Here is a 71,118-nt window from a genome sequence, read left to right as displayed (position 1 = left end):
AGCCTGTTTCACAAGTGCTGGGCCTTTTCACTTTCTCGGTTGAACCCAACACCATGAGATAAGCCATTTTCATCCTTTACGGGAGTTAAGTCTCAAATAAAGCTATTTATACTGGAGAAAAAATTTTTTGCAAACATACTCCTTGGGCCCTATCACAGACCTAGTCCCTTCTAAGTCTTGTAAAAGGTTCCCTAGGCTAAAGAAACACTGCCTTGTAACAATACTAGCCTCATAAACCAACATAACTGAGTGCATTCAGTTTCTGAAAAAGTGTGTTTTTGCTTACAAAAAAGACAAAATAATGAAACATACAGAATTTGTTCTATTCTCCCATTCATTTCTTGAGCTCAAGTGAGAATACAAAAATAAATTTGACAACTGAATCTTCACAAATATCTTGTCACCTACTGCATTTGGAGTACTTTTTATGGCTATACTAATGTATTTATATCTGGCTGCTCTAGATTGAAAAAAATATATAACATTTACACAAAAATGGTAGCACTAATTATGAATTCCCTAGGATACTTGCAACAGTCAAGGTTCAAATGAAGGCACTGTCCTGTGATATCTGAAATTCAAACAACTTTTATTTAAATTGGAAAAAAACCCACAATTATTAAAACTGCATTAATAGTCAAAACCCTTTGTTATAAAAATCCTAACAACTATTTCTATATAAGGCAGAAGTAGTTCTAGGTTAATAAGACCAGATTTGACTTGAGACTATGCTTTCAATTGTAAAGAATGGAAAATAGGTTATTTACAGAAAACATTATCTACATATGTACTCAGGTACAAATTTGGTGACAAAGGAGACTTTTAAAAGCATGTTGAAATCCCAGAAGCAGTTCTCAAAGAGCTTAGTTTTGTTTTCTTGGATTTTAAAACCGCCTAAGATCCTTCTTCATCCTCGATCTTGGGAGCCAGATAGTACTTTAAATGTCCCATATCAGCAATTTTATACTCTACAACTGAAAGAAGACAGGAACATGGGTTAATTACCGAGATGTATCATATACATACCTACAAAACAAGATTTAGCCCTCACCAGTTTGCCCCAGTGGATAGAGTGTCGGCCTGCGGACTAAAGGGTCCCTGGTTCCATTCCCGGTCAGGGCACATGCCCCGGTTGCAGGCTCGATCCCCAGAAGGGGGGCATGCAGGAGGCAGCCGATCAATGATTCTCTCTCATCATTGATGTTTCTATCTCTCTCCCTCTCGCTTCCTCTCTGAAGTCAATAAAAATATATTTAAAAAACTAAACAAAACAAGATTTAACAAATTATCTTACCAAGGGGTACATCTGCAGACATACTGAGCGTTACTGTAGGAGACAGTGGAGTAGCTTTTGTAAAGAAGTTCAGATATCTCAGTGCAAAAGTTAGCTGGACTGGTTCATTCATCTCTATGGCAACCTAAGGGGAAAAAGCAAATGATTCATCATACTGAAAAAAATGTCAAGAAAGTTACAACCTAGTCATTTATAATATACATTAAAAAGCTTTTATTGATTACATCGGAGGGTACTATGAAACTAATTTAGAAAACAGGTTAATAAAGCAAAACAACCAAGTATTAGCTTGTCTTTCTGTATATGAACCAAATCTCAGGTAACCCAATTAGGTGATAAGAGCATTATGGAAGTATCTCTACAAAATAAACCAGCTAATAAATAAAGGAATGAAATGTATTAATATATTACAACTCTGCAAAACATGACTTAATGAATCTAGACAATGACTATTTATAGGTGCTAAAAACCACAAAGGTATTCAGATACCGCATGACTCCTACCAAAAGTACACATCACCATCTATTAAGTATTCTTTGCTCTCTCACCCCTAAAACAAAGAAACCGTGAATATCAAGCCTCAAGAGCTGTAGCTACTAATTTATAGGAAATACAAAGTAGAGGAACATATTGACATAAAGAATGAAACTGGCAAAATGCAGACTCTGCGAAGCTCAATGACAAATAACCTAGTTTCTTCAACAAGTGAAATTGTAATGGAGAGGCAAAAACAAATCGGAAAACCAATGGATTGAAAACAACTGCAATGCAATGTATGTACCTTCTTAAAATTTTGATTCAAGCAGTTCTAACATGACCAAGGAAATAGAAACACAAAATTTCCTTGATATTGAATAATTTTCTTATAGTATGTGGTAAAGTTTAATGTTTATACTCCAAGTAATATTAAAATGTTTACGGATGAACTAATGTTAGAAAATTTTAAAAGTCAAAGTTGGAAGGGGAGTGAAATGTAATTTAGGAGACAGAGCAAAGTTCCAATTAGTCCCTACAGTTTTGCTATTTAATAGACTCAATATGTGAAGGTGTATTACCATGATGTGCATTGAAATTATGGTTATAAGCTTATCTAGGTTGTATATATAATATGTTCATTTAGTGTGGGAGTGTTTTTATACAGATTTAAGGATAAATGTGAGCCCTGGCTAGGCAGCTCAGTTGGTTAGAGAACTGTCCTAAGGTTGCAGGTTTAATCCCCTGTCAGGGCACATATAAGAGTCAATCAAGGAATGCACACATAAATGGAACAACAAATCGGTGCGCCCCTTCCCTTTAAAAATCAATTAAAAAGAAAAATAAAAGAATAAATCTGAAATAAATTAGTAAAAAAACAACCCTTTTATTTTCTTATGGATTGTCAGCTTTATTGTTGGGCATTCAATATTAAAAATAAAGAATAGAGTTTACCTTTAAATGGAGTTTACCTTCATTTAATCTGTGGGCTGACTACTCAAGCAAGGGATAAGAAAATACCTAATCTTTACTATAAACTTACAATATGCCAGATACTGTGTTAAGCACTTTGAATGTTACATTTAATCCTAATAATCTTGAGATTAGGCCCTGTAATTGTTCTTGATTTACAGAATTAACTGATGTTCACAGGCTAGCAAGTTTTATTTTAGTACAATTAGCAAATTTTAGTTTATAACACTCTAAGAATCGAAAAAAAAAACCAAAAAAACAAACAAACACTTGATTACAAGAAAGCCTTATTTTAAGGACATTTCCTGGTTAAGTGTGGATTATACAGGAGCGCCCAACAGCTAGATTTTTACCCCTAATTAGATCCTGCTGTTGAGGTGTCCTGTGCTGAATTACTTGATAAAAGCAGAGTAAATACCTCCAGAAACCTAAAGGTTAGACACCTAGCTTCTCAATCCTATTCTTAAGAGTATGTGTGGGTTTGATATACCAACACATTATCCAGTGATTTATAAAGCAAACACTGAATTTGCATTCCCTGCTTACAAATTATAAATTAGATGGCACTTATAAATCACTTGCAGATTTCAACAGTATCTTCCACTTTTTACAAACTGTAAAAATGCAATTTTGTCTATTTTTCTTTAGAGTTTTCTTTAATTTAAATATTTACCTTGCTATAGAGAGAATGTTTGTCATGTCCCTCATCCCCCTTTAATGTTAAAACTGAATCCCCAATGTTATGCTATTTGAGGTCGGGCCTTCATGAATAGGATTATGTCCTTATAAGAGACACCAGCCCAGCTGGTGTGGGTCAGTGGTTGAGTATCGACCTATGAAACAGGAGGTCATGGTTCGATTCCCAGTCAGGGCACACGTTCCCGGGGTTACAGGCTAGATCCCCAGTAGAAGGTGTGCAGGAGACAGCCAATCAAATGAGTCTCATCATTGATGTTTCTACCTCTCTGAAACAGTAAAAAGAAAAGACCCTAGAAAGCTCCCTTGCCCCTTCCACCAGGTGACAAGGCTGCGGTCTATGAATCAAGAAGCAGGTCCTCACCAGACACCAAAAGGGCCAGCCTCCAAAACTGTGGGAAATAAAATTCCATTGCTTATAAGCAATCAGGTTTATGATATTTGGTTATAGCAGCCCAATCAGACTAACCCAATATTAAGCAGTGTTCTAATTCTCTTCAAAGTATGTTTTTTTCTGTTTACTTTAAGTAAACTACTTACAGCTTCCTCTTCTTTATCGACATTACTTGTTTGAGACAACTTAATATTTCCATTTCCAAGTTCCCCACTGGCAGAGAATTTCACTCCATCTTTTGCACAGGAAATTACAACAGCATCTCCAATATGACTGAGATCTCGGCATATACGCGCAAATTCACCAGAAGGCATCTTTACTACACAGCTATACTCCTGTTCCTATAAAACAAAACAAAATGAAACAACAAAAACCCCTTAAAGATCAATTACTGGGAATTAAAGATTTGGTAGGTACCATCTAATCAGCATCCAAATAAGAACTCAGAATTACTTTGAAACTTATTGTGTGATTTAAAGCACTCCAACCACTCAAAAAAGAAATGCAGATCTGAAACAAGTACGTAATAAGAATAATTATACTAAGAAAACAAAGTAGAGCTTAAACCTTTTAACAGTAAAGTCCAGGAAAGTAGCGCTTCCCCAAATCACCCTTCAGGGCTAAATCAAGAGGACATTTGAGCCCGACCTGCATGGCTCAGTGGCTGAACGTGGACCTATGAACCAGGAGGTCATGGTTCCATTCCAGGTCAGGGCACATGCCTGGGTTGTGGGCTCATTCCCCCGTGTGGGGCATGCAGGAGGCAGCCGATCAATGATTCTCATCGCTGATATTTTTCTATTTCTCTTTCCTCCCCCCTCCTCTCTGAAATCAATAAAAATACATTTTTTTTTTTTTAAAAAAAAGAGGCATTAGACTATGGCATAAGAACAAAGATGGTGCAAGCGTGACTACTGCTTTCCAGACAAAAGAATTTTAGATATTCCAACACTACTTCTCTCCTTTAATGTTGATAAACTTAATCTAATAAATTTTTGCCCCTTGGTTCTAAAATCTAATCTTCATACGCAGTCAGCAAAAATGAAGTCAACCAATGATCCATTTTTTAAGAGTACTGTAACTCCACTTTGGAACATGCACCAGCAGATATATAGTTGTTAGGAAGTAGGCTTTAAATTACACTAACATATCTTAGGTAGCTATCATGTACAGTACACTCAATCGGAAACTGATACTCACTGGAATTCCAAGTTGTTCAACATCCAAATCCATTAACTTCATTTCATAGTCTGAAACCTTTTCTTGGTCTACCAAAAGAAAGCAAACATTGTTGAAGAAAAGCATGTAAGCTTCTAACTATGATGAAGTAAATCTTGTAAGCCTCAAAAAACATTATTTTAGATTTCTCACAGCTTTGAAAATACTGATGCTGCATTTTAATTTTCTCCAGGATAACTCAGTAGAAGAGTATAACCTACTTGGAGCTTCAAATACTAGTGCCAAGGTGTCCGCATTATCTTCAGCCCTTAGGGTAATGATGTCTTCGTTGCCAGCACATTTTAGTATCTTGGACATGCTAGAACAGAGAAGACACAGGATTTAAAATTGATGTATAACAACAAGAAAAGGCCTCTTCTTTTCCTTTGGTAATAAAAGACCAGGAATAAGCTATTGTCCCCAAGTAAGGAGACAAGTAAATTATGAGAAATTCAAATCCAAGATTAAAATTCAAGATTGTTAGCTCCTCTGATTCAAACAGTCCCTCTGTTCAAACTACAAGACAAGTTACTTTCAAGGCTACATTTTTGTATCACCCTCCTCTTTGTTGTTTTTACAACTCAGGGATAGTTAATAGAAAGTCCTCCCCCACTCTTCAAACAAGCCACTTTTGAACTCTTCATAACTCTTGCTCTAAGAATGGTTTGCAGGCTTTGAAGAAATATGGGTAAGATGCCCTGACCGGTTTGGCTCAGTGGATAGAGCGTCGGCCTGCGGACTGTAGGTCCCAGGTTCGATTCCGGTCAAGGGCATGTACCTTGGTTGCAGGCACATCCCCAGTGGGGGGTGTGCAGGAGGCAGCTGATCGATGTTTCTCTCTCATCGATGTTTCTAACTCTCTATCCCTCTCCCTTCCTCTCTGTAAAAAATCAATAAAATATATTTAAAAAAATACTGGTAAGACATCTCCCTAAGACAGCTGTCTGGATTATCTCCTAAATAACAAACTACAGTGGGGCCTTGACTTACGAGTGTCACGACTAACGAGTTTTTTGAGATACCAGCTGTCTCTTGGCCGATTTTTTGCATTGAGTTGATAGAGTAATTTGAGTTAACGAGCTCCTCCCCGTCTGAATATAAACGAAAAAGCAGTATATTCTGAATTGCAGATCCTTTTAGTGGCGGAGTAAATTACTGGACCACGACGACCATTAAAAACAATATGCTGCTATTAAAGGACATGACAGCCCCTCAGTCAGTGGGAGGGGGCTGTTCCCAACCTCGCTTCTTGACTTTTCATATAAACGGATTTCTATGAGAGACCTTGACTGTGCTGTGAGAAAGCCAATTTATGAACGCGTGCACCTTTACTGAAAAAGCGAAGCAGGCCAATACCTCCGGCTGACGAAGCGCAGACGGGCTCTCCGCTCATCTGAAGAGCCAGCCAGGTGGGGTCTTTACCCTCCTGTCTACAGGTTTCAAAACTCCTCCGCTGACTATCTGGGCAGAGACGAATTCTCCAGGATCCCCTTCACTTTGTTGTGGCCTCCTCAGAATTCACGAGGAGCGCCTGGCAGCTGGCTTCTCTGCTTGGGGAATAAAACTGCCCGACCCGCCCCCGCCCCGCACTCTCTCATTCGGGAGCTTTTCACCCATTTGCTCTAAGTACCCTTGGCGGGCGAGGAGAAGGGCTTGTTCTTTACAAGCTGGCTGTAAACTGCCCACACTGTTTGGTCCTGTTTTAACTTTCCCCCTTTTCCCTGCCCTAGAATCCCAAAACAGCACGTAGAGTGGGGCAATATTTCTCATAAGTTTTTAAAACTTTAAACATATATATATATATATATATATATACACTAGTGATCAAAAAGTTGAAAGCCACTGCTCTGGAGAAATCTCTCCTCAAGTTCAAGAGGGTGATCCCTACAACTTTGTCATAAAAAACCAGAAATAAGTTATGGTCCCTAAGTAAGGAGGCAAGTAGGGAACACGATAAAGCGGTCAGTCATCCACGACTGGGGGCGGGCTAGAAGCGGGGGGGAGAATGGGGGGGAAAAAGGAAACATATGTAATACTTTCAACAATAAAGCTCTTAAAAAATGAGTAAGTCACCCGTGACCATGGTTTCTCAGTCAAGGCCACCGGCACCTAATGACCAAAAGGGCTCTAGAAGAGGGTCTTCCTAGCAGCCCGGGGAAGCCCGTCACTTTCCCGCCACCGCCCGCTTTGTGACTCGGGCGCGGAAAGGGCGACTTCCCGCCTCAGCCAGCGCGGGCTTTCGGAAGCGCGCGCTCCACGGGGTCCCGCCCCCAGGCCCAGCAGGCCAATGCGACGGCGGGATGGCCCACGCCAGCCAATGAAGGGCCAGCTCAGAGGCGCTCCCGCCAAGAGGGGGAGGGAATGGGAGCGAGGGGCCCGGGGCCCGGCTCCCCCACCGCTCCCGGGCTCACCTGGTGAGGTTCACACCCATGGCCAGGTTGCGGTCGCAGCGGTACGTGTCGAAGCCCTCGGACCGCAGGGTGAGCTGCACCAAAGAGACGTGGGACGAGTCCATGCTCTGCAGGTTCACGCCGCTCGAGCTGATGTCCCAGCAGGCCTCATTGATGAGGTCCTTAAGCGCCTCCAGCACCTTTTTCAGGATGGAGCCCTGGACCAGGCGCGCTTCGAACATGGTGGCGGAGTCGCAACGACGCGGCTAGAGGCGAAGTGAAGGAGGAGGAGCAGCCGGCCTAGCCTTGACAGAGCGAGCGGGCTGCCGCAGCGGTGAGAGCCTGAGACCTAGGACGATCACCAGAACGCTCCGCTCGCAACCGTTTAATACCGCCGGGCCTGCGAGCGTGCACGCTCCGCCTCTGCGTCCCGTGATCGTACGTCACCACGCTGCCCCGCCCACACGTGGGCGGGAGGTTCCAGGGCTAATCGTGTGCCTAGTTCGCGCTAAGCCCGCCCACCTTGGACACCCATTGGAGGATGCGGGCGGGAGGGAGGGATAGGAACGCTGGGCCTTCGAGGGGGGGGGGGGGGCGGAACGTCGTCTGGTGGGATTGACAGCCTTTTAGTCGCTGCGGAGTCTGAGCGCTGGACAAGTCCGGGCACCACTGAGACTCAGGCCCGGGATCCCCGCGCTCCGGTTTTGTGTCGCCTCCTCAGCCCCCTGCTTCGGGGATAGAGAGTTGCCAGCCCCGAGAGTGAAAGTGAAACAAATCAAGCCCATCGGGAGGGAAAGACCCCCTGGAGCCTGAGGAAAACGTTTGCTTTAAGTGTGCACTTTATTTTTGCTGTCGTAGAAGCGATGTGGTCCTAAAAGTCAGACGACCTCAGCTCCCACCACCTTCTCTTTAACACCCCTCCACGCACACACCAAGCTCGTGTCACAATCGTTTCTGTATACAGCTTTCTAAGCTGCTTTTTCTATAAATACACGTTTTAGAAAAACAAAACTAGGTTCATACCGTTAACATTTCTACAATGTACTTAATAAAGTATATTTAATTTTATGCCACGTACATGTTTTTGTTGTTGTTTTTTATGAATACCTTTTAAAAAGATGGAGTAACACAGGCATACCTCGGAGATAATTGCGGTTCCTTCCATACCACGGCAATGAAGCCGGAAAGGCAGTAAAGAGTGGTGTTTTTGCAGGTAGAGGGTTTGCCACACCTGTGGGAGGCAATAAAGCAAATCGCAATAAAACGAAGCTTATCTTGTTATGGATTGGCTCAACGAGATAGACCACTGACTCAGAATTTAAATTTAAGAGCCTTTTATTAAGCTGGCCAGCTGACCACAGCACCTATCTCCCCCTCTGGGAGATTCGGAGCATGTGGCAGAGACCAAGGGTGCAGTATGATCTTTTATAGCAAAGCAGTGTTAGAAAAAAAATACAAAGCATTCCATTAGCTGTTCCTTAGAAGTTCACAGAAAGTTCATAAGCACAAAGGAGGGTAAACAGAATCACACCTGGCTGGAGCATATCATAACACATTGTTTTTCCAAGACAATCTAGCAATTTTTCTTCTATGGTTCCTAACCCTGACACAATCCTCCATACGTCAGTCCCCCCTCCCAGCACATTCTGTAACATTCTGTAACCCTTCCATGCCACAGTTCCTCACCCTAGCACAATCTGTCTCTTAGGTTTGCAAACAAATTTACCAATTTCTTGTAATCACAAACACCTTTGGGCACCTAGGCGGTTTTTCAAGATCAACTCCTTGAATTAGCATTGCTGGGTGGAAGAGTATACACATTAAATATTCGATTGTTGTTGTTTTTTTAATCCTTATTGTTGAAAGTATTACATAGGCCCCCTTTTCCCCCCCGTTGACCCCCTCCAGCCCCCACCCCCCAGGCCTTCGCCACCGGATTGCCTGTGTCCTCGGTTATGCATATCTGCATACAAGGTCTTTGGTTGATTACCTCCCACTCACCCACCCTCCCCTGCCTTCCCTCCCAGAATCCGCACTCTGTTCCATGCTTCCATGTCTCTGGATCTGGATCCACTCCATTCATCAGTTTATTTTGTTAGATTCCACATAAGAATGAGATCATTGATACTTGTCTTTCTCTGACTGGCTTATTTCACTTAGCATACTCTCCAGGTCCCTTCATGCTGTCTCAAAAGGTAAGAGATCCTTGTTTTTTACAGCTGCATAGTATTCCATTGTGTAGATATACCACAGCTTTTTTATCCACATGACTACTGATGGGCACTTGGGCTGTTCCCAGATCTTAGCTATTGTAAATTGTGCTGCTATGAACATAGGGGTGCATACATTCTTTCTAACTGGTGTTTTAGGTTTCTTTTATTATTATTATTATTTAAATTCTTTATTGTTTAAATGTTTCAGGTTTCTTAGGATATATTCCTAGGAGTGGGATCACTTGGTCAAATGGTAGTTCCATATTTAATTTTAAAAAATATATATTTTAACCCTAGCTGGTTTGGCTCAGTGGATAGAGTGTCGGCCTGTGGACTGAAGCGTCCCAGGTTTGATTCCAATCAAGGGCATGTACCTTGGTTGCAGGCACATCCCCAGTGGGGTGTGTGCAGGAGGCAGCTGATCGATGTTTCTCTCTCATCGATGTTTCTGACTCTCTACCCCTCTCCCTTCCTCTCTAAAAAAAATAAATAAAATATATTTTAAAAAATATATATATTTATTTATATATATTTAAATATATATTTATTTATTTATATATATATTTTTAATATATTTTGTTGATTTTTTTTACAGAGAAGAAGGGAAAGGGGTAGAGAGTCAGAAACATCGATGAGAGAGAAACATCAATCAGCTGCCTCCTGCACACACCCCACTGGGGATGTGCCTGGAACCTAGGTACATGCCCTTGATCGGAATCAAATTTGGGACCCTTCAGTCTGCAGGCCGACGCTCTATCCACTGAGCCAAACCGGCTAGGGCCATATTTAATTTTTTGAGGAAACACCATACTGTTTTCCCTAGTGGCTGCACCAGTCTGCATTCCCACCAGCAGTGCACTCTCTGCCAGCACTTGTCATTTGTTGACTTGTTGATGGTAGCCATTCTGACAGGTGTGAGGTGATACCTTATTGTCGTTTTACTTTGCATTTCTCTGATGACCGGTGACTTTGAGCATTTTTTCATATGTCTCTTGGCAATCTGCATGTTCACTTTGGAGAAGTTTCTATTTAGGTCCTTCACCCATTTTTTAATTGGATTGTTTGTCTTCCTTTTGTTAAGCTGCATGAGTTTCTTATATTTTTTGGATATTAAACCTTTATCAGATGTATCACTGCCAAATATGTTCTCCCATACAGTGGGCTCCCTTTTTGTTTTGTTGATGGTTTCTTTTGCTGTGCAGAAGCTTTCTATTTTGATGTAGTCCCATTTGTTTATCTTCTCCTCTGTTTCCTTTGCCCTAGGAAATGTATCTGTAAACAAAATATTTGATTATTGTTGCTAAATTGACCTCTAAAGATCGCAATTTATATTCTAGCCAAGACTATGAGCATACTCATTTCCCCTGATTTTTCTAACTATAGAAATTTTCATTTGTGTGAACATTTCAATTTGCATATTTAAAAAGTGTTACACAAAATGAATAAATACAAAGTGTTACAGGTTAGATATTTTTCATATATATCTTGACCATTGCAAGTTTATAGTTTTTCCATTAAACTGTCTTTTTCACATTGATTAAAAGGAGCACTTTTGTCCTCACTGGTTTGGCTCAGTGGATAGAGTGTCAACTATTGATTACAGTCAAGGGCACATGCCTGGGTGGCGGGCTCCGTCCAACGTGCAGGAGGCAGCCAATCAATGATCCCTCTCATCATTGATGTTTCTATCTATCTCTTCCTCTCCCTTCCTCTCTGAAACCAATAAAAACATATTTTAAAAAATAATAAAATGGTTGATTCAGTTAAGGGAAAAAAATTATTGCCTCATTGTCATGAGCAAGGTGCAGTGTTGTTGTTGTTTTTTTAAAGGAGCACTTTATATGTTAATCATTCCCCATTATATATATTCTTCCCCCAGCTTCATTATTTTTCCCTTTCATTACAGCATTTTTCTTTAGTTGCACTTGATATTTTATCTTGGTCTGTAGAATTCCTTAGTTTTTCTACTATGTGTCAAGGATGGATTTGGCTTTACCTAATCATATTCAGAGAATTTTGAGTCCTGAATCAGAAGATTCATGTATTTCATTAAGTCCAGAATAATCTCAACCATATGGCTTCAAATATTACCTTTTCTGCTCTATTCTCTTCCTCTGTTATTTCTTTTAGATGCATCTATTTCACAGAATTTAAAAAATATATATCTTTATTGATTTCAGAGAGGATGGGAGAGGGAGAGTTAGAAACATCAATGATGAGAGAGTCATTGATTGGCCGCCTCCTGCACGCTCCCTACTGGGGATAGAGCCTGCAATGGAGGCATGTGCCCTTGACCGGAATCGAACCCGGGGCTCTTCAGTCTACAGTCCAGCGCTCTATCCACTGAGCCATACCAGCTAGGGCAAAGGGGGCGGTGTTCCCGTTTTATTGAGGTATAATTGACATAATGGAACTCAAAAGTCTTTTATATATCTGGAACACATTGAACAATGGGGAGAGTGGTGCAAAGTGATTTTGCAAACAAAGGCAGGGGTGAAATCTTATAGGACTTTGCAAGCCCTCTGTAAACGCACAGGGGAGTTATCAAAAGAAGGTCTTTGACATGATCCAATGTGTGTTTTAAGACGATCACTTTAACATCTGGAAGTGGTGCTATTCCAATTAGTGAGAGAAAGAATGAATTAAGTAAATTATGACCAAACAATTGGTTAAACTTCTAGACTCTTCCTAGTAACTGTTCACTGAAATAAATTCCAGGTAAAAATTTAAATAAATGTTGCCGAAACCGGTTTGGCTCAGTGGATAGAGCGTCGGCCTGCGGACTGAAAGGTCCTAGGTTCGATTCCGGTCAAGGGCATATACCTGGGTTGTGGGCACATCCCCAGTAGGAGATGTGCAGGAGGCGGCTGATCGATGTTTCTCTCTCATCGATGTTTCTAACTCTCTATCTCTCTCCCTTCCTCTCTGTAAAAAATCAATAAAATATATTTTAAAAAAATTAAATAAATGTAAACCAAATAAGAAATGGAAAAGTAGGCTCTGTGGGGGGTAGCTCAGTTGGTTAGAGAATCATCCCAATATGCCAATGTTTCAGGTTTGATTAGGACACATATAGGACTCAATCAATGAATGCATAAATAACTGGAACAAGAAATCAATGATTCTTTCTCTCAAATCAATACATTTTAAAAAAGATTTGGGATAGTATTTTAGTAAGTAATTATGAGATCTTGCTGTGGCTTCTAAACATATAAGGCAAAAAACACCATACAACGTAAGTTTTAAAACTCAGTATGCCTCAGAGCACTGTGTTGGTTCATATACTTGGTTTCCATGACACAGAACCCAATTCAAACTGACTTAAGAGAAAAGGGGAATTAAAGCATCTAAAGAAAAGCCAGAGGTGCCTGGCTTCCAGCGTTCTTAGTAAATGTATGAATGAAAATGGTTGGCCATGTTAATAAAGAAATATAAATTAAAGGGAGATAAAATTTTAACCTACCCAATTAACAAAGGTTGTGCTAACACCCACTTGTTAGGAAGGATTCAAGAAAGTGGGCACTTTCATGCATTAAAGATCTCTCTATATAAAAGGCTGCCAAAACCGGTTTGTCTCAGCGGATAGAGCGTCGGCCTGCGGACTGAAGGGTCCCAGGTTCGATTCCGGTCAAGGGCATGTACCTGGGTTGCGGACACATCCCCAGTGGGGGATGTGCAGGAGGCAGCTGATCGATGTTTCTCTCTCATCGATGTTTCTGACTATCTCTCTCCCTTCCTCTCTGTAAAAAATCAATAAAATATATTAAAAAAAAAAAAGATCTCTCTATATAAAAGGCTAAGTGACCGTCTGTGACCATCCAGTACCTATGGCGCCCACTCATCACCAGGGGCTGCCGAGCTGCCGTGACTTGTACCCAGGAATCAGAGAGGAGGGAGCCTGATTCCTCCTGGGGCTGTGCGATTCCACCTTCGGCCATGGGTTATGTTGTTCCTGGGGCACTGTTGGCCCCAAATCTGGTTTACTGCACACTTGTGTTTGTGTTCCACACCCTGTACTGCACAACTATGCAGAGTCTCCTCTTGGATTCCGGGACCCCTCGGGGGATGTTGGAGAGCCGGTTTTGGCCCGATCCCCACAGGCGAGGCCAAGGGACCCAACCTGCCGGAGAAACCCTACTCACTCCACAGACACCCTTCAAGCCACGGCACCGTCCCAGGAATTCTAATTAATTTCCTTTCAATGTAAACAAATCCATGCACCAGGCCACTAGTAGGAGTATAAATAGGCATAATTTTTCTGGCGGTAATTTGGAAAAATGTATGGAAAGCCTTAGAATGTTATTTTTTCTTTGGCACAGAAAGTTAATCTCTAAGATTGTTTTCCTAAAGAAGTGATTAGAGGTACTTACCAAGATGAGGCATGTTTAAGAATGTTTCTTAGAGAGTTATGAACAATTCCCCTAAAATTGGAAATAACCTTGAGTTCTAATATATTCTTTCTTAGGTAAATTATAATAAATCTGCAAGATGAATGAAATATAACCTTTTTTAAAAAATTGATTGATTTTTTTAGAGAGAGGAATGGAGAGGGAGAGGGAAATGGAGAGGGAGAGACATTGATTTGTTGTTCCACTTACTTATGCATTTGCTGGTTGATCCTTGTATATGCCCTGATGGGAACCTGCAACCTTGTCATATGGGGTCAATGCTCTATCCAACTGAGCTACCTGGCTAGGGCCTCATATAGCCTTTCAAATATCATTCTTTTTTTTTTTTTTATCTGGGGAGGAAAAAAAATTGCATGACAGGTATTAGAAATACAAAAATTGTACACACCTTTTCTTATAAAATATGGCCTAACGAAAACTTTTAATTTAATTCCTGGTTCCCATCACACCAAATTTTGTTTTTCCTTTTCAGTATTGTTTTTCTCCATCTTAAAGAGAGAACTTCTATGTCTCTCAAATACCATTCTTAAAGGGCATTTAATGATAAAAAGAAAAGTCAGGTTATGAAACAGTACAAACAATAGTATTCCAATTTTCTAAAATGCTTATATCTGGGTGTAAGTGGACAGAAAATAGGATGAAAAGGCAAGAATATAAATATTGGGGAATGGGGAGATAGAAGAGGGTATGGGGGGATAAATGGTGATGGAAGGAGACTTGACTTAGGGTGGTGAATACACAATACAATATGTATTATAGAATTGTACATCTGAAACCTATATAATTTTATAAACAGACTAGAGGCCTGGTGCACAAAATTTGTGCACTAGAGGGAGGGGTCCCTCAGCCTGGCCTGTGCCCTCTTGCAGTCTGGGACCCCTCGGGGGATGTCTGCCTGCTGACCCCCAGAGGGATCGGGCCTAAGTCGGCAGTCAGACATCCCTCTTGCAGTCTGGGACCCCTCGCTCCTTACTGCCCCCTGCAGCGGAGGCGGAAGAGGCTCCCGCCACTGCCACTGTGCTCGCCAGCCATGAGCTCGGCTTCTGACTGAGCAGCACTTCCCTGTGGGAACACAATGACCATCAGAGGGCAGCTCCTGCATTGACCGTCTGCCCCCTGGTGGTCAGTGCGCATCATAGTGATCAGTCATTCTGCTGTTCAGTTGATTTGCATATTAGGGTTTTATTATATAGGACTAGAGGCCCAATGCCTGAAATTTGTGCAAGAGTAGGCCTTCGCAGCCGCCGCTGCCTGGATCCCTCCCTTGCAGCTGTGGGGGTGCAGCCCCGGCTTCATCCCGGAAGGACATCTGGTCTAATTAGCATATTACGCTTTTATTATTATAGATGTTGCCTCAATAAATTCAATAAAAAAGTTAAAAAAAGAATATAAATATTAACAGTAATTATCTGTGGCTGATGGTACCACAAGTGATTTTAATACTTTTCATTGTACTTTTCTGCATTTTCTACAGTGTTTACATTGCTGCTCAGAATGTGTTAATGAATATTGGGAGAAAAAGAAACTATTTTATATAAATTCTGACAAATTTCTTTACAAGGTAATATCATGTATTAGAGTGATTCTCAATCCTGACTGCAATTAAACTCACCTTGGGATTTTAACAACAACAAAAATCTATTTCCTCTTTGGTGCTTTCCAGAGATTGTTATGTAGCTCAGTTGGTGGGCCCTCTGTTAGTATTTTTGAGAAGCTCTCCAGTTAATTCTAATGAATAATCAACACTGAAAATTACTATTTCAGCATGTGTGGTCAATAGATGAATAATTGTGCTGAAAGCCACCTGCCCCCACTATGTAGATCAGTTGTTTGAAAAAGACCAAAGGTTTGTCAGAGCAAACTGACATTATAGTTTACGTGGACTGTCTAATAATCTAATAGGTCTGTAAGTTTGTGGGTGTACAGGATTTGCATTATTTTTGAAAATATATCTTTTAATTGATTTCAGAGAGGAAGGGGAAGGGAGAGAGAGAAAATCACTGATTGGCTGCCTCATGCATGCCTCCCCCCCCCCCCCCCCCCCCCGGGGATTGAGCCCACAACCTGGACATGTGCCCTTGACCAGAATCTAACCTGGGACCCTTCAGTCCACAGGCCAACACTCTATTCACTGAGCCAAAATGGGTAGGTCAGGATTTGCATTCTTGAAACTTTAAGAAGCTTGTCAATTCTGCATAGCTCATTCTCGATTCCATTTTTGCATGTCATCTCATTAAACAATTAATGAGGTTTTAGCTGAGATCACTTATCAAACTAAGAACTAGAAAGGTAATATGAAGGGCAGGATAAAGAGCAAATAAAGCCTGTTTTTGTTTATTGATGATTCCTTAAACAATAAATTGCTTATTGACAATTCTTCCCCTCTAAGAGAGGACAAATACTATTCAGGGAACTGAATAATTTTCTTGCCACTTGTACCAATGCAGTTTTTAAATATCAAGAAAGGGGAAGGTATTTTTTATTATAAAATAATAATTATAGCAACAGCTGCCCACTCATGCTGAGCTCACAGTCAGCTTGCACATTCTGGGAGATGAAGAATCTCATGCTAGTTAGTTCTACTAATCAAAATAACATCTCAATGCCGAAACCGGTTTGGCTCAGTGGATAGAGCTTCGGCCTGTGGACTGAAAGGTCCCAGGTTCGATTCCGGTCAAGGGCATGTACCTGGGTTGCGGACATATCCCCAGTAGGGGATGTGCAGGAGGCAGCTGATCGATGTTTCTCTCTCATCGATGTTTCTAACTCTCTATCTCTTTCCCTTCCTCTCTGTAAAAAATCAATAAAATATATTAAAAAAAATAACATCTCAAAATAATGGAACTAACCAAGAAGTGCAATGAAATCGCTGTATATAAGATAGGCCACAAACCTGGAAGAAATGACCCTAAAAGAAAGTGCTAATATGAGGAAAAAAAGAAAAATCAGGGATAGAGGAGGAGATGGAAGGTAATGTCACGGAACAAAATTCTTCTTTGGGCTGCAGGTGGGGGAGATTTTTATTATTTCTTTCTTTCTACAATTGATGGATAAGCCCTAAAGCTGCCCCAAAGGTCTGAGTACCTGACACCTCTTTTCCACAGCACTGACTTCAAGAATATACGTGTGGGAGTTCAGTTAGTCTGATGGGCCGAGTGTTATGGATGAGAAATTTCTTCAGGCCAAACTGTAGGGGGTTATTTACTTTAGTAATCATATGAACCTCTGGTCTAAGTGAACTGGTTCTCCAACCTCCTTTGTACTAGGTTGGGTTTGAAAAGGAACAGCTGAGCTTCTGGAAGGACTGATGTGATGTTTATTCACTGAGGTGTGACCTCTCACAATTATGTACCCTAAAGGTGAGGATCTAGACACCAGCACCTTCACCTGTCTCAAGAGGATGACCTTTGTGGCACTCTCTGTGTTCATGTCCTTCTAGGTTTTTTAGATAATAAATTTTGCTTAATTTACTCAAGAAGTGACCACTGAAGAGTCAAAACGGTGATCACACAGTTCTCAACAGATTAGGAGTTTTAAAATTAGCATCAGCATATTATTTATTTTTATAAATAACATGAAAACAAAAGACAAAATAAAACACAAAAAGCAATGCTTTATGTAAATAATTTACAGAGATAAATAACAAACTGAAGGGAGTGGTCTGTTTCTCCAAATAAACCCAAACAAGTATTTGTGCAATGTTGTTAATATGAAAGAAAACATAATCTGTGTTCAGTGTTCTTCCACATCCATTTTACTGTCACTGTGAAGGACTGTTAACAGGAACTTGGAAATATACTCTTACAGAAATCTAGAATTCTATTTTCTTTTTTTTAAAAAATATATTTCATTGACTTTTTACAGAGGGGAAGGGAGAGGGATAGAGAGTTAGAAACATCGATGAGAGAGAAACATTGATCAGCTGCCTCATGCACACCCCCTACTGGGAGTGTGCCAGCAACCAAGGTACATGCCCTTGACCGGAATCAAACCTGGGACCCTTCAGTCCGCAGGCCGGCGCTCTATCCACTGAGCCAAACCAGTTAGGGCTAGAACTCTATTTTCTCCAAAACCCACAGTTCAGATCAAAATTTCTTATACGAAACTGTAATTCTTTTGTGCGCAAGCTTCTTTCCTTGTTAAATTACAATATGCTTAAGGACATAGACCTCATTTTATGCTTGTTTTACATCACAAGGCAGCGAATGAGGACCACTGGAGGCGATGCTTAAGCAACATAGGTTGGTATGGGCTTTGGTAAGAATCAGATCTGGCCCTAGCCGGTTTGGCTCAGTGGATAGAGCATTGGCCTGTGGACTGAAGGGTCCCAGATTCAATTCTGGTCAAGAGCACATGCCTGGGTTGCTGGCTCAAGCCCCAGTGCGGGGCGTGTAGGAGGCAGCCAATCAGTGATTCTTTCTCATCATTGATGTTTCCCTCTCTCTCATTCTCCCTTCCTCTCTGAAATCAATAACTAAATATGTAAAAGAATCAGATCTGTGTTCCAGTTCTTAGTGGACACTTTCTAGTTGTGAAACCTTGGTTAAATAATTTTCCTTTAGGAGAAAATTTAAATCCTTTCAACAAATACTTAAGCTGTGTCAAGTACATAAGGGATTTGGCTGTGAACAAAGTTGGCAGTATTACTGTCCAAAACCGGCCCAGAAGACAGAAATTTGAAAAAACGCGGAAGATCTTCTCTGCCAAGCTTTGTGCATATTAAATGAGATAGACTTAAGCCATTACTTGGTTCCATGCCTAGCACATAATTAACGCTCAGTAAGTACTAGAGACAACTTTGCAAAAACGATGCAGACTGAAGTTTGGGTTTCACCTCCTTATCACGTGACGACCGCCTCTAACACAGTGGGCTCCCCAGGCCTTTTCACGCAGGACTCAACGAGCGTCTACAAGCGGGACGGAGAGGACCCAAAGCCCAGAGCGGCAGGCTGGCCCAGATGCAACCCTTGAGCTGCCTCCTCTCACCTCCAGCAACCTGTTTTCTCTAGGACCTAGGGTGCCAGCGCCCGCCCTCCGCGGCCTGGCGGGAGCTCTCATTGGCTAGTCTTCCTCGGAAACGCACGCCTTTCCCCGCCCCCTCACGTTGCTGTCCAATGCACGCCTATCTACTCCGCCCCGCCCTCACTGCCCAGCGGGTTCGCGCCATTGGTGGATGTCCCGGTGCGCGTGCGCGCTCGCTCCCCGGCCCTGGCAGCGGAGCGAACGGGGCAAGCGGGGCGGGAGGAGGCCCACTGTGCTCCGCCCCGGTGAAAGGGCGGTGGCGCCGCTGGGCGGGGCCGAGGTCAAGGGCTGGCGGCCCGGCTGCTCCGGGGCCTGTGAGCTGTTGCGGAGCTGTGTGCTGCTGAGGCAGAGCGGGCTCAGCCGCGCGCACTCCGCGCCCGCCCGCCCGCGCCCGCGCTGAGCTTCCGGCTCGGGCGGCTGCGCTGCTCGCCGTCGGAGACGTTGCCCCGGAGTCTCCAGCATGAACGAGCTGAGGCTTAGGGCGGTCCGTGATCCGGACGCACCGCCGGTGGAGAAGGTAAAGGCGGCATCCGGCTGGGCGCGGTCAGGGCAGCGGCGCCTGCCGGAGGTCGGCGGGTGGCACGCGCAAGAGGGGTCGTCCAGCTCTTTGACTCTTTGTGGCGGCGGCCGGCGGCCCCGGGCCTGGGCAGCGCGAGGGTCCTTGGCTGCGGGATCCCCGAGGAGAGCGTCAGGGGTCAGCAAGTCGGGGTTCCCGGAACGCGGCTCTGGGGTCCGATTGGGGGTGGTATCTCCGCGGCTCAAGAAGGAGCGCGAGGGAGGTTGCGCACCGCCGCCTGCCTCCCAGGGCTGGTTGGGGGTGCCACTCCAGTCCCCCACATCCTGAGGTCTTTCTGGGGGTGAAGACTTCAGAGACCCCCTTAAAGCCTTCTCGGGCAGGCGACTCTGCTCCTCTGTGCCCGACTGAGGCTCTTGCGCACCCCTCTAAATTTTGGGGGGTGGTATCAAGACAAGGCCCTGGGATTTGCCTCTAAGGACATTTAAATCCCTTGAAAGTGAAACCCATGGGCTTTAAGGTCTCTTGGCTCAGGCCGTCAGCAGATGTTGGAAAGTATACTCCCAATAGAGGGGCTTGCTCCCTGCTTTAAGTGTGGGCATTGATGGGGTACAGGAGGGTGAAGAAGAGGCCATCTTGGCGGGGATGCAGCTGGTTGGGGGGTGTGAGGGATGAGGGGAGTAGACTGTTTTCGTTGAAGTGAAAGGTTTGTGAAGGGGAGTTGAGGAAGGTAAAGGGGTGGGGTGGTTGTGATGCTGTGGATGCTGAATGACAGCCTGTGGGTTGGGACTTCACGGTAGTGTCTCGAGCAGTGCTTGGTTTTGAGCACTGGAGTTGGAGCGGCGTGTAGAATGGACCGAGGGAACCTGCACCAGGATGGAAGAGAATGGTTAACTTGGGGGTTGCTAGTGGGTGGTGACCTGAGGATGTTTTCTTTGGTCCAGGTGTTCCTTTAAGTTAAAACAAGAAGACTTGCCCCGGCGGGTAGCTCCGTTGGTTAGAGCGTGGTCCCCTCGAGTTCTATCCCCCGCCAGGGCCACACAGGAATCAACCAATGAATGCATAAATAAGTGGAACAACAAATTCTCTCTCCCTCTCTCATCAATAACGATCTGAATTTCTTGCTTATGTTGGGTAATTGGAAGATCCTCCATCTTGTTCCCACCTGATTACCGCTTGGCTGGAGCTGAGGAGCAGCGGTTTCCAGCAATCCCTGTGGCAGTACACCAGGCCAACAGCACCCACACACGTAGCTTGCAGGTTTTGATAACTGGAGGGAAGGGGAAATATTAGGGAGACATTAGGAAGGCAGATTTGGTGATAGGGTGCAAACAGAGCAGTTTTAGGAGGAGGGATGTCTTAGGTGAAAGGATGCTTAGGGGTTTAAACAACTCTTGTTGCTTTTGACAGAGGATCATCCAAGGAGAACTCTCAGTATTGATTTTTAGAATAAAATTTGAAGAAAATTTAGGGCTTCTGTGCAAGTTTACGAGTTACTTGCAGAGACAACTTTGAAATCTCTAATTTTCCTATTAAATACTCTGGTGGGGCCTGGAAGAACTCTATTCCCACCCTGTATACTAGTTGGAGGCTATGTAGCCCTGTTTAAGGGTGACAGGATCAGACTTATTAATGGCACTTTGTGGACCTTGAAGGTGTGAGAAGAGGGAGAAAAAAGAAGGCATGAGAGCTAGTGTGCTATATTTTTTTGTGTGTGCTATATTTTTTAAAAGCTATTTGTAATAATTAGACATACTTGCTGATAAAAATAAAACAACCCCCCCCTCCCATTACAAGGTGAAACAAAGTTCCTATCCTCCCCACCCAAAACTCCTTGGATCCATCTTCCAGAGAAAAAGTGCTGCCCAATGGTACCCCAATAAATTCAATAAAGTAAAAAATAAAACCCCACAAAACCCGAAAAGCTCCACAAAGATCTCTTAACAAGAAAATACTTTCTCATCCATGTTTTAGGTAGGGAGGACACGAGGAGCTGTCCAGCTAAATGTGCCTTAATTTTTACAACTGCACTTCAGCCACTTACACAATGACAGAATGCCTGGGGTTGTGAGGTCCACTAAGCACATGTTGCTTCTTAAAGTACAGTAGCTACTGTATTCTGTTAAAAGCCGGATGTAGTCCATTAGCTCAGAACAGGGCAAACAGTACCTCATCCCATCACTGCCTGAATTTCTTGCTTATATTAGATAATTGGAAGATCTCATAGCAGTCTGAATTTCTTGCTTATATTTGCCTTTGTTGAATGTATATTGTAGAGTTTTGAAAAATACTGGTTTGTTTCATTTCATAGGTTGTAAAACCTTCCATGATTTTGGTTTTATCGGTAATCTTTTTAAAAAATTAAAAGAGAGAGAGAGAGAGAGAGAGAGAGAGAGAGAGAGAGAGAGAAGTGTTCCACTCACACATGCATTCTTTGGCTGCTTCCTGAATGTGCCCCAATCAGTGATTGAACCTGCAACATCCTTAGAGTATCATGAAGATGCTCTTAACCAACTGAGCTACACGGCCAGGGCTTGCCCATATTCTTGTTAGCACTTAAAGAAAATTAGAAATAACTAAAAAAGGATATTTCTTCAGGGTAATGAATTGTGAAATGGGAACTTGCTTATTTCATAGAAGAATTCAGAAAACAATATCAAATCAATTTATTAAAATAACTGGAATAAGTTTGAAAGATTCTTTAAAATGTTACAGTTGCTTAACTGCTTTTGCAAAATTGTCTTAAAAATAAGCACACAATCCTTAGTTTCAAAATAATCTGGAGAATGTGTTTATTATAAAAGTTAGAGATATTTTGTTATATTTAGCATCAGAATGGAATTTTCAGAGCCTGTTGCTAATAAAGGAAATGTTTTTCTCTGGGAACCATGCTTATAATTTTAAAGTTCCAAAGCACAGTATTGTTGCCAAACTAAGAAACTTGGAATTTAAACTTCAGGAATGATTCTTTTCCTTTCCAACCATGTTTTTACAATGTAGTTTAGGAAAGAAGAGGATGAAGCATGGGCCAAAAGATTGGCATCTTAAAATTTATGATTGGGTTGGCATTTCAGGAGTCTTTGTTTTAGAGGTTAGAGTGAAGATTTGCGGTTTTCTGCTGTACTTAGATGCTGGAGTGTTATTTAAATTAGAGCTCTACTCCTTTCCAGGCTTCCTGTCTAGATTGATGGAACCAGTATCAGGAGGAAATAGTGACATCATTTAGAAAGGGGAGTTTAAATTTTAACTGAAGACATTGGTTTAAAGCTGGGCTTAAGAGTCAGATCCATCTTGAGCCTGGGTTCTGCACCCTAAGAGATATATCACTGAGTAAATCACTTGTATAAAAGCCTCAGTTTGTCCATCTCTAAAATGGGGCAATAAAACAGCATGTGCATCAGAGGCCATTCATGTGGGTTAAATGAGTATGCATGCTACATAGGTAGGGCAGGAAGAGTCACATTGTAATAATATTTTAGTTATTGTTTCTGGTTGAAATATAGTTTTTGTTTTTTTAAAATATTTTTTTGATTTTTTACAGAGAGGAAGGGAGAGGGATAGAGAGTTAGAAACATCGATGAGAGAGAAACATCGATCAGCTGCCTCCTGCACACTCCCTACTTGGGGATGTGCCTGCAACCAAGGTGCATGCCCTTGACTGGAATCGAACCTGGGACCCTTGAGTCCGCAGGCCGACGCTCTATCCACTGAGCCAAACCGGTTAGGGCTGAAACATAGTTTTACAGAAAAAAACGTTAATATTCATCTTCCACTCTTGGAAGATGATTAAATCTTTAAGTTATACATGTTTGGAGTAGTCTTTTCCTATTCATCACCTTTTAAGGAAAGTGTTATGGACAGAGCTTGGCCTTCTGTGACATATCTTTTCAGTTCATTTTCTTGCTGAGGTTTTCAGTGCTCGGAATCACAGTCAAGCTTTAGTAGTAGAAGGAACATCGTTTTATACAATTATCTTTCCTTCATAGCACCAGCTAATATATTGTAGCATAGTGTTGAATAATTAGAAGTGGTTTTCTGATAGACTTATAAGAGTGAACTACTAAAATAATAAGATCTTATTTTAAGAACTATAACTACTTCAGATATAGGAGAAATGCTTTGTTTCAAAAATTTTTCTTCATTGAGAAATACTTTGGTATTGAAAAATCAGTGAATCTTAACTTTGGTTCTCAGACTTAAAAATAGGGAAAAATGGTGAAAGATTGATTTGTCATATACCCATCATTTTAAGTTTCTTAATTTATGTTGATCAACAGTATAATTTTATTTTAAAATTCAATTACTTCCCAATTCATGAGTATTTAAAATTGTTTTTATTTATTTATTTTTATTGATTTTAGAGAAGAGGGGAGAGGGAGAGAGAGGGATAGAAACATCAGTGATGAGAGAGAATCATTGATTGGCTGCCTCCTGCACATCCCCCACCGGGGATGGAGCCTACAACCCAGGCACGTGCCTTTGACTGGAATTGAACCTGGGACCTTTCAGTCTGCAGGCCGACGCGCTATCTACTGATCCAAACCAGCTAAGGCTATAATTGTTTTTTTAAAGCTAATTTTGTTTAAAATGTGTGTGTGCGTACAAATATGTGATTTTTTTCTTAGAATAATTCATGCCTTTTAAAAATGTTAAATTGCTCTTATCAGATGTTAGGACTTGAAGGGATCCTAGAGGTTATTTTATAGAAGTGGATATCATAGCCCAGAGAGTTTACTTACTTAAGGTCACACAGTTGGTTAGTTGCAGAATGGTTAATTGTATGACCCTTTAAAATTCTCTCTTTTTTCCCTCATAATGAGAAAAAAAATAATTTAAAAGGCTTCATATAATTAACCATTTCAAGGGCACATAATTAGTTTACAGATTTTAAAGGCTTCTGCATTGATTGACTTTGATAGAAAAAATGCCTAAAAAGACAAGAAAAAAGGCCCAAATGTCATCTGTTTTCTTATGTGGCTACAAAAATAAAAAAAATAGCAAAACAAATCTTTCAAAATGTCAAATATATGTATACTCTCAGATAGTCAATGTGGAGATTGCGAGAAACAATTTGTTCTTTTGTAGAATAGTTGGTTAGGTCCCGTTTTCCCAGTTATTGGGTGACGGGTGATTATCTACTTTGAAGCCCGTTTCTGAGAGCAGCCACTGAGGTAGCCTTGAAAGGAACTCCCGGGGCAGTACAGACTCCTCACTGAGCTGTGTGAGGTTGCTCAGAATAAATGCTTTCTGGTTGATGACTCTTAGTGTCAGAACTGTTTGTTCTAGCAATAATCATTCAGTGTTCAACATACCTTTTCCTTAGGACATTCACAGAATCCAGTGTGCTGTATGCAATCTCTGTTAACTCAGGGGGTTTGGGGATGGCTGGTGTTTGTGTTCATGAGGAAAATGTCCAAAATGTCCAGGATTTTATACCAATTTTGGCTCCAAATAATCCTCTTTTCTCCACTGATTTGAAGAAATCTATTACTTGAATGCATCTGGGAACTCTCTGAAATGAATCTTGTAACTAATTTTGCAGTGCAAATAATCATCCTTTAAACCATTTTGGAAAATGTGTCAATATTTCTGATTTGCGTACTCTTCCAACCTGTACCATGTGCTGTAACACCCTGGCTTTTCTGCTTGGCACTGGAGGTTGCTGGGAGTGAGAAAGCACAGCCTTTCCTGTATCATGCTGCCTCTAGTTTGGAAGGGAGACAGAGAGACCCTGACACTTGCTAGGGTCTTGTTGGAAAAATACTTATTACTGGCATTGGGCAGAGTTTTTGCCTTCCAAACCTTGCCACGTGATGATTGCCTGGTTGGGATGGTGGTACGGTGTCGTGTCAGCGAGGGCAGACCTGATCCTCATTGGGTAGCTCATCCTGCCAGTCCCTGATCTTTGTTCTCATGTTGTTTGCCCCAACAGTGGGGATGGCATAGGGCCCACTAAGTTGAGTGACCTTTTAAGGAAAGTTAAACTTTATTATGTTATTTTGACTGAGTAATACATGGTTCAGAATTTGATAGGTTGCAAAGAGTGCACTGTGAACACCTCCTTCCTTCCTACTTAGTTCTCCCCAGATGCAGCCCCTCATTCCAGGTTGTGGTGCTTATGAGCAGTTGTTGTCCGGATGGGAGGACCTGACCTGTCCTTCCAAAATCAGATGTCCCTTTTTCTAAAAATAAAAAAACCTCACAACTTTTAATTGATTTGAGAGAGAGAGAGAGAGAGAGAGAGACACACACACTGAAACATTGACAGGAGCAAGAAACATTGATTGGTTGCTTTCTGTACATTCCCCTACTGGGGGTTGAATCTGCAACCTAGATATGTGCCCTGACTGGAATCTAACCCACAACCTTTTGGTGAATGGGATGATGCTCCAGCCAACTGAGCCTCCCAGCCAGGGGCAGATGTCCTTTTGATTTGTTTACCTTTGTATTGAATCACCACAGGGCCAGCTGGGGCTTCTCTGTGAAGACTTTGCTGTTTTAAAAAAATCCTCACCCGAGGATATGTTTATTGATTTCTTTTTTAAGAGGGAGGGAAGGAGGGAGGGAGAGAGGGAGAGCGAGAGCGAGAGCGAGAGAGAGAGAGAGAGAGAGAGAGAGAGAGAGAGAGAAACATTGATGTGAGAAACATCGATTGGTGCCTCCCATAGACTGGGTATGGAACCTGCAACCTAGGTATGTGCCTTGATCAGGAATTGAACTGGCAGTCTTTTGGTGTTGAGGATGATGTTCCAGCCAACTGAGCCACCTCTGGCTAGACTTTGTTATTTTTGAAAGAGCCATTGAGACCTGGGATTTACTGGTAACATTGTCTGTTCCTGGGTTTCTTATGTGAGGACCCTGGGTCCCCCGCATTGGGTGACTCTCAGAGCCTCTTCTCCACATCTATGCCTTCCTAGTTCTGTGGTTTCAGTGGTCTACAGAACACTCTTAGGTGCATGCCCTCAGTCAGCGTAAACTTACTTTGTCTCAACTTTGACTTTTCTCACGCTAGACATTGACCCTCCTCTTTCTATCTCCTCTATGAGTAGAATCAGATCTTGGAGTTGCTGCAGCTTGAAATCTGTTAGTCTCAGTGTTTCTGCTCCCTCACCCAGTCCACGCCATAGGTTATCTGGATTCCCTTATCTGTTGCTCTTGCAAGTTCAGGAATTGATGCCTGCAAACCCTTCTAATTGAACTTCCTCCCTTCAGAATTTGTTCTCAGCCTCTTCTAGTCCATCTGTCCTTTGTATTTTCTAGCAGCTCTGAAATCACCCTATGAATTACAAGGGAAAAATAATTTCAGCCCCTTTTTCAGGTCTCTTAGATTTGGTCCTTCATAGTCTTCTCTCTCTCTCTTTTTTTTTTTTTTTAAAGTTTTTATTGATTTAAGAGAGAGAAAGGGAGAGGGAGAGAGAGAGAGAGAAACATCAATGATGATAGAGAATCATTGATTGGCTGCCTCCTGCATGTCCCACACTGGGAGTTGAGCTTGAAACCCGGGCATGTGCCCTGACCAGGAATTGAATCTTGACCTCTTGGTTCATAAGTTGATGCTCAATCACGGAGCCACACCGGCCGGGCATGTCTTTGATGTTTCTATCTCGTTTTCCCTCTCCTTTCCTTTCTGAAATCAATAAAAATTATATTTAAAATAGTATAAAAAAGTCCTGAGATTCAAAAAAATTCAAGAACTGTTGCTTTAAAGAATTGTATTTCTCACCAAGGAAGAGAAGGGTTGAAGAAGTCAATAGTAATGGGTGTGGACTAGGTGGGGGTTGAGTTAGCTCTTTTGCCCTGAATTGTCCCAATTTGGAGGATACATTATGTGGTCACCCTAATGATGGGATCCATATTAGGAATACTCTTGTATAGTTTCATCAAAATCTAACATCCTGTGGTGGATTGTCAGACTCGCTGAGTCACATTTATTTTGATGGTGGTATAGAGCTTCCTGAACTGGCAAGCTTTCACGGTTTGATATCCAGCAATCTCCTCATTGAGCCTGGTGACCATGCACTAAAAAGGTTACTTGTCACCCCTCTTCCCTTCAAGTACAATTGTGGGAGAGGGACAGTAGGAGCGGGGGCAAGATAACCCAATAAACTTTCCCATTCAGACAAGGAAGAATGAGAGAGACACACACAGCAGTGTCTTGGCTCATCTCTCTCCTGACTGCTCTCTACCCTAAACAAAAAGTCTACTAGGTATTTCAGCCCTGACTGGTTTGGCTCAGTGGATAGAGCGTCGGCCTGTGGACTGAAGGGTCCCACGATCGATTCCGGTCAAGGGCATGTACCTTGGTTGCTGGCACATCCCCAGTAGGGGGTGTGCAGGAGGCAGCTGATTGATGTATCTCTCTGATCGATGTTTTAACTCTCTATCCCTCTCCCTTCCTCTCTGTGGAAAATCAATAAAATATGTTAAAAAAAAAAGTCTACTAGGTATTTCATTATCAAAAAGGATTTTTTCGGGCAAATTAAAGGATTGCAATTCAGTACTTGCAGCCATGGCAAGTCATGTGCAAGTGCTCCTGACCAAGAAGGAGGTTCTTTAAAGAGGGGGAAAGAAAGTTAAAGGGAGGGGCTATTACAACCATAGACGTTTTCCTATCATGCTTTCTTGACTGACATAGAGTGTGGGAGCTCCTACAGGTCCTCCTGATTCCTGTCTTGTTTAAGGTCTCTGTCATAAATTTTGACACTGGCAATTTGACAGATCTCTGTGTGCTTAGATGTGTTATTGTCTGATCGACTTCAGTTTAGGTTGAGTAGGTGGGGAGCAGAACTCCCTCAACCTCATCCGCCATTCCAGTTATCAGATCTCAATGCAGAGCTTCTCCAGGGCATCAGAGAGCACAGGGCCCCTACTTCCCTGGAGCCTTCCGGAAGCATATACTCTTGGCTGCGTTTTCTCTGTTCTATTTCATCCATCTTAGCTCTTCAGTCTACTTTGTTGAAATCTCATATCCACAAATGATCCCTGTTCCCTACTATTTCTGTCTAAGGCCATGGTTTAATTCTTACTATACTAATTTCACTAGGATATTAAGGTCAAAAGGCATGGTCTTTGTTTGCCTCTTCAACAGGAAGTTTTGAGAGACTGAGCTGATCTTACAACATTAGAAGCAGGAGGTTGCTGCACTTTTGTTGTTGTTGTTTTTTTTTTGTTTTTTGTTTTGGTGTGTGTATGTGTGGGTGACAGATAAAAGTGGTTCCTCTTGATGACACGTGAATTCTGTGCTTCTGTTCTTGACATTAAGAAGGGCAATGTGACTATATATTATTTAAGTTGGCTGATTGAGAAGAGGAGGCAGGGTAGGAGACCAATGAGAGTCAAGAGAGTATGGTGTGTTACCAAAGCCAGAGAAAAGTTTTTGAGAAGGAAGAAAATGTCAATGTCAGATACCTCAGAGATGTCAGGTAGAATGAGGAGTAGATATGGGGTAGTTTTAAAAAAATATATATTTTTTTATTTCAGAGAGGAAGGGAGAGGGAGAGAGAGAAACATCAATGATGAGAGAGAATCATTGATCAGCTGCCTCCTGCACAACCCTTACTGGGGATTGAGCCTGCAACCCAGGCTTGTGTCCTGACCGGGAATTGAACCATGACCTCCTGGTTCATAGATTGACACTCAGCCACTGATTGCATGCTGGCAGGGCTTGGCTTGGCTACTTTTAATAGAATCTCCCACTAAAATCCAGTTTGTGTTGTGTTTTAAATTATCTCCTGTAATTTAATTTTGGGAGAGCAAAACATGAGCTTTGTTTTTTCACAGGGATGTCAGCCAAACACTCAGTTTTCTCTTGAGTAGTTGGCATTTCTATCTTCTTTCTATTCCACAAAATTCTCTGTACAGAGACTTTTCAATTTGCACATAGTCATCTGTTGAAAAGGTGTCACTGGGGAGTAGCTATTTCGAGAACTTTTGACAAAGAACTATTTTTTCCAGAGATATCCGTTCTCCTTGGGACTTTTCACCAGACAAGTGAAACATCTCATTGTTCCAGAGGGTTCCATTTGAGTCCTGGCAGCTGTGGTGGACATCTTATCTCCTAGATCTCAGGAAGAATTATCTCAATTATTGGGTTTGGTGTTTTAACACATGACTCTTACATTTCTCATTTGTCATAAAATATCCAAAACACTAAAATGAGCCCCCATTTTCCTGGCTGGGTAGCTCAGTTGGTTAGAGCATCATCCTGATACGCTAAGGTTGCAGGATTGATCGCTGCTTAGGGCACATGTAAGAATCAACCAATGAATGCATAAATCAAACAGATTCTCTGTCTCTCTTTCTCTCTCCCTCCCTCCTTTCCTTCCTTCCTTCCTCTCTTCCTCTCTCTCTGTCTCCCTCCCTCCCTTCCTCTTCTCCATCCCTTACTCTGTCCCTCTCCTTTCCTCTCTCTCAAATCAATCAATGAATAAAAAAATAAGTTGAGGAAACCGACTTTTAATATCTAGGGGGGTCAAAAAGGGGATGGAAAACTAGGATGGTTTGAGATTGTATCAGGAATCTTTCTTTTTAGGAAATTTGGTGCAGAATTTCTAGTCTTCATCGGCCACTAATCTCTCTTAGCTTTGATGAGTTCAGTATAGGCATACCTCAGTGGGTTGGTTCCAGACCACTGCAATAAAGCGAGCATTGCAATAAAGCGAGCTATGTTTTTTTTTGCTGGTGAATGGTTTTGCCTTCAATTTGTTAAAAAAACAAACAAACAAAACACACACACACACACACACACACACAAACACAAACACACCACATCTGTGACGTGCAATCAAGTGCAGTGCAAAACACAAGATATGCCAGTATTAAGTAAGGTGGTCGTGGGAGCTGACCTTGGGGACTCGTTCTTCTGGTTGCTTTGAAGACTCAAATTGCCGTATATATTCATTGTGTGACTCCAGGGCTCACTCGTTATTCTGAGGTATTTAAGCCCTGCCTGGGCAGGGGAGGAAGAAGAGACTTGTTGGGGGTGGACATTTGAACTGGAGGAGCAGAAATGTGCCTGGAAGGATGGACAGAGAATGAGTCAGGGGCCCCCAAGTGTGATGGGAAGGCCTCAAGGGCAGTAAAGGTGTCTGTTTTTTTGTTTGGGAGGCAGCAAAAGTTATGCTCAGAGACTGAGTTGTCTTTGCCAGCCATTTATTTAGCACAGGTTTGCTGTCGGAATTATAATTTTACAAGCCAATAGCGTATAGAATAAGTAAAATAAAGAAATAACATACTCTAAACATATGAAAGGCTTACACACTGTTGTTCCAGGTAAGGGGAAGTGAGAGGAATCAAGTCCAAATTTAATATGAGGTGTACCTTTTTTATATGAGTTAAAGTATGTAGGAGAGTGGGGGGTGAGGGGGTCAAGCCTAGAGCTGATTTGGAGCTGGGGGGTGAGGGGGTCAAGCCTAGAGCTGATTTGGAGCACGTTGCTAGGGAACGAAGATGCCAATGTTGGCAGGCAGGCTGATCTCTTTAACAGGGCCTGCCGTGAGGTTTATCACCACTGTCTTCTTGGAGTGCCTTGCCTAGAAAGGGGCGAATACCCCAAGGCTCGTTAGAGAGTTAGGTTAGGAAGAGTCACCTTGCCCAAACCAAAACTCTCTAACGGTGCTCACAAACTCTCAGTATTTATTTTCTAGATAACCCCCTGGCGTAGTTGCTTCTCCATAGTTCTTACAGATAAGCCCCCAGAGGAGTTACTAATTGCTTATCAGTGACAACAGATGTAGAATGATGACATCCTTGCATTCTTATATCAAAACAACTTTACTTCTAAAAACAACTTTTCTTTGTCTTTGTCATTGTCATAAACAAGTGGATTTGAAATCATATAATACTTATATACAGCAGTGTCGGTACAGAGGAGTGAGGGGCTTAGATATAGTCATTTTGTACTTTTAAAAATTATGGAAGCAATACTTGCTTTGTGAAAAATGTGGAGATGACATGAAAGTATCCTAATTTTACTACCAGAATGTAATTGCTGTTAACATGTTTATCATTTCCCACTAATCTTATTTCTAAGGTTTTAAAATGGCTGCTTGGTATTCCTCCCTATTTTTGTTAAATGGATCATGGCAAACTCTTCTGTTGTTGGACATATAGGCTGTTTCTTTTTATAAACAATACTGTAATGAACATCCTCATCTAAATTACATGTTTCTTTAGATATTTACTTAGGGTATTTTCTAGGCATGGGATGACTAGATCAAGGGAGATGTGAACCATTTAAAGCCTCTTAATACATATCTCCAAATGTCCTTTCAGAAAGGTGGTACTAATGTGTATTTCCATGAGTGCTATATGAGTGTACTAGTTTTCTCTCACCCTGGTCCACAGTGAATATTCTTTTTATCTACTCATTCAATCTGATCTAAGAAAAATGATTTCTCATGGCCTTTTTATTTTTTGTCATTGATTATTGTGACATTAAATAAGTATACAGGTTATTTGGCAAGTTGTCTTTCTCTTTGGCTAATATTTCTATTGGCATGTTCAAATCTTTCTTATTATTTTTATGGTTTTTTTAATGGTTAAAGAAGTTGAGAGTTCTAAACTGTGGTATTGTTCTTAAAGGATTTTTAAAAATTATCCATTTTTCACAGACATGTCTCTGCGATAGCCTAGAGCAGCGGTTCTCAACCTGTGGGTAGCGACCCCTTCGGGGGTCGAACGACCCTTTCACAGGGGTCGCCTAAGACCATCGGAAAACACATTTATAATTACATATTGTTTTTGTGATTAATCACTATGCTTTAATTATGTTCCGTTTGTAACAATGAAAATACACCCTGCATCTCAGATATTTACATTACGATTCATAACAGTAGCAAAATTATAGTTATGAAGTAGCAATGAAAATAATTTTATGGTTGGGGGTCACCACAACATGAGGAACTGTATTAAAGGGTCGTGGCATTAGGAAGGTTGAGAACCACTGGCCTAGAGGATAGCCTTGGGGCAGGGGTACTGCTCAGCAGGGTTGTGATGTTATTACAAGACCTGGCCCGCACAGTGCGCAGCTGACCACTTGTATACATTTCTAGAAGGGGCTTGCTGGATTATCAGGAGTATTGGCTCCTATTTACAGGAATGAGCAAAAAGGCCTGAAATTCAAGTTAGAAATGGAACCCAGGAGAGTTGAATCTCAGTTCCATGCTTTTTGCCATAGTCATTCCACTTTCCTCACCTCCTGGTCTCCCAATGATATTGCTTCCACAGTTTAGCCAAAGAGCCCCTAACATGGGAGGACCTGTGGTCATCTCAGGGTTAGCTAGCAGGGCCATGAGCCATGGGGATGGGGGACCCCTTACCTCATTCTGCATCCGTTTTTGGAGAGAGGAGGTGGTGACAGTGGCCACTGAGTTCCTTGGGGCCTGTAAGCTGGAGGCAAGGGCATCTCGGCACAGGCCCTGCAGGCTGCAGCAGTGTAAGGCCTGCATTGCTCAGAGCCCTTATATCCTGAGGTCCAGCTTAGCCCCAGCTCCTCTGTGGAATCCCCTTCTGCCCCACATTTTGTCATCCAGGCTTCTGTGGAAATTGGCTGTCCAAATCCTGGTTAAGTGCTGTATCTTGCTCTGTCTTCAGCAGGTGCATTCTCTGGAGTGGGGCTCCTTGTCCCGGATTTCAGAAGCTTCTACACAATTCAGTAAAGGCATGCGGATCTGTCATGGGGTTTCCTGGCAAGGTGGTGAAACTGACTGTCCCACAGGGAACAAAGGAGGCAGAGCTCTAAGACACAGCTCTCCTGTTGATGTGGTCATAAACCCCTGGTCATTGCCAGTCTTGGCTGTATCCTGCACATGAGGTTGTCAAGAGAGTGGTGCTAAGCAGCTGCGAAGATTAGTAACTGGCTGGGCGTTGAGAACCAGGACTCTGGTTTCAGGAGGAATTTGTGAGCTTAGTTGAGGAGCAAAAAGAAAATATTGGCATGTCAGTACGTATCAGTATTTACTTTTAGTATTAAAGTACCATGCTCCATTAACATGATGTGCTTAGTATCATCCTCAGTATTTTGTTTAAAAGTGTTTATGTTACAGCCCTGGCTGGGTGGCTCAGTTGGTTGGAGTGTTGTCCCATGCACCAAAAGGTTGCGGGTTCGATTCCCAGTCATGGCACATACTAGTACCTAGGTTGCTAGTTCAATACTATGGGAGGTAGCCGAGCAACGTATGTCTGTCTGTCTCTCCCTAAAAAAAAAAATCAATAAAAAAACATATCTTCAGGTGAGGATTAAGAAAATGTTTATGCTAAAAAGACTATGAAATTAAAAAGGCAATAAAACTAAGTGGTTCAGATGCACAAAGTTTGGGCACACTATAGAATGTCAAGTTAAAACTGAAATTCATAAAAATTTTAATGCTAAGCATAAAAATGACTATTCCTACGTTAATAAAAAAAAATAAGCAAAATTAAAAGTTTTATTCAGAATTAAGACTTACTAAAATGTATTAAAATAAATACATTTACTAAATTCAAAATTAAACTTACTAAAATTTAAAATGCAATAAAGGATTTTAAAATATACATCAATGTTGGCCCTGAATCAAGGCCACCAGTTTGCCGAAGTTGCTGGTTTCAAGCAGGAGCCTAAATAAATGTCTTTCTGCGGTCTGTTGGCCACTTCAGAACTTAGGAAATGTAATGGTCAGTTCATTAGAAAGAAACATCTGAGAGAAAAGAGAGAAAAGGGGGAAATAATGAGAAGAAAAAAGAAAGAAAAAAATATATATCACTGGTGACATTGATTTCAGCACATTTTTGGTGAACTTCTTTCTTGGTGCTGAAATGTAACTGGGAGTAGGGAAGTGATGAGATCATTGAACTGCAATTTTTTCCTCTTAATCTTTCATCTCTAAATCCCACTTGTTGTTTGATAACTTTGAACATTTATTTATTTACTTACTTGTTTTTGCTGCACAGACTGTAGCCTTTTAATTGCTAATTGCTGTGGTTTTTGGTTAAAAGACAGCATTTCCTGTTTGTCTTTAGTTTCATCACTAGTTTGGAAGTTAGTTTCATTATTAGTTTCTTTGAACTGGATTACATAAGAGTTAGTCTTCAGGCAGAAGTTTACTTTATTGGTTGATTTTCTCCCTCTTCCTGAGGATTATGGAGAGAAAGAAAAAGGCTTCTAACTGAGGAAACCTAGGTGTGGGTAAGGCTAAGATATAAATAGGGTAATGGAGAAGCATGCCATTAGAATGCCTTTGTACCACACAGGTGCTGTGTTGTTGTTTTTTTTAAAATATATTTTTATTGATTTCAGAGAGGAAGGGAGAGGGAAAGAGATAGAAACATCAATGATGAGAGAGAATCATTGATAGGCTGCCTCCTGCAAGCCCCCTACTGGGGATTGAGCCCACAACCCGGGCATGTGCCCTTGGCCGAAATCAAACCTGGGACCTTTCAGTTCTCAGGCCAACGCTCTATCCACTGAACCAAACTGGCTAGGGCGGTGCTGTGTTTCTGTTTTAGTTTTTCATCTGTAAAAGGTCAGCAGAGTCATGTCTTCTTCTTATTTCTGCCTCCATCCCTATAACAACCAACATTTGTATGGTGAGTTCGTTTACAACATATTTCTCTGCGTGGCCTCCGGCCTTTCAGGCTTTTTTGGACCTTGATCCAGAGGAACAAATATATTTAACATTGTATTCCTATACAAGGTTGCGTATATAATCATTTTGAAGCAAAAGTTTCATGAAGCAGTACTTTTACTATATGTGATACATTCAACAGTTTTCTGTTCTTTGCTTCTTTTTTGTTAATTTTTTTTTAAAAAAATTGATTTTGGAGAGAGAGGAAGGGAGAGGGAGAGAGAAACATCGATTGGTTGCCTCCTGTTTGTGCTCCAGGGATCAAACCCGAAACCTGGGTGTGTGCTCTGACCGGGAATAGAACCTGTGACCCTTCAGTGCACAGGACGATGCTCCAACCAACTGAACCACACTGGCTAGGGCTGGTCTGTTTGACTCTTATTCTTTTCTTTTTATTTTTTTTTAATTGATTTCAGAGGGGAAGCGAGAGGGAGAAAGAGATAGAAACATCAAGGATGAGAGAGAATCATTGATTGGCTACCTCCTGCAGGTCCCCTACTGGGAATCGAGCCCACAACCCAGGCATATGTCCTTGACTGGACTTGAACCGGGGACCCTTCAGTCTGCAGGCTAATGCTCTATCCACTGAGCAAACTGGCTAGGGCTCATTCTATTTTTTAAGCAAAGTTGTATTGAAGTGTAATATACATACAGAAAAGTGTCTGTATTATAACTGTACAGTGGGGTGAGTTTTCATAAAATAAGCACGTCTCTGTAGTCTGCCCCCAGACCAGACAAAACATTACCAGTATCTGGAAGACTCCTAGTGATTTCTTCTAATCAGTTGCTCTCTCAGTGGTATCTGCTACTAGCCTGACTTCTGGCATCACATTTTATTCTAATTTTTGCCAGTTGTGATCTACTGAATTTATTTCAAAAACCAATAGGTCTCGACCCACAGTTCCAAAAATACAGCCTTATCTTGTTTTATCTCTCCAATACTCTTGAGATGGGATTTGTTTCTGTTTTATAAATGAAATAACCCGAGGCCTAGAGGTGACATGATTTCTTCCAAGTTCACCCAGTACTAGTTCCCTCTTTTACTCGTCCCTGAGATTCTGGTCCCCCTTTCCTCGTGCCTGAGATACTGCTCCCCCCTTTCCTCGTGCCTGAGATACTGGTCCCCCCTTTCCTCGTGCCTGAGATACTGGTCCCCCTTTCCTCGTGCCTGAGATACTGGTCCCCCTTTCCTCGTGCCTGAGATACTGGTCCCCCTTTCCTCGTGCCTGAGATACTGCTCCCCCCTTTCCTCGTGCCTGAGATACTGGTCCCCCTTTCCTCGTGCCTGAGATACTGCTCCCCCCTTTCCTCGTGCCTGAGATACTGGTCCCCCTTTCCTCGTGCCTGAGATACTGGTCCCCCTTTCCTCGTGCCTGAGATACTGGTCCCCCTTTCCTCGTGCCTGAGATACTGGTCCCCCTTTCCTCGTGCCTGAGATACTGGTCCCCCTTTCCTCGTGCCTGAGATACTGGTCCCCCTTTCCTCGTGCCTGAGATACTGGTCCCCCTTTCCTCGTGCCTGAGATACTGGTCCCCCCTTTCCTCGTGCCTGAGATACTGGTCCCCCTTTCCTCGTCCCTGAGATACTGCTCCCCCCTTTCCTCGTGCCTGAGATACTGGTCCCCCTTTCCTCGTGCCTGAGATACTGGTCCCCCCTTTCCTCGTGCCTGAGATACTGGTCCCCCCTTTCCTCGTGCCTGAGATACTGGTCCCCCCTTTCCTCGTGCCTGAGATACTGGTCCCCCTTTCCTCGTCCCTGAGATACTGGTCCCCCTTTCCTCGTCCCTGAGATACTGCTCCCCCCTTTCCTCGTGCCTGAGATACTGGTCCCCCTTTCCTCGTGCCTGAGATACTGGTCCCCCCTTTCCTCGTGCCTGAGATACTGGTCCCCCCTTTCCTCGTGCCTGAGATACTGGTCCCCCTTTCCTCGTCCCTGAGATACTGGTCCCCCCTTTCCTCGTGCCTGAGATACTGGTCCCCCCTTTCCTCGTGCCTGAGATACTGCTCCCCCCTTTCCTCGTCCCTGAGATACTGGTCCCCCTTTCCTCGTGCCTGAGATACTGGTCCCCCCTTTCCTCGTCCCTGAGATACTGGTCCCCCCTTTCCTCGTGCCTGAGATACTGGTCCCCCCTTTCCTCGTACCTGAGGTACTGGTCCCCCCTTTCCTCGTGCCTGAGGTACTGGTCCCCCCTTTCCTCGTGCCTGAGGTACTGGTCCCCCTTTCCTCGTGCCTGAGATACTGGTCCCCCCTTTCCTCGTGCCTGAGATACTTTTCTCCCTGAGACAGAGTGTCTTGCTTCTTCGGAAAGTTAGATGCAGCCTTTTTTGTTTTTTGTCTAGTTTTTCACTCCATCTTGTGTTTACAGGACTGATATTCATTTTTAATGTAGCTTTAGTGAATTCAATATTATCATTCTTAAGTACTGAGAATGTTTATGGCATTCATCCTCTGTCCCCCCCCCCCCCCCCAATAAAACTCTGCAGGGGCATAGATGGCATGCAGGTGTGAGTAATGGCTTAGACTGGGTGTGTACAGCTCCCACCCTCACTGTGCAGTAAAGCACTTTGCTTAACTACATTTCCTTCCCTGCCTGTAGAAACCTGTGGGTAGATTTCTTCCCACCCAATGTCTCCCTGAGGCTCCAGAATACCTACCTGCAGGGCTTGCACGCTGAGCTGTCCTGTCATCTTCAAGCCTTTCTGGTTGTGAGGCTCTTGCTTCTAGCCAGGACCTCTAGGATCAAATGCTCTGAGAATGGTTAAGGGTGATGTCCCAGTCTACCCCAAGAAGCCCTTGATTGGACACTGGGCCTGAGGACCCTCTCAGCTGAGATACTGGTCCCCCCTTTCCTCGTAATAAAAGCCATAAAAGCCTCCAAACCACAAAACCTCCAGAGCAATGAACTTGTGAACTATCTGGCTCTGTCCATTTTTAGCTTAGACCTAATTCTAATAGCCTTGGCCTCCTGAGTTCTCCTCCCTTGATAGAGTTCTCTGAATGAGAGACAGCTTAGAAGGCAGGTATGTCTATGGCCAGTGGCCTGATAGTAAGGGAGGGTAAACTCTAGGATTCAAACCGGAGTATGTACTAAAGCACAGGGTCTATATTATTGGGGCAGACAGCCTCTTCATTCATTAGTTCCTAAGGCCTTTGCAAGTAGAAGAGCAAAAGCCTTTTTTTTTTGCCTAGCATAACTTTCTTGTTCCCATCCCTTCTACCTCTAGAAGTCTTTAATTTTGTTGCTCCTCAGAGCTTCTTTCTATTTGCTAGATTAGATATTGCCTAATTCATAAATTATTGAATAAAGCCAATTAGATCTTTAAAATTTACTCACCTGAACTTTGTTTTTTGACAAAGAAAATGTAGGACAATGTTTTGTTGAAGCGTCCTTGTTGCAGAGGTGCACAGTAATCTTTGGGTAGAAGATTTGCTACCCCAAACACTTAAAAGAAAGCTATTTTTATTTTGTTATTGATGAAACAGCCGACATTTTAAAAAATAATTATTTTTTATTGATGTCAGAGAGGAAGGGAGAGAGAAATAGAAACATCTACACTAATAGATGTTATTGGCTATGCCCACCAGCCAATCAGAAGAGTATGCAAATTAACCCAACAAAGATGGCCATTAAATTTGCATACTGCAGATGGGGCGGGCAGCGCCAGACACTGCGGATCCTCGGGGACCAGAGAGGAGGGGCGGGCAGCGCCAGAAGCCACCTGTGGGATCTGGGCTGCAGATCGGGCCGCAGATTGGGGACCTGGAGGCAGGGTGGGCAGCGCCAGATGCCACCCGGAGAGGCGGAGCCGGAGATCCCCCCCCCGCCCCCCCGCCAGAACCCTGAGGCCTCGGCAGGGGCGGAGCCAGCGATCACACAGGGCTGGGGGTCCCCTGCCCAGGCCTAACGCCCCGGCCAGAGGCCTGAGTCCTGGGCAGGGGAGGAGCCTGAGATCAGGCCAGAGGTCTTAGGCCTGGGCAGGCGATTGGAGCGGACTGGGGATTGATCCCCTGCCCAGGCCTAACGCTCCTCTGACCTAGGCAGGGGCGGAGCCTGCTATTGAAGCAGGCTGTGGGGGTCCCCTGCCCAGGCCTAACGCCTGGCCTAAGGCCTTAGGCCTGGGCAGGGGCCGACCCGGGGATCGGTGTGAACTACAGAGGAAACACCTTTTCTCACTGCTCATTGCCTAAGCTCCCTGTATGCCACTGGTAATATTCTTAGTAACTTGGGTAATAAGAATCCAAGAAGGTGAAGTAGGGTTTTTCCACCTCACTCCTGGAATAAAAAATGAAGGTCTGCTGCTGGAGGGGCTAAGAAATATCATATCCTGCCCTAGCCAGTTTGGCTCAGTAGATAATGGCTCGGCCTGCCTACCACAGGGTCTGGGTTTAATTCTGACCAAGGGCATGTACCGAGGTTGCAGGCTCTTCCTTGGCTGGGGCTCAGGTCAGCGCTCATGCAGGAGGCAACCAATCAAAGTGTTCCTCTCACTTTGATGTTTCTCTCTGTCTTTCCCTTTCTCTTCCACATTCTCTAAAAATCAATAGAAACATATCCTCAGGTGAGGATAAAAAATAATAATAAAGAAATATCATATCCTATGAAAGACACATCTTGAAAATGCCTAAAGAAAGTTGTCATTTTTTCATGGTGAAGGGACTGGAGTCCGTGTTGATGAAAACACCTTGGTGGCTGCGGTGACTGGCAGTGGCTGCAGCAGCGGGGTGATGGGGCTGGTGCCTTCCCCTGATCAGCTCGGTCGCCTCCCACAAAGGGAGGCCAGACTGCGGCTTAGGCCCACTCCCCAAGGGGAGCAGGGAGCGGGTCTAAGCCATCAGTAGGACATCCCCTGAGGGCTCCTAGTATGTGAGAGAGGGCAGGCTGGGCTGAGAGATACCCCCCCCCCCCCAGTGCACGAATTTCCTGCACTGGGCACCTAGTCAATGATAAGAGAGAGAATCACGGATCGGCTGCCTCCTGCACAACCCCACTGGGGATTGAGCTGGCAACCTGGGCATGTGACTGGAATCAAACCTGGGGCCCTTCAGTCTGCAGGCCAACACTCTATCCACTGAGCCAAACCAGCTAGGGCTGACATTTGTTTTTTTAGAAATTTCACTATGGATTAGTAGATTAATATATATATTTTAGAGAGAGGAAGGGAGAGGTAGAGACAGAGAAACATGGATGGGAGAGAAACATTGATCAGCTGTCTTTTGTATACCCCCTGGGTATCAAGGCCACAACCTGGGCATGAGCTCTGACCGGGAATAGAACCAGTGACCTCAGTGCATGGGACAATGCTCAACCATCTGAGCAACATTGGTAAGGGCCAGATATTTTTTAAAAATATATATTTTATTGATTTTTTACAGAGAGGAAGGAAGAAGGATAGAGAGTTAGAAACATCTATGAGAGAGAAACATGGATCAGCTGCCTCCTGCACACCCCCTACTGGGGATGTGCCCGCAACCAAGGTACATGCCCTTGACTGGAATCGAACCTGGGACTCTTCAGTCCACAGGCTGACGCTCTCTAGCCACTGAGCCAAACTGGTCAGGGCAGGGCCAGATATTTTTATTTTTATATCAGATAACTGAGGTGTTAAAGTTTATTCTGTTCATTGACCTCAACCCTCAGCTGAAATGGAGTTGGGTAGAGACAACAGCCAAATTGTTCATAGTGTGAAGATCGAACGGTCCTTACTGTTGCATTTGTTATTAAGATGGTGGGCAATTTCTTTTTTTGGTTAATGTACCTGGCTGTCTTTGCTTGGAGCAGAAACCACCTTCGCAGGGAACTCAGCTTCTGGAAGCCCAAGGTGCAGGAGGCATGTACAGGTGCACCTTGCTTCACTGAGATATTCCCTTACTGTGGTGGTCTGGAATGGAACCCATACTCTCTCTGAGGTATGCCTGTATTTCCTTTTTGCAAGAATGCTGGAGGGGAAAGCAGTCAGCAGCTCTTGTGATTTAAAAAATTTACTTCTCATTCTACTACTCACCTTTACTCAGCATGTTGATGGTTCTTCCTTATGACTTTAAGACTTTCACATTCCTTCCACTTATGGAACCTGCAAATCTATGTAAACATGGTAAGATGGGGATATCAAAGTGACTGGCTATTGTAGTGTGATACTTATGCCTACCATTTTAGCCTACAGACTCAGAAGTGGAGAGTTCCTTAGTCCTTAACCTCCCTTCTCTCTCTTCCTCCCTCTGTGAAGAAACATTTATTGAGGACCTTCTATATTCTAGGCAGCACTGCAGGCCATAGGGATATAGCAGTGAAAAACAGAAGTCCCTTCCACATGGAGTTTATGTTTCAGGAAAATGTGTAATAATTTCAGGCGATAGTGATGTTAGGAGGAAGAATATCAAAGGTGTTTCTTAGTAGGAGAGTAACATCTTAATGTGTTAGCTTTGGAAGGGGCCCTCCAATTGGCTCAAAGGGCAGATGTGTGACTCTGCCGGGAGCATTTTCCATTATTCAGGGGAGAGGAGTGAAAATGTGCACAGACATTATACATTTTGTAGGGCAGGGTTGAACCATTTCAGATTCTAAAAGCTTTTACTGTGCCTCTTTACTCATTATTCCTGGCAACACATTAGTTGCTGTCTGGAAACACAGCTCATTACCATCCTGGGTATTATGGGTGCTCCCTGGGGGCTCCCCTCCACTCAATCAGTTCAACCTTTGGGAAGGGCTGAAATCATAGCCTTTTTACTTTGTAGTTGCATCTGTATAACTGTAGCTCCAGGGTTGTCTTCCCCACACTAATAATGATGGTGCCCATTATTCTAGGCCAGGGGTCCTCACACTTTTTAAACAGGGGGCCAGTTCACTGTCCCTCAGAGAGTTGGAGGGCCGGACTATAGTTTAAAAAAAAACTATGAACAAATTCCTATGCACACTGCACATATCTTATTTTGAAGTAAAAAGACAAAACGGAAACAAATACAATATTCGTATTTGCATGTGGCCCGCGGGCCATAGTTTGAGGACCCCTGTTCTAGGCCTTGTAGATAAAGGTTGATGAATTTAATTACAATTCAATGAGTTTGCCCTGGCCGGTGTGGCTCAGTTGGTTGGAGTATAGACCAGTACACCAAAGGTGGTGGGTTTGATTCCGAGACAGGGCGCATATCCAGGTTTTGGGTTTGATCTCTGGTCAGGGTAGGTACAGGAGGCACCGGTTGATGTTTCTCTCTCATATCGATGTTTCTTTCTGTCTGTCTGTCTGTCTGTCTGTCTGTCTGCCTCTCTCTCCCCCTCCCCCCTCCCCCTATCTCTCCCCCCTACCAATTAAAAAGAAATACACAGAGTTAAAAAAAAAGCCATTCTGAGCTTCTACCAGATTCAAGGTAATATGAATAAGGTAGTCCTTACATTTGATGAACTTGAAACCTAGAATTGATTATGGAAAGTACCTTCTTACTGTCTGGAGGTGAAATGGTTCATAGCCAGAGTTAGGTTTTCAAAAGCTGGATCTCCTACGTGCTCTTTTTGTCTTTTCATGTCCTTTCTCTGGAGCTCTTCGGAGTGGAGTGCAGTTATCTGTGGAGGCACTGTAGGTGCAGCATTTCATCTGGAGTAGCTGAACGCATTTTCTGTAAATCACATTAGGAGGCTTTTGGAGGACAAGGTACAGTCATATTGGGGATGATTCTAAACTTTCAGAATAGGGGTCCTCCTATTTTATCCTTTGTCCAGACAGTTGAACTTGTCAAATGGAGTTAGCCTTAGAAAAAGCTAGAAATATTTTCTTTGCTATTCCTATCACTGTGCGCGCACACACACAACACACATTCACACATGCACGCACACATGTCTCTAACACTCTTATTAAGGATAAACCTGCAATTTCTATCCTGGGAATGTGTCTGTAAGTGGAGTAGTCAAGTTGCCCTGGCAGCTGCCACAGGGTTTGACTAAGGAGATGTAAGCAGATATTTAGCAGAAAGGTTAGGCTCAGCCTGATGACTTTCCTGCAGGACAGGGGTTGTAATTTGCATGTAAAACAGTGCAAAACATAGTTTGTGTAAGTATGGAATCACTCAGTAAAAAACACACACATGAATTTGAATGCAGTGCCATTAGAAAAGACAGGGTTGTTGGGAGCATTGAGCACAGCAGGTTCTCAAATAACATCATTTTGTTCAACGTGGTTTTGTTATGACAGTGATGAGATGCTGTAGGAACTTACACTCTGGTTTATATTAATCAGCCTGTGGTAAAATTGGTTTCTTTATGTGTCCTTTCACCGCAGTTCCAAGAACCTATTGACACGTCCTGGTAAGTGAGGACTTACTGTATTACCTTTAATGAAATTGCTTTGAAAATGAAAAAGAGAAGAAAAACCCTAGTGTGTGGTACCACTTATTTTGTTTCCCTAGTTGTTAGCTCCTCTTAGGCAAACATGAACAGAATGTTAATATATTTTCTCTAGCAAGGTACAAAACTAAGTTGGCATCTGGTAAAGAAATGGGGTGTGGGGTGGGGTGAGTCCCATCTGCTTGGAGCCCAGTTGACACAATGCCCAGGGCTCCTGTCCAGCTTGGCCACAGCCACATTTTTTTTGGTCAAGGTCGATGTTGCCACTTGTGGGTGTCACTGTGGAGTCTTGAGAAATAGAGGTTGGAGGGTGGGCCCCTGATATCAGCGAGTGACAAAAAGGGAGCCTTCAAGGGATGCTGCCCAGTTCGCTTTTGTGAGTCCCAGGCAGGCCTACAGGAAAGCCTGAGAATTGAGAGGGAATGAGAAGAGGGAGGATGTCTCATCCTGAGAATACAGTGTAAACGAGTTCTACAAATGCTGTTCTGGGCCTAGCCCGGCCCCTCCCCAGGCCAGGAAAAGTCAGCTGCTCCCTCGGGCCCTCCCTTGGTGCCTCCCCTTGCATCTGCTGCAGGAAGGCTTCTGTGCTATTCTGAGCCCCAGGGGCTGCTGGTGTTGGCTTCTGGGCAGCTGTGATTGGGAGAAGGGCCCTGGAAGGCTGGTATGAAAAGCCTTTGGAGCATGAGTTTCTCCAAAAATGATGACAGGTCTTATCTGAGCCCTTGGTACACAGGAGACTCCATGATCCATCACCCTCGGTGCTTCTGTCTTCCCCTGTAGGATCTAAGTGACCCCGAAAGAAGGAGGCCTCAGAGGGAGCTTTTTTTCTCTTCCTTTTAAAGTACCACTTTTGTTTCCTGTTTACGCCAGCACCACAGCCCCATTGGGAAATGGCTAAGGAAGTGGCGGAGGATGGGTGGTGATTGAGACAGAATCTGAGAGACAGGGTGTACTTCACTTAGCCTCTGGTCTGGATCGTTGGGTTGAAAAAGAGGGAGGGAGGGAAGGAGGGAGGGAGGGAAGGAAGGAAGGAAGGAAGGAAGGAAGGAAGGAAGGAAGGAAGGAAGGAAGGAAGGAAGGAGGGTTGGGGGGTTGGGGCTGGGCTGACACAACTTGAAGTAGCAAGGCAGCCTCTCCTTGCTGCCCTGTGCTTGTCCGAGAACTTGAGCGGGGCCCTCAGACCCACCACCCAGCAGGGGAGGTGGTGGGAGTGTGCACTGGTCTGGTTCTGCTGTGAGGGCCACTGTGGAGGCCAGGGTGTGGGTCTTGGCCTATGAGTTAGAAATCAGATGGGTTTTGTCTTACTCTCAGTGCATTCTGAACACTGGTCCATGACAGGTCAAGTAGGATTAATTATCTTATTAGTTCAAAAAATCTTTGGGTGCCTGCTATGTTCCAGATACTTCTCAGTGCAATGGGAAACAAGACTCCCACGTGTGTCCCAGCTTGCACAAACTTACTAAGTTGTATACATGTACTGATAGGTCCTTTATAAAGCACCACAGGAAAGAAGATACGAACAAGACAAATAGAAATAAGTTCTATTTCTTCCCACACTTCAGAGGGTACTAGTATTTGTGTTTCAGACGCCCACCTCCACTGTAATTTTGGGAAGAGGATCAGGTTTGAGTTGGGGCTGCCTATTGGAGGTGTGAAAGAGGAAGCAAGTCAGGCAGATGGTGAGCTCATATAATTGGTTAGCACATGAGTCTCAGCAAGGCCTGATGCCACCATTCTTTCCCCACTCCACTCTCCTTGGGAAAGGTACCCAGGGTGTCTGGGTGGGTGTTTAAGGTTCTTGCGCTCCTGTCCTGTACACTGTGGTAAGGGTATTGAGGGGTGTGTATGGGGTGTTGCTATTCAGACCCTTTTTAGTTTTTATAGACATTCATTGATGTTGTATTTGATCATCCCAACAAACGTCCGAGATGAGGGGTCCTTTCCTCACTGGGAAGACCAGAGAATGGAGGCCTGTGCCTAGTATAATGAGCATGAGAGCCGGGCCCTGGCTGCTGCTTCCTCCTGCAGAAAGTCTTCCTTTCCATCTGCCTCTCTTGCCATCCTCTGGAGGAACAAACCAGTGAACATGCTGGGCACCCCTGACTCTTGGCTCAGCATGTTCCACTTTTCTTCTGGGAGCATACTTGGGCTCCAGGTCCTTGCTTCCTTCTGGGTCCACGATGGAAGCTGCACTTGGCCTCCTTTACTCGGGCATTAGCAGCCCAAGTGCAAGGGCTTTACCCATGGGGTAGGGAGGAGCTAGAACACTGCAGACCTCTCCAGGTTCTCTTAAGTTTCTGTCCCCTTGGCCTGCTCTCCTGCGACACTTGGGTGGGACAGGGTGGTTGGCTCAGGGTCAGAAGCCTAGAGAGCTGGCTGACTTGCCCCCTCCCGATCCGTGTCTTCTGAGGCTGTTCGCTTTCCTTCCCTTGCACAAGAATTGGCCTTTCTGCTGGTGGGAGAATTGTTGTCTGTGTAGGTGTTGGTCTCCTGCTTAGAAGGAGCCTCCAGGAAAGGGCTTTTTTCCAGTGGCCAGGGGTGAGGCCTGAGACCTTGCAAGTAAAACCTAGGAAGTTAATCTCCTTCAGGCTTGTTCCTTTCAGGGCATTTACTTAATTTCCTAGTTGTTCATCCCAGGCCCCGACCTCTTAACAATAGTAAATGTCTGTATAGCAGTTCTCGATCTCTTCTACTTTTAGCCTCACCCCATCCTAGCAAGGAGGGAGAGGAATCACATGTGATGATACAGCAGGAAACAATGCCGGGCTAACATTTATGGAAGGGCCTGGAAGGTCGAGGGAGTCAGTGCCGAGCCGGAGCTCCCTGCCCCTCCCCTGCAGGGGCTCGTCCTGGCTCTTTCCTGCCCTTCCTCCCCAAGGAACCAGCAGCCTTTGCGAGTCTCCTTGACAACAGAATGGATAAGTTAAAAATAACCTTGTGCTGGGGCTTGTGTGTGTGTGTGTGTGTGTGTGAGAGAGAGAGAGAGAGATGCACACAGACGCATGCCTTCTTGCCTGCTGTGCTCAAGCTCAGCCCCTGTGGCTTCTAGATGCTCCCAGAGAGCCTCTGTTGGGAGCCCTCCATGGCCACGCCCAGGTGCTCATGTTGAAGCCCCTGGGTTTAGCTGTCAGATCTAGATAATCACTCAGCATCCCTACCTCATATTACTGATTGTTACAGATGGGGTGTGAGTGATAATGTTAAGATAAAGAATGGCTCGATTGGGCGTCCTCCCATGCACCGAAAGGTTGCTGGTTTGATTTTCCAGTTCAGGGCAAATGCCAGGTTGTAGGCTCTATCTGCACCCTGGGCATGTGCAGGAGGTAGCCGATCACATGACATCGAGGTTTCTCTCTCCCTCTCCTTTTCCCTTTCTTTCTCTCTTAAAAAAAAAAAAAAAAGATAAAGAATGGAAAGCTGTTTTTAATGCCTTGGTCTTCATTCAGTCCCACTGGAAACAGATAATTTGGGAGGTGCTGCTGTGTTTCAGAGCTTCTCAGGGTGGTAGAATGGGACACAGTCCTGGGTGGGAGTTTGGTTATTTCTCTTCAGTGAACCCCCACAGGTAAGGAGGGCCCTTTTTGGACCTCTTATTTTTAAAAAATATATTTTTATTGATTTCATAGAAGAAGGGAGAGGGAGAGATGGAAACATCAGTGATGAGAGAGAATCATTCATTGGCTGTCTCCTGCACACCCCACACTGGGGATCCAGCCCACAACCCAGGCCAGGAATTGAACTGTGACCTCCTGGTTCATAGGTTGATGCTCAACCACTGTGCCACCAGCCAGGCTGGGCCTGTTTTATAAGGAGAGGACACTGAAGTCCAGAGGCATTTGTGTGACTTTCTGTGCATGGGAGGATGCCCAACCAACTGAGCAACACTGGTCAGGGCTTTCCATTCTTTATCTTAACACTAGAGGCCTGGTGCAGGAATTCATGCATGGTGGGGTCTGGCCAGCCCGCCCTGATGGGGGCCGATTGGGCTGGGGCCAACTGTGGGGAGGGGTCATGGGTGGTTGGCCGGCAGGCCCTGCCCCCGATAGGGGTTGGGGGGCTGATTGGGGGCAGGGCTGGGGGGGGGTGCGGGAGGTTGGGGGGCAGCCAATTGGGGCCTCAGTTGGGCCAGTTGGCTGCCACAGTGCATGTCATAGCAACGGGTCTTTCTGGTCGATCTGGTCGCTTGGCTTTTATATATATAGATTATCAGCTGCACTCCATCCGTAACAATCAGTAATATTAGGTAAGGATCCTGGCTCAGCTGTGGCAGAGTAAGGAGTCATCAGAAGCTGTAGATTGCTCTTTCCCTCAAATCTGAGTAATGAGACCATCTCTATAGGTCCTTTACCAAAGCCAGTGTCTCTTGTATGAGCAATCTCAGACTAAAGGCCCTTCTCTTTTGTGGTGTTATCACAGTTGCAATTTAATTTAGAAATAGCTGTTTCCCTGAGGGTAGGCGCTGGGTATCTTTTTACCATACCTGGAATTAACTTCCTGCTTCCTCCTTCCATCCTCCCTTCCATTACTAAGTATTTCCCTGTGTGCCAGGCATGAGGATGTCATGAGAACAAAGTGTCTTGGTTCCCATCTTTAGAGAGCAATAGACAGTTGCAAAGATTGCCTTGTAAGCCCTCATTGTGGCCAGTGCCGAGGGGGAGAATGTCTGAGTGTTAGAGGGAATGACTGGGGTGGGGCTGGGTTTAGAGAAGGCTGGGAGAACGTATTAGTGACGCAATACTTAAATCTGGGATGTATAAAATATTCCTACAAATCAATGAACGGAAGGCAGAAAACTCAGTAGGAAACTAGCCAGTGACTTGACAGATACTTCACAAAAGAAGACATCCAGATGGCCCGTAAACATAAAAACGGTTCTCAATTTCATACATTTACTAGTTTGGGAAATTCAAATTTCCCTAATTCAAACTTAAATATGTTTGCGCACATACATAATGGAATCTTTTTTTTTAAAAAATATATTTTATTGATTTTTTACAGAGAGGAAGGGAGAGAGATAGAGAGCTAGAAACATCGATCAGCTGCCTCCTGCACATCCCCCACTGGGGAAGTGCCCACAACCCAGGTACATGCCCCTGACCGGAATCGAACCTGGGACCCCTCAGTCCGCAGGCCGACGCTCTATCCACTGAGCCAAACCGGTTTCGGCAAGGAATCTTTACAGATGTGGTAAAACATCCTTTTGCCATTTCTAGTTTATTTCATTTTGAATTTCTTACTGAAAAAATAAAATGGACTCCAAGATGCTTAAATAAAAGGAAATCTAGTGGGATGAACAAACTTAATTCAGAAGACCTGGGCTAACAGGAGATTTGGGGCCAGCCAAGGAGCTCCTCAGAGTCCGGGTCTTCATTTGTAAATAGGGTTCTTTTTGTTTCTTCCTTTCCTCCCAGAACTGCTCTGAGGTTCACAGGCATGGGAAACGCTCTAAAAACTGTGAAGGGCTATGCAGATACTAAGTAATATTGTTGTTACTGTCTAATTCTTTGTGATTTGATTTCTCACCTACCTCTTCTCACAGCAACTATGCTAAATTCCCTTAAAAAATAAAAGCTCTGAGTAGTAGGATCAAGAATGAGGGCCAGATGAAATCTAGTCACAGCCGCCTTTTGCATTCTTTGGGTATGAAGGAGCCCCTCTCTCCCTCTTCTGGACTATTCTTTGTCAGGCAATGGGCATTGTGTAGACTGTGGCTGTTGCCCATCATCCTGAGGTGCAGGTGCAGGTCGCTCTTGCAGTAGAGAGCGGGCCACCTTGGCACATGTCAGCACTGTGTCAGGATTGCTGTGAGTCCCATCTGTTATGTCACCTGACAATGCCAGGTCCTCAGGCCCAATTTGGGTCTTTGCCCACAGATCTCCTATGACAGGTATGTACTTCTTAGTAGCCTACATTTTTCACCTTTTCCTCCTCTGTTTTTCTGCTGTGTAGGAGTCAGAACCAGAAGTAAAGGCCGATGGAGAGACTGCATCTGACAGTGAGAACCGTGCGGAAGCTGCTCCCCCAGTAACCTCCGCAGACGATACCCCAGAGGTCCTCAATAGGGCCCTTTCCAACTTGTCTTCAAGGTAACCTGGCTTGATGCGGGTGCTTGTTGGAAGCCTTGTTGCCTGTCCAAGTGCCATGGAAGACCCAGGCCCCTCAGAGAGCCCACAATCTTGTGGGAGTCCACTTCTGTCCACTGGTGTTGCCATAGTCTTCCCCTGCCTCTGCCCAAGGCTTCACTGAGCATTAGTCATCTTAACAGCAACTGCGAGCACCGCCTGGAGGGGTCTGGCATTTGAAAGGTGCTCTAGGCTGGGCTGGGAGGGGCAGTCCGAGGAGGACAAAAGGGTGGACAGTGGGGTGGTGGTGGGCAATGTTGCTGGCACAGCACATGTAGAGAAATGGTCCCTGGGGTTTGACTGATGGGTGGACTGCTTTTCACAGAGGAGTCCAAGTTTGTAGTTCAAAGTTTAGTTTTCCCTTTCCCCCTGCACGTCCGTGTGGACATTTAAAAATTCTCCTGGAAGAATTGAGAAATGTCTTAACTTGGGTGAATCCAGAGTTGAAATTCTGGTCCCTGAGACTCTGATCCCTCCAACACCAGCTATGTGGGTAGGTTGAAAATACCAACTATAAGACCCCAAAACATTGTCTAAAAGTGTTTCTGTGGTGCCTCCCACACACGTGCCCTTTGAAAGGTGGTATTGTGCAGTGGTTCAGGACATGGGTTCTGGAGCCAGCTCCCAGGGCTCAGTCCCAGCTTAACCACTTCACAGTCGTATGGCCTGTTACCCAGTTCCTTGTCTGTAAGAACTAGAAGTGTTGAGGGCTGAGTGAATTAATATATGTAAAGTCCTTATAAAGGTGCCAGGTGCGTATTTGTGATACCTGTTACTATCACTGTTTAATGTTGTTATCACCACAGCGATGCAGGCGCAGAGCGATGTAAGATTCTGCCGCAGGAAAATGTTTATAGTTGTGTGTTTTTGTGGATAGAGGCAGCCATAGAAGCTGTCCAAGTAGATTCAGAAGTAGAGGGCACCACGTTTCCTTTGGAATTTTTTGCCCGATTCCTTCGTTAAGACATAAGTTAGGTGTAGCCCTTGGAGCACTAGCTGAGTTTGGTGTGGGTGAGGCATTGTCTCTAGCGGCCCTGCTCCCACAGCATGTGGCTAGTTTGTCACCCGGGTGAAGGAGGTGCTCCTGGAAGGCTAACCTCAGGCCCTCTCCTCCCAGGAAGAGCCATCCCCTTGAGTTTGCGTTTTAGTTATTTCTGGGCTTCTAACGTGCTTTCTCCTTCCCTCCTCTCTAACTTAGATGGAAGAACTGGTGGGTGAGAGGCATCCTGACTTTGGCCATGATTGCATTTTTCTTCATCATCATTTACCTGGGACCAATGGTTTTAATGATGATTGTAAGTGCCATTTGCATACTGTTTTAGTTCTACCTTCAGTTTGTCGTGCAGAATCAGCCATCTGAAGAGCCAGGTGCTGGGTTAGTTCTGGGACTCATTTGGGGTCCAGGCTTCACAGAATATTTCTTTCTTAAAATATCTGTGGCTTCTTACTTTTTAGCAGCCAAGTGCAGGGACATGGGCCTAGGCCAGTTGTATATGGTTAAAGATGCCTCTTCATTTCATTTTATTTATTTTTAAAAAAAAATATATTTTTATTGATTTTAGAGGAAGGGAGAGAGAGAAGTGAGAATCATTGATCGGCTGCCTCCTGCATGCCCCACACTGGGAATTGTACCTGCAACCTCGGCATGTGCCCTGACCGGAAATTGAACCGTGACCTCCTGGTTCATAGGTTGACGCTCAACCACTGAACTACGGCCAGAAGATGCCTCTTCATTTTAAAATTTGATTTTATTATTTCAACTGTTTGATTATACTGTGACCCCTGACCTGACTGTGATTCTTGGTTTTGTTTATTTTCCTGGGGCCTCACTCATTGGCTTAGGCCTTTCATAAGAAATCCCAGCCCACCGTGCTTCTCTCTTCGTCCCATTGTCATGGACAGGGTCAGATGACTTACAATTGACTGAGGGGCATGGATGCTGGGGCTTTTTGAGTATTTGTATGCAAAGTCAAAAAGGGAAGAAACTGTTGAGTCCTGGAAGGTTACGGAGTAAAAAGTTAATTGAAACTTCAGGAGCATGTATTTATTGTGAGAAATTGGATCTATTCTGTGTGACATAAAAGGCTACCTTGCCATGTTCGACGGTGTGAGAGAGAAAAGAGCTGAATCACTGAGGGACTGACATTTTTCTTAAATACAGTGGTTTTTCTTAAAGGCCCATGACCTGTTGGTTTCTGTTTCCAAAGATCATATCAGGTGGTCTAATTCTTGTGTGTCCTGCAGGTGATGTGTGTTCAGATAAAGTGTTTCCAGGAGATTATCACTATTGGCTACAATGTCTACCACTCCTATGAACTACCTTGGTTCAGGACCCTCAGCTGGTAAGCTCTCCAGCCCCTTAGGGACCCATAACAGATTTGGATGATAAGTGTTTTGTGGTAGATATTTACAGTGGTGGTGGGTGGGAGAGGAGTGATGGCCACAGACTTGCATAGCACCTTTGAGACCCGAGTATTTCATAGGCCAGACTATATGGCTGGTCTTGAAGGAGTCTTTAGTAGCTATTAGCAACCTGGAATCTTCCTCAGAAGAAAGCAGAGTGGCTGACATGTTATAGAAGTAAGTGCCGTGGGGCAGATATCATGTTAGGTCTGGCAGGGTTTTATGAAGAAAATGGTGTTTGAACAGTGATAAAGAGAGATAAGTGAAGAGGATGGCCAGGCAGGGAAGAGACAGGAGCAAAGCAGATAGGTGGCAACCTGATAGGCACGCAGGGTTCCTGTTGGGAAGAGTGGCAATAGGACCGGGATCCAGGATGAGGCGTGTTTTGGAGCATTATCTTAGGGGTTGAGTGTTCTCAGGTTAGGTATAGAGACTCTACAAAAGGGGCAAAAACTGAGTCCCAGGTTTGTGATAAATGGAGGATGAATGAAAGCTGCCATAAGTTTCTAGACAAGCTTCTCACCTACAGTGTCACTGAGAACAGGGTTGTCCTGAGAGTGGGGGGCTGCTCTTCTGGTCCTCTCCTCTGGTTCCTTGACAGCCTCCCTGTAAGGATAGGCTGTCAGTGCTCCCCACCGCAGTGACTGTCTTCACTTACAGGTACTTCTTACTGTGTGTAAATTATTTCTTCTACGGTGAAACAGTGACGGATTATTTCTTCACTCTGGTCCAGAGAGAGGAGCCTTTGAGGATTCTCAGCAAATACCACCGGTTCATTTCCTTTACTCTCTACCTGATAGGTATGCATTGAGTGGCTCACGAGTTCTTGTTTTGTGTGTCCGCTGAGTCGGAAATGGGGAGTTTCTTGGTTAATGTAAAGCTCTGAGGATGTTAACTCTGATCGTGCAGGGGAGCAGAGCTGAGGGCTCTGCCTTAGTGAGCTGTAACAGCGCTTCAGTAAGAGAAGTGGGACTGAGCGGCTTTGTGGGTGTGGGGACTGCGGTCGGTGCCCCCTGTCCCTGCTGCAGCCTCTGTTGGAAGATAGCACAGCATGGTCCTGTCCTAACCCCTATCGGCAGAGATTCTGCAGTGTAACCAAAACAAAACCACCTTTTCTTCTCCCCCAACATGAACCGCTTGGATTTATTGAAATATTAAAATATGGAAATATAAAAGTATTCCATTATTTGAGAGGGAATCTAGAAGGCAGGTTACAAAAGAATACACTATTTTTATACATTCATGCTTATGTTTTTGCATAAACAAAATTCTAATAGGACATAAAGTTAAAATTGTATACAGAAAAGCCACCTGTTTTAATAACAAAAGTCAGCCACCTCCTCCCCTCCTCCCCCCCCAAAAAAGATAGAAACAGTCAGCCATCTTTAGGAGCGTCTTCTTAGGAGAACACCTTGAAGGACAGACATGCAGAGTGGTAGAAATTTTACTGATTTGGATTTTCAAAGACTGACCTCAGAGAGCCTGGAAGCTTAGTCATTCTGAGTTTCAGTAAGCTCTTTTTAAATCTAGAGCTGAAACTGTGGACTTCCTGAGGATTAAATCGGATACATTAAAACTTGGCAGACAGTGAAGTACTGGTCAATCTAAACTCAGTTCAGACTGAACTCTCATTCTGTTAGTGCTAGTGATTTTCATAGTTGCCTTTAATGCTGGTTTGAGGCACCTGAGAAAGTTGTTCTGGCCTAAATTTGTCTGACCTATTTTTAATCAGCTCTGAATGACACCTGGGTATTAAGATACAAAATTCACTGCTAAGGAGTCTGCAGACATTGAGGATATGTCTCAGAACCTAAAAGCAGTCCCCCAGCGGGAGGTCAGCGGTGTCTGGAGCAGCGATGTGCTCTCTTCTGGGCAGAACTGCTTTTGAGGGGCCTAGCACACTTATGGGAAGTCCTTTTCCTTCCTGGAAAAGTGGGTGGAGGCTGCAGATATTTTTTGCCACCATATGCATCAAAGACAAGGGTGGCTTCTACTCCATACCTGATGGATCCTCTGTTCACCAGACCTCTTGCCTGGGACAGGGGTAAAAAACTTTTTCTTAAAAGTCCAGATAATCAATATTTCAGATTTTGGGGGCCCAGCGTCTCTGTTGCAACTCTCCAATCTGCCCTTGTAACACAAAAGTAACCATAGACAATATGTAAACAAATGGATATAGCTTTGTTTCAATAAAATTTTAGTTATAAAATCAGGCATCTGGCCTGACTTCTTTGCTGGTGCCTGCTCGAGGATCAAAATATTCTTATCTGGTGAATAACAACCTGAACTTAGTAGTCTGCAAGATTTAAAGATAGTGCCTTCCTTTGATTGTCTTGAAGGAGTCATTTTTCCCCTTCTGATTGCTATCTGAAGAATCAGTTTGTGTCTTCTTCCCCCTTCCCCTTCCTGGGGTTTGGGATTGTGCACTGATTAGGTGCCGCCAGGAAATTAGCCAAAGGATCACAATCACAGTCACGTACACAGCTAAAGGAAATGACTAGGACAAAGGTAAATGCAGAGTGTGATTAATTTTGCTCTTTCTCCTCCCTCCTCAAACCAGGATTCTGCATGTTTGTATTGAGTTTGGTCAAGAAGCATTACCGTCTTCAGTTCTACATGGTAAGGGAAGTATGTGTGTGTGTATGTCAGAAGGCTTGGCTTAAATGAAATTCTATAAAAACTCAACAGGCGTTTCATCTTTTCCTTAAGAAATCAAAGCTCAAGTGCAGTCTGTTCTGTATGTATCTGGAACCCAGAGCACGAAAGAAGAGGGCCTGATTAAGTTTGGCAACTGTACATCCACTTACTAGTAGACCCAATCACTGTTACTTAATTTACACCAGTTAATTTAACCAATTTCTCCACTAGGTCCTGAAGAAGGTAGGCTCCAGGTAAGGTTACTAGAAAGAGACCAGGACCAAGCCAGGTCTGCCCTGGCACAATCTGGAATGTTTGGGTTCTTGACTTCATGTGAGAAAGATTTCACGATTTTAGTCAAGGTGATTTTGAGAGTATGTTTATTAAAGCTGGGGAGAGTGAAACAAAGGAAGGGCTTAAGATAGAAAAGGCAGCAACAGGAGTTGCCTAGACACAATAAAGGAAATTACAGTAACAGAAGTGGCAGAAGTGAGCCATGCTGGGCTGTGTGGACTCAGAAAACAAGTTACAGAGGCAAAAGGAGGGCCCTTGGAAATAGGTTCAGGGGGTTAGCCCTGGATAAGATGCCACTGCCCGCCATTCCCCTGGTTGCAAGTCTCCTGAGGGACCTTTAGAGCTTAGAAGAAAGAAAGCAAAAGTGTACACCTCAGGAAAGAAGAGGCACAAGCATGCTCAAGGGAGAGTGCACACCGAGTCCTTTGTCTTAAGTGTTTTTATCTGTTTTCTGAGGCAGGAATTTTGGGAGGTCTCATGGAGGGTCTCAACAGAATAGTCAACAATTCTCCAGGTGTGTTCTTTAATATACGATGCATCAAAATGAGCATATAGGGCAGGGGTCCTCAGACTACGGCCTGCGGGCCACATGCAAATACAAATACTGTATTTGTTCCCGTTTTGTTTTTTTACTTCAAAATAAGATATGTGCAGTGCGCATAGGAATTTGTTCATAGTTTTTTTTTAAACTATAGTCCGGCCCTCCAACTGTCTGAGGGACAGTGAACTGGCCCCCTGTTTAAAAAGTTTGAGGACCCCTGATATAGGGAGTTTGGGTTCATTCTCTGGCCAGCTTCACTGCTTTATTTTTTATCTTGGATTTGTCTGGCTCTCATTTTTGTTTGTTTGTTTTGCTATTTATTCTCCTGACTTCATCTGTTTTTGGGTTTGGCTACCCCTAATGGCACTATCTGGATCTCTGTTATCTCTCTCCTTGACTAGTGTGATTTAAGCTACTCTTTCTTTCGTTGGGGAGGAGAAGTGTAAGCCATTTGCTCCTAAGTGTCCTCGGTTAGGGAAAATAAGATCTTGGGATTTATTAGCGGGCCTTGTTTAACATTGCTCAGCCTTGTTGAACTACTTGTCTCAATTTCCCTCATTCCACTTGCCAAGGAATTTCCTGCTTTCTTACCATCCTGCCTCAATGCCTCAGGCATTGTTCACAGATATCTTACATCACTTTCTCAATTTGAAATACTCCTTCTCTGAGTGCCCCAGGCACTCAATAAATACTTAGAAGTACCCAGGCTTTCAGAGCACAGAGGACTTACTCTCTAGTGAGCCATGTGGTCCTGACGTGATGGGGACAGTAGCTGGGGGGACACAATTTCTCCCAGACGCCTGTTTTGTGCCTTTTCCCTTCTAATAAGAGGTGCAGAAGCAAATATCTTTCCTACCTGTTTCTCAGCAATTTCCTATTTGGCACTGCCTGTTATTTATTTGAAGTTCCTTTCAAGGTAAACCGACAGGTAAAGTTGACACTTTTTCTTCTTTTGCAGTTTGGCTGGACCCATGTAACGCTACTGATTGTTGTCACCCAGTCACATCTCGTTATCCACAACCTGTTTGAGGGAATGATCTGGTGAGTGATGAGAGTGAAAGAATTTTCCCTTTTATTTAATAGGTGATTCTCATGTACAGGTGCCTTACCTTCTAAGCCAATGGTTCTCCCCTTGCGCTGGTTACAACACAGGTTGCTGAGCCCCACCTCTTGAGTTTCTGCTTTAGTACATCTGGGGTGGGGCTTGAGAATTTGAATTTCTAGGCATTCCCAGGTGATGCTGGTTTTGCTGGTTAGGACCTACACTTTGAGAACCACGGTTCTAGATGAAGAGGGACAGGGATATTTAAAGAATCAAAGATAATGCAACTGTATGGCACCAATTTGAAATCTTAGAAGAAATTTTTATGACTTTCTGACAAAATGTCAACTACTAAATGTCATGAAGAAGAAAATTTGAATAGATCAATAACTATAGAAAATAACTAGATAAAACTTAGTTTTATCTAGCCCTTAATACTAAAGCTGATAAGCATGTGGAGGGAGAAATAAGAATGACAAACTGATTTCTTTTGTTATTATAGATAAACTATTCAAAATAAACTGTTAGCAAATGGAATCTGGCAACATGTCAAAAGAATTTGAACAGTCATGTGCTGCTTAAGAACGTTTTGATCAATGATGAATGCATACACTGATGGCTCCAATGGAGCTGAAAAATTCCTATTGCCTAGTGAAGTCGTAGTGAGATGCATTACAGATACTTACCATTGTGTTATAATTGCCTCCAGTATTCAGCACAGTAGCATACTGTACAGATTTGTAGCCTAGGAGGTATCGGAGAACAGAGTGTGTCAACCCCAAATATCTCTACTTGGCATAGGACTATTTTAGGCTGGTTAATTTTAAGAAATATCAGACTTGGGATAAGCTCTGAAAACCAAGTAGAAGTGACCTTTTGTAAAATACATTTACATTTGTGGGGGGAAATCTCCATTTGTAAGGGTCCCTGCTGTACCAGGAGGAGGGGATAACATTGTTCCTACTAACTGTTACTGAGGCAGAAGAGAACAAATGGACTAAATCTGCATAACACCTTACTCTTGCTTATTTTGCTCTCCCTGATAGCCTGTAACCGACTCCCCCATCCCTAGCGTCTTCTTTTGTCTTCAGCTGAAGATGCTCTTTCATGTAGTGGTTTCAGCCATTTTGGCCAGTTACTCAGTTTTCCTGGTATACATATTTTTAAATTTTTGTTTTTCTCCTATTATTACAGGGATGTGTCAGCCAAAAGCCCAGAAGGGTAGAGGGAAAATTATTTTTCCTCCCCTATAGAGCAATAGGCTATAGCCTAGGTGGATGGCAGGCTACACCGTCTAGGTTTGTGTAAGTGCACTCTATGACGTTGGTATAAGGATGCAATCATCTAACACTGTATTTCTCAGAGTGGTGTCTCCATAGTTAAACTGCACATGACTGTACTGTTACTTAATAGATTTTATTCCAGAAATGCAGTAGTTTTTTGGTGGTGGTGAGAACGGCACCAGGTGTTAGACTGGTGGAGTCAGATTCCGTGACCTTGATCCTTGAGTTCTGGCTAAGAAATAATTCAGAGCCAAGACCTCAACTATGAGAGAAAGTTTATTTAGAAAGTCACTGAAGTAGAAGTGAGTGGTAGAAGAAATGGGCTCCGGAAACAATTGACAGAGGCAAAAGAAGGGCCCTTGGAGCTGAGGAGAGAGAAGGGAAAAGGTAGCAAGCCTGGGAAGAAAGGGGAGGAAGAGCATGCTGGGTCCTCTGTCCTAAAGGCTGTTGAGGTGGGGATTTGAGGGGAGATCTCAGGGGAAGATCTCAGTAGAATATTCATTCATCAGCTTTCCAGGTGTGTCCTTCAGGGTAAGGGTCTCTACCGATTGATCAGTGCCAGGCCAGGGGGGTCATTATTCAGTGCAGCTGGTCCTGAGGTCATCGTGGCATCATTTGTTTGGTTTTGTTGCTTTTCTGTGCCTGGAGTTGAAACACAACTGAAACCTAGATGTATTTGGTTTGGGTCAAAACTTCATTGTTCTGGAGTCTTAATGCTTAAGGGCTACCACAGGACTAGCAACAGGCCAGGGGAGGAAAGGTCCGAACCACATTACCTACCAGCTATAAGAAAGGTTAGGAGGTCTGAAGTGACCACGTGACCAGTGATGCTAGGGGAGGAAAGGTTACCCTGGGGGCGAGGATCTTGTTTTCCCAGTTTTGTCTGTTGCTGGGCACCCAGGGCTTTCTGCCCTGATGACCATCTGTACCTGGCCCACTGTCCTGGCTCTGCTCATGCCTGTCCAACAGCCTTCCACAGTTTCAACAGGAAATCTGTCAGCATTGATACAAATTAGCAGGCTGGTGGAAGAAGCTGGATAGTCTTAGTGAAGAGGTGTGGGTGGCCTAGCCTAGGGTATATAAGAGAGGTACTAAGGTATTGTGGGTAAGACCCCCAGCTTGCACTTTTGTTTCTAAATTTCAGAATGAGGGTATAGTATTCCCTACCTCCTGAGGAATAAATTACTAAATACACGTAAAGTGCTTAGAACAGAAACTAGCTTATATAAATGTTATAGGACAGTGATGGCGAACCTTTTGAGTTCGGCGTGTCAGCATTTTGAAAAACCCTAACTTAACTCTGGTGCCGTGTCACATATAGAAAGTTTTTGATATTTGCAACCATAGTAAAACAAAGATTTATATTTTTGATATTTATTTTATATATTTAAATGCCATTTAACAAAGAAAAATCAACCAAAAAAATGAGTTTGTGTGTCACCTCTGACACGCATGTCATAGGTTCGCCATCACTGTTATAGGTATTATGGTTAGGGCATACAGCTCCTTCCCTTTCTTTCAGTTTCTGTTAGGTGTTTCTTAACAGTGGCACATGCCAAGTCCTATCTTTAAGGCCAGATATACCATTTGTTTCTATAGTGAGTAATACAGTTATTAAAATCTCTAGTTATTGGTTTTCAGACTCAACCTATAAGACTTAATTATAGCTGCAGAGCAGAGAGTGTGTGCTAGAAGCCTCCACAAAGTCAATGTTGTGGGGGTTGGGGGGATACAGATGCTCTAATTCTCTCCTTAACAAGCAGGAAGTCCAAAAATGTTGCTTATAGTTGATGGGCCAGGAAATTGAGATTTATGCATAAGTCTGTAATAGAGAAAATTTAAAAAAAGTGACTGTTAGAGAGTGGAGAGTGAGGAGAGGAGGGTGATAGCACAAATGTGGAAATTTTGCCCTACTCTCCCCCACAACTGGTTTCATGATGGGGATGACCAGACCAGCAGGGGGAGGCAGAGAAGAAACCTAGGTGTGTGTGGATGTGGTTTTACCCTCAGGGTAGTCCTAGGGCAGTGATGGCGAACCTATGACACGCGTGTCGGAGGTGACACACAAACTCATTTTCTTAGTTGATTTTTCTTTGTTAAATGGCATTTAAATATATAAAATAAATATCAAAAATATAAATCTTTGTTTTACTATGGTTGCAAATATCAAAAAATTTCTATATGTGACACGGCCCCAGAGTTAAGTTAGGGTTTTTCAAAATGCTGACACACCGAGCTCAAAAGGTTTGCCATCACTGTCCTAGGGAAAGGTCGGGCTTACTAGATAGAGCTCCTAGTAATACACAGTAAAAAAAAAAAAAAAAGTAAATTATGACATAAAATATATTACTTATTAGAATTATGGAGGCAACTACTAGAGAAGAAAAACCAGAAATGTTTATAAGCGGCTACTTTGGAGAATGGAGATAGGATGGGAGAAACAAGGAAAACTTTTATTTTTTTTCTTTCCTTTACAGTTTAAATTTGTTTTATTGTGTATATAATTACTTTATAATGACAAAAGAATAAATGACATTTTATAGAATGCCACTTTTATTTATTCAGTAGTCATTCAGTAAACATTTGAATGTCTGCTATGTGCCAGGTAGTAGGAAGGGCTTGTTTGGTATTTTTTTTTTTTTTTAAAGTTATTTCTGTCCTGGCCGGGTGGCTCAGTTGGTTGGGGCATCTCCTGTACATCAAAAGGTGGTGGGTTTGATTCCCAGTCAGGGCACATACCCAGGTGGTGGGTTCCATCCTGTTGGGTGCGTGCACAAGGCAGCGGATCGATGTTTCTCTCTCACACACCTCCCCCCCCCCCCCTCCAATAATAATTTAAAAATCTCTTTAAAAAAGTTATGTCTTAATGGGTAACAAGTACCCTGAGTTATTTTGTTTGGTACTGGAGTTTATGAATGGTATTATTTTGTGGACTTTTGAGGTATTATTATCTTGGTAGTGCTGATCCTTTGGTTTATTTCCTAGGTTTATTGTCCCCATTTCTTGCGTGATCTGTAATGACATCATGGCCTATATGTTTGGATTCTTCTTTGGTCGGACCCCACTCATCAAGGTAAATGGATCACCCTAACATGAAATATCACCATAAGGGAAGGGTGATGCTCTCAGCTTGGGAAACAGATCTAGCTGGTGTGTATGTCTTCATGTCATCCTGGAGAAAAGTGGTACTACATTTTTTTTTTTAAAGAAAAAAACAAAGGGAAACACCAACAGTTACCCACAAGAAAAAAAAAAAAGCTAAAAAGAAAATTCAAATATCAAAAATTCAAGAACTAAGAGAAATGGACAGAAAAGAGAGAATGAGAGTTGCTTAAACTCAGGAAAAGATTATAGAAAGACAAAAAATGAATAAAGACTAAAATACTTGGTTACTAAGGAGGAATAGAGTCAAATATAAATTTTAAAAGTTATACTGTTTTATGAGTAATGATCTATTTTGAGTTAATATTTTTCTTAATTACTTTTATTTTTTTATTATTTTAAAATTCTTTATTGTTAGAAGTATTACATATGTCTCCTTTTTCCCCCATTGACTTCTCCCAGCTTGCTCCTGCCCCCCAGCACAGGCCCTCACCCCTCTATTGTCTGTGTCCATTGGTTATCCTTATATGCATGCATATAAGTCCTTTGGTTGACCTCTTATCTCCCTCTCCCCCCCCTCCCCTGCCTTCCCTCTGATTGAGTTAATTTTTTAAAAATATTTCTTTATTGATTTCAGAGAGGAAGGGAAAAGGAGAGAGAGATAGAAACATCAATGATGAGAGAGAATCATTGATTGGCTGCCTCCTGCATGCCCCACAGGGATCAAGCCCTCAACCCAGGCATGTGCCCTCAGCCTGAACCGAACCCGGGACCCTTCAGTCTGCAGGCTGATGCCCTATCCACTGGGCCAAGCCGGCCAGGGCTGATTGAGTTAATTTTTATTTTTTTTATTTTTTTATATTTTATTGATTTTTTACAGAGAGGAAGGGAGAGAGATAGAGAGTTAGAAACATCGATGAGAGAGAAACATCGATCAGCTGCCTCCTGCACACTCCCCACTGGGGATATGCCCGCAACCCAGGTACATGCCCTTGACCGGAATCGAACCTGGGACCTTTCAGTCCGCAGGCCGACGCTCTATCCACTGAGCCAAACCGGTTTCGGCGAGTTAATTTTTATATGTGATGTGAAATTAGGGTCCAAGTTCATGTTTTTGCATATAAATATTTGTTTATTCCAGCAAAAAATAAGATATTTTATAAACTATATAAGCATATTTTGGGGCTTGATATGAACTTGAGTATTGCTATTTAATTAGTATACTGTTCTGTAATATAATTAAATGATTTGAATGACCAGTTGAAGAAAGAAAACTGAGGGGAGTCAGGCAGGGAACAAGGAAGCCAAGCATGGAGGTATTTTAGGAGGTGAGGTGGTTAACAGAGTTTTAACAAGTATTCACTGTCCCAAAGCCAAATATATCCAAATGCCCTTTGCTAAGAACTTGTTCTCTGTCCACAGCTGTCACCGAAGAAGACCTGGGAAGGCTTCATTGGGGGCTTCTTTGCTACTGTGCTGTTTGGCCTTCTGGTAGGTGGTGGCTTCCTGTTAGGTGGGGCGGTGACAGAAGCCTCATCCCCGTCTTTGAAGCTTATCCAGGGCTAGAGAGCATGTCTCCCAAGGCCAACGACTCTGTCCTACTCGATGGGGACCTTGCTCTGAAGAGGGGCACCAGATGGCACACTCTGTAACTGGCACAGGCGGCACCAGCTAGTCTTCATCTGCCAGTTTTCAAGCAGGGTCTTGGTAGTCTAGGAGCAGGGGCCATGTGCACCTGTACTTCTCTCTTGCCCATGCATGCAACACTCAGCAGGTGGCGCTCTTGTCCAGGCATTTGATATGTCAAGGTCTGGGTGATTGGCACCGGAGAGTAAGGGGTGGGGTGAAATATGCCACTCCAGCTCAGATTTTCTCCTTTGTGTGCTCTGCTCATAGTGGGTGATCTCCCAGCCCTTTTAAGAGCACCATTCCCTGCTCTGACCCAGACCATTCTCCCCTTTGTGTGTTGTCCATCTGTCCTTCAGTGTCAGCTTCCTTACCTTATTGCTCTTCAGTTTTCTTTCTCCTGGCTGCCTGCCTCTCCCTATACAGTTCCCCCACCTCCTGCCTCTAGTGAGCACCAAGTTAAGAGATTCTGAGAAAATGGACTGTAGCTCCCCACGTGGGTAGAAATTTCTTATAGTTCCTTCGTCGCGTTCCACATTCCTCAGGTCTTTCCTGGATCCAGTCAGCATAGGAATGTTTGAGCAAGTATGCATGTGTGCATCCTCAACAGGGTATGACCTCCCTCCCCCAGTTCAGGTAAAATACACATGTGGTGAAACCGAAACCTCTTATTCAGCGCTTGGCTTGCAGTTAGAGGGTGCTAGGCACTGACTGTAAGGGCCATGGCCAAACCAGGTGTCTGCTGCCCAGGCAGCGTGGCCGAACTTGTCTCCTTTGCCTGTCTCTCTGTTCTTCATCCTCAGCTGTCCTATGTGATGTCTGGGTACAGATGCTTTGTCTGCCCTGTGGAGTACAACAATGACACCAACAGCTTCACTGTGGACTGTGAGCCCTCGGACCTGTTTCGCTTACATGAGTACAACATTCCTGAGGTGATCCAGTCGGTCATTGGCTGGGTATGTGCCACTTCCGTGGAGGGAACTAACCTCAGTGGGTAGTGACTGCAAGAGAGAGCCCTCTCTCCACCGCTCAGAAAAGCCACCTTCCCTTCCCCAAAGCTGTGGCCCCAGGATGAAGGAGAATTGTTAAGTCTGTTTACGGTGAGGACAGGAGGAGACTTTTCTTCCTACTTCAAATCATTAGGACCAGTGATTCTCAAAGTTTGCTTTGGGGATTTCTAGAGGACCCTAAGATCCCTTTAGGGGGTCTCTGAGGTCACAACTATCCTATATAATAAAAGCCCAGCAACCGAATGGCGGAATGAACAGAATGACCAGTCGGCCAGTCGCTATGATGTACACTGGCCACTAGGGGCCAGACACTCAATGCAGGAGTTACCACAGTAGGAGTGCCGCTTGACTGACCAGGATGAGCAGCTGCTTCTGCTGCGAACTCTGGGCCGACGGGCAAGAACCCAGGCTGCTGTTGTCGCCTTCTCGCCCCAGGTTCCTTCTCCTCACTCCCTGCCGCCTCCTCCAGACGCCTGCCCCAACTGGGTTCCCTGGAGAGTCAATATATTTTTATTGATTTCAGAGAGGAAGGGAGAGGGAGAGGGAAAGAGAGATAGAAGCATAAATGATGAGAGAGAATCATTGACTGGCTGCTTCCTGCACGCCCCCTACTGGGGATCAAGCCCACAACCCAGGCATGTGGCCTTGACCGGAATCGAACCCGGGACCCTTCAGTCCCCAGGCCAGTGCTCTACCCACTGAGCCAAACCATCTAGGAACCTAGCTGCTTTTTCATAGAAACAATTTTTACTTGAAAAGAACTGACAAACTATAGTGTTTTAGACTGGATAGTTGACAGACATTTTTCTTGAAAATGAATGAAATGAGCCTGTCACTTCGAGGAAAACAGCTGACAGTAATTATTAACGCTGATAAAAATGTGGCTTTCATGTGAGTGTAGAATTTTAGAAAGTGTGTGCCTTCTATGAGTTTGACAGCATCCTAATACTTAAAGGGTTTTCTGATAAGATCTGTGGTAGCTTTAATATTTAATGTTTTGACACTGTATAGCTAAATGTGCCTGCATTTGGAACGTTGACATAACCCAGTAAAGGGTATTTTCTAAATGGCCAGTGCATGGAATCACACAGTCAGGCATGGGTAAAAGACCCATTCAGAGTACCAGATAGACCAGTGGATTTTAATTTAAGAGTATAAAAGGTCATTGATAGAATTTCAGATTTCACATTGCACCAAATTTGTAAGGAACTACCACTTAACAAATTCTGGTGTAGTGTCAAAGAATACCCATAATTATCTGAAAAGATAGTGCCAAAATACTCTTCCTCTTTTCAACTACATATCTGTGTAAGGCTGGATTTTCTTCATATACTTCAACCAAAACAATATATCAAAAAATTAAATGCAGAATATCTTAATGTCTTCTATTAAGCAGACATTAGAGATTTTTAAAAAATCAGTCTTCTTACTAATGTTTTTTGGAAGGATGGGGGGGGGGATATAGTTAATTGCATAAAGAGTTACTTATGTTAACATGTAATAAGGCTGGCCTGTAGGCATCTTGACTTTTACTTCATTTATTCTTCTCAGAAAATCGTCCGGATGTACCCTTTCCAGATTCACAGTATTGCCCTCTCCACCTTTGCCTCACTCATCGGCCCCTTTGGAGGATTCTTTGCAAGTGGATTCAAACGAGCCTTCAAAATCAAAGTAGGAAAACCCTCTGTTCCTCCCATTGTCTACCAGCCAGGCCCTCTTAACCTGTCTTCTGCCTTCCTCCCCCTGCCCCACCCCGTCAACTACAACCTCTTCAGACTACTAGGCTATTAATGTGTGCTTTCACCCATGCACAGAATTTAGGTAGCTTACATAAAAAGACATTGTTTCCGGGAAAATTCAATAGTTGGATTTTCCATTTATTTGCTAATATCTTACCTCTTTCTTAAAAACAACATTTTATAACATAAGATTGTGTCCTATTATAGCCTCAGCATTTGAGTCAATGCTTACTTCTCACTTTGTTTCTCTCAGCTACTCAGGGCAGTAGCTGGACATTGAGGTGGGACCATAGGCCAGGGTTTGATCTTGGCTGAGCGAGACTCACCAGTTCTTCTGCCTCTAACAGGACTTTGCCAATACTATTCCTGGCCACGGAGGCATCATGGATCGCTTTGACTGCCAGTATCTGATGGCCACCTTTGTCAATGTGTACATCGCCAGTTTTATCAGGTACATGCCTTTCCCTCTGCACCAAGTTGGTGGATTTTTAAATACGGCGAAAGTCTAGAATTTTAGCTATATCTCAGTTTTAGTGAAAAGCATTCCAAATATAAATGCAGTTTTCCATTGCTACTATTTACTTATGGATTCTCGAGCCCCTCTGCCCCTTTAGTAGAGAATCCAGAGGTTGAAGCAGCCTCTTGGATAATCAGCTCTAGAAGTTGCTGGGCCCCCATCAGTGCATTTCATCACATTCTCTTCCAGGGGCCCGAACCCAAGCAAGCTGATTCAGCAGTTCATGAACTTGCGGCCAGAACAGCAGCTCCACATCTTCAGCACACTCAAGTCTCACCTGATCGACAAGGGGATGCTGACAGATGCCACGGAGGACTAGTAGGGGCCACGCAGGGCTGAGAGAGGAGGACTGAGCGAGGGAGCGGGCACCAGGGCCAGCCCAGCTGGTGTGACTGAAATGATGACAAGGCTTCAACTCACTGTCTTTTTTTTTTTTTTAAATTTTTTGAAAGAGTGTTTTTTTATCTGTGGGTTTTTAAAAAAATTCTGTATATACAGTCTATGTGCTTATGATTTGGGTTGTGAGTAAACTATAGCTTTGAGTTGGAAAGAAGTCATGGGGGTGAAACTATTTGGGTTTTTTAAACTGAAGTTTTAAAAACCTGGAAGACAGTTTTGCCCAGGTACTTCTGGTCTCATCGGTTGAATTGGGCTCGATCAGGGAGTGGCTGTTCATGTGTTCTGACCCCGTCAGCGTCCCCCATACCTGTACTACCCCTTCTCCCCAGCAGAGGGGAGGTGCACGGCTTGGATGTCTTTGCCAGGAGAGCTTTCACCCGAGCTACTCTGTAATCCTGCCTGGAGCTCCAGGGGTCTGCCTGCCGTGGGCTGGAGGGACAAAGGCTTATTCTCAGATCAGCATTCTGTCCACATGAAATCCTGTGGAACCTGAGCTCTGCTTTATGATATGGGTTCACCTTACTTCATCACAGACTGAAGTTTTCTCGAGAGAGAGCACGAAACATTATTTATAATAGTCTGGTAGAAAACACCACACTGTAATATTTCAAGTGTATACAGTAGCATGTACTGTAACCGAGCCCCTTCCCCCATGTTTAGGCTCACATGGCTCCTAGGGGGCAGTCCACTCACTGTCTTTTCAGGGACGATGGTGTTCATATTTGTGCTGTGGACTGGCTGCTGCTGAATCCTCTCTGGGGCTTGCCTGTTAGGCAGGGAGCAGAAGGCTTCTCGTTTGTGCCCCTTTGCCTGACTGACCACCCACGTAGCTGCTGTATTGTATATATATTGCTCCAGAGGCAAATGTGTATTGTGTATGTGTTTTAAAAATCACTTATTTCTTAGAGTGATTTCAATTGCCAAGACTTCTTCACTGAAATCACAAAGTCCTGCTTAAAACTCTGGAAAACCCAACCCAATTAGAGGTTTGACTATTCTGAAGATTAAATGCACACTTTTTATATAATGTGACCAGTTAAATGTAGTTTGTATTTTACTGGGGGACCTTATTTTTGAAAAAACAACGACTGTGATTTACTTTGTTTCCCTTCTTATTATAGGGACGAGGTTGACTTTGGGAAGGGGGACAGGAGAGAGAACTCGGTGCCCCAGTGTGTTCAGTTGTTCTGTGCCACGGTTGTTCTCGTTGCCAAATGAGCATGATGGCTCGCTGTAGCGCCTGGCGTGGTGCTAGTCTGTTTTGTTTCTGTTTAAATCAGCCTTCCTGCCTCCCCGAGCTTACATGCGGCCCAGGTCCTGGGGCAGACCGCTCGACGTTTCAGCTCACAGTCACTGCACGACCGTCCACACGCATGCAGCATTGGCGTGGCCTCTCTCTGAACCTTCACTTCCATTTCAGCACGTGGCTCCTCTTCTTCAGGTCCGAGTCCCCCTTAAAACAACATGTGTTTTTGTCTTGCCTGGGCTTTCGTCCTGGCTGTGGACCGTGGGTGGTTCATGACGAATCCCTCTCTGGGTTCTTGTTTTCTGAGCTCTTCTAACTCCAGTCTTCCATGATCCTGGCTGAGTAAGGTCATGTCAGCAGAGGCAGCTGTGGGTAATGAGGGATGTCTGGGCCCCCCAAAGCAATTGTTTGCTAGTCTTTTCTAAATATTTATCCTTCAGATGAGGCAGTGTCTCAGCAATGAATTAAGGCGGTGATTAGGAATGAGCCTGGTTTTCTTATTGAAGAACGAACTTGGTCTCCTGAACTGGGACAGAAAGGCACCTCACTGTCTCGTGCTGCCCCCTGTGGGCACGGTGGGGTCCTTGGGAGCAGGCATCTCAGTGGGAGCCCAGCAGCAGTCGAGTCACTCGTGAGCAGGGCTGCCTTGGGATCAGAGTGCCTGGCACGTTTCTTTGTGGAAGTGGTTGCTGATAGGGCGTTGGAGGTCCTGCGGGCCCTGCAAAGCTGAAGGTGGTTGCTCACCAGAGCTGCCAGCAAGAATGTCACGGGGTCAGCTGGGGTTTTTGTTTCTGGAGTTCTCCACATTCTCTCTGGTGAGACAGGAGGAGTTTCCGGGGGCCGGGGGACAGTCTGGAAAGCAGTGTCTATGTAGCACAACATTTTCCCCCCTCCCATTTATTGGTGATATTTCATCATTAAGATAAGATTCAAGAGACTATTTTAACACATCTGTGCAGATCTTAATGGAACAACTTCAGATCCATTTTGTGTGTGTGTGAGAAATAAAATGCAACTGAAACTGTGCCCTCCCTCGTTGCGAATTCAGTTTCTTGCTCCCATGCATGGCTTTATGTTCCCCACTTGCTTTGTATTCATAAATGCTGTGCCAAATGCTGTGCCTGGTTTAGAGATTTTTGTTTTGTCTTCCAGTTTGAATCCTATACATTCTCATAACGACCTTCCGAGGTACCTCGATGAGAGCCGTGAGCACCTTGCTGGTGAGGAAGTTGAGGGCCAGAGGGGAGAGAGGGTCACCTGGTGGACTCCAGTCTCCATCGTAGCGTCTGCCCACCAGGACAAGGAGTAGATTGTCCCAGCCCCACTTGCCTTTGTGAAAGTGGCATTAGTGCATCTGAAATTTTGCACCATTTCTCCCCTCAAGCTTAGGAGGCCTGACCTGTGACAGGTGGGAGCTTAAGTTGCTGTTAGTTCATAAAAAGTGATATAAAGGAGCTGATGAACAAGGGCGGTTACAGCAGCAACCAGAGCTCTTCTGCAGAGGGCTGAGCCTGGGCACCCTCCCTGCTGAGTTTTTAATTGTTGAGAGTATTACAGATGTGCCCTCCCCCCTCCCATTTCTCCCCTCCACCCTGCCCCCGCCCTTCCCCACACTATTGTCTGTGTCTATGGGTTATGCATATATGCATATATTAGTAAGTTCTTTGGTTAATCTCTTGCCGTCCCCCCACTCTCCCTTCCCTCTGAGATCTGTCAGTCTGTTCCATGCTTCCATGTCTCTGGTCCTATTTTGTTCTTCAGTTTATTTTGTTCATTAGATTCCACATATGAGTGAGATCATGTGATACTTGATGTGATACTTGTCTTTCTCTTTCTGGCTTATTTAACTTAGCATAATGCTCTTCAGTTCTGTCCATGCTGTTGCAAAGGGTAGAGTTACTTCTTTTTTACTGCTACAAAGTATTCCACGGTGTAAATGTACCACAGTTTTGTATCCACTCATCTACTGATGGGCACTCGGGCTGTTTCCAGATCTTAGCTATTTTAAGCAATGCTGCTAGGAACATAGGGGTGCATATATTCTTTCTCATTGGTGTTTCAGGATTCTTAGGATATATTCTCAGAAGTGGGATCGCTGGGTCCAATGGCAGTTCCATTTTTACTTTTTCTGAGGAACCTGGTGAGTTCTCCTTGTCACTACTCACAGGACACCCAAGTCTTTCCCTTCGTGTGCGCGTGTCACCTCAGCATCACGGACATACACACGTTTTACTCCTGCAAGGAAAACCTTTTAAGGCAGCCTGGGCCTTATTTATGTTTTTTGATTTTTTGGGGGGCCAGTTTTCTATCCTGAACATTTTAGTATCTACAGTGTAACTATATTTAAAACATTTAGAGTTGTACAGTTCTGTAATGTATGTTTGAAACTAGTGTCTCTTTCAGAAGGGGTGAAATGCAACTTTTAACTTTACACAAGTAGACTTTGAAACCACTTCAATGGTATGTATCTTTTCCCACCGGGCCTCTTATCCTGTAAATTGACTTACATTATGCAAGAAGATTCCAAAGGTATGTTTTAAGGGAGATTAAGCAAACCTGTGATTTGAGTTTCAGCTCGTTGCTGAGTTGGCTGGAGGCCAGTTTGAGTGGATCCTTGAGTTCAGACCTTCAGACTGTCAGTGAGTCCTGGCAGGCCCAGGAACATCCCTGGTGTGGACGGGTGGGTGGGGGAGGATGTGAATGACTCAGGGCAAAGAGCACCACTGCTCAGAAAACTGCACAGTGGCCTTGCTCCCTAAGAAGCCTGCTCAAGGTCAGTTTCGTAAGGGAGTGATTTTCGCTGCCAATATATAGTCATCGCTGGAACTTCTTCCTGTGTCACCACTGCCTTTTGTTTTTTTGGAGTAACTCACATCTGTGTCCACCTTGTGATTATGTGCAGAGAAAAGGGTGGGGTGGGGGAGTGGCGATGTCACTTGTACCCAGGGTTCCTGTTCTTCCGAAGTCGGGGTGTCCAGGTGACTGTCGTGGACACCTCACAAGACAGTAAGCCCTGGCAGACTCACTGTGCTGTCTGCGGCAGGGGCTCAGGGAGCAGCTGGAACGAACCATCACCGAGGCCGCGGGGCAGGCCGAGCGCAGCGGTTAGGAAGACAGGTGTTGGGTTCAAACCGACCTGGGTCTGGGAGGTTGCTAAGTGCACCTCTGGCCCAGTTGGGTCTGATAACAGCGCCTCCCTTGTGGGATTAGTGTGAGGATTTTATGAACTAATGCACGTAAGCTTTTAGCACCGTGCCTGGCACATAGGAAGTGCTCAATCAGTGGTAGTTATTTTTGTTGCGCTCAGCTGGTAATTTGAACCCAAGTTGCTGTAATGCCAGAGACTGAGTCCTCGGCCACTACGCTGCCACCTTCCCTGCATGCAGGAAAGTGGCCGCACTGTCCTGGGAGAAGCAGCCCGACTTTAACACCCACCCACGGTGGCTGGGTGCTGTGCTTCCTTTGGAAGGCCAGCCTGACGAAAGGAATGAGGAGTGAGGGTGCTTTGAAATTCGTACTTAGCGGGAATGGTGTGCCTGCGGTCTTGCCCACTTCCTGCTGCCCCTGGTCTGGACTTTCCTCTTGCCGGTGGTGCCTCAACTCCAGGGGCGGTGAGGGCCTCTCTGT

At 44.0% G+C, this 71,118-nt stretch overlaps 2 protein-coding genes across 2 annotated transcripts in view; one reads left to right on the top strand and one right to left on the bottom strand.

Moving 5' to 3' along the window:
• PCNA (proliferating cell nuclear antigen) overlaps positions 1 to 8,234 on the bottom strand; it is an 8,598-nt gene extending 364 nt beyond the window's left edge. The window contains exons 1-6 of the mRNA XM_081097811.1: positions 7,460 to 8,234; positions 5,270 to 5,367; positions 5,031 to 5,098; positions 3,977 to 4,171; positions 1,295 to 1,418; positions 1 to 974 (exon numbers count right to left, since the gene is read on the bottom strand). The exon at positions 1 to 974 is cut by the window's left edge and continues 364 nt beyond it. Coding sequence (XP_080953937.1) covers positions 895 to 974; positions 1,295 to 1,418; positions 3,977 to 4,171; positions 5,031 to 5,098; positions 5,270 to 5,367; positions 7,460 to 7,680 — 786 coding nt within the window. The 5' untranslated portion in view covers positions 7,681 to 8,234 and the 3' untranslated portion in view covers positions 1 to 894. The remainder of the gene's footprint in view (positions 975 to 1,294; positions 1,419 to 3,976; positions 4,172 to 5,030; positions 5,099 to 5,269; positions 5,368 to 7,459) is intronic.
• Positions 8,235 to 19,267: 11,033 nt separating this feature from the next.
• CDS2 (CDP-diacylglycerol synthase 2) lies at positions 19,268 to 68,517 on the top strand. Its single transcript, XM_081096803.1, has 13 exons — positions 19,268 to 19,599; positions 49,480 to 49,616; positions 50,851 to 50,947; positions 51,897 to 51,994; positions 52,716 to 52,855; positions 54,616 to 54,674; positions 56,486 to 56,568; positions 60,838 to 60,925; positions 62,377 to 62,445; positions 63,384 to 63,536; positions 65,142 to 65,261; positions 65,677 to 65,780; positions 66,036 to 68,517. The coding sequence occupies exons 1-13, from the start codon at positions 19,543 to 19,545 to the stop codon at positions 66,163 to 66,165; spliced, it is 1,335 nt and encodes a 444-aa protein (XP_080952929.1). The 5' UTR covers positions 19,268 to 19,542; the 3' UTR covers positions 66,166 to 68,517.
• The last annotated feature ends 2,601 nt before the right edge of the window (positions 68,518 to 71,118 follow it).

This window comes from Myotis nattereri (assembly GCF_964212035.1).
Source record: "Myotis nattereri genome assembly, chromosome: 8".
NCBI lineage: Eukaryota > Metazoa > Chordata > Mammalia > Chiroptera > Vespertilionidae > Myotis > Myotis nattereri.
This window is presented reverse-complemented; position numbering and strand designations above follow the sequence as displayed.

What these genes read in the sequence shown, in the direction of transcription:
- CDS2 (XM_081096803.1), top strand. Translation starts at nt 19,543, where the DNA reads ATGAACGAGCTGAGGCTTAGGGCGGTCCGTGATCCGGACGCACCGCCG. An exon ending in ACGCACCGCCGGTGGAGAAG is followed by an intron (nt 19,600 to 49,479) that starts GTAAAGGCGGCA and finishes TCTGCTGTGTAG; the next exon opens with GAGTCAGAACCAGAAGTAAA. An exon ending in ACCGTCTTCAGTTCTACATG is followed by an intron (nt 54,675 to 56,485) that starts GTAAGGGAAGTA and finishes CTTCTTTTGCAG; the next exon opens with TTTGGCTGGACCCATGTAAC.